General features: G+C 34.4%; 1 pseudogene; it reads right to left on the bottom strand.

The window, feature by feature from the left end:
• Positions 1-17841: 17841 nt before the first annotated feature.
• Positions 17842-26192, bottom strand: LOC134379115 (protein cornichon homolog 1-like; annotated as a pseudogene).
• Between the last annotated feature and the right edge of the window lie 45897 nt (positions 26193-72089).

The following is a 72089-nucleotide window of genomic DNA, read 5'->3' as shown; positions in this document are numbered from 1 at the left end:
AAAATGTTACAAAATTTGACCAATTTAAATGTAACTGACACAACTTTATTAAGGCAGCCTTTATAGATATGTATGTCATAAGTAATCAAAAAATAATGAAAATAAAAAATACTTTAAAAGATAGAACAGGAGATCCAACAAATGTCTTTATTTATGACTCCAATAACAAATTTTAATGTATTAGGCAATCCTGGAAGGGTAGATAATTTTAATATGATTAAATTCTATAAGAAAAAACTTAAAAAATATTTTATAGATAAGCTGACACTCCATAGAAAATTTCCAAATGCATTTAATGTAGATATAATATGAAAAAACATCCTGTTTATGTATCTGTGTCCTGGCTTAAACTGTTTTTCATCTATCTGCTGGTCTCCTGATTGTTATTGCCAATACTTAAAAATAAATAGGAGTTTTAGTTCTTGATAGTTCTTCTATTTCTTATTCTCAGCCTATTATCCTAATACTTGCTTTGTAGGTTTATTATCATTATTTTCAGAAGCCAATTGTTATAGCAGACACAGCATTTTGGACTCAGGTGAGGAAAAGATTAACTGGAATACAGAAAAAGCTTTCATGTGGATAATCTGAGAGAAGGGTAGTATGGGAAGAGAAAACAAAGACAGGGCATTTAAATGTGATTGTGACAGTCATATTTAAAGTTATCCTGATTACTACAGTGCATTTCAACCACAGCAAAGATTTTTATTTGTTCAACACGTTTATCATAAAGAGCTTTGAGAAAGTTTGTTTATCCAAGGCAGTGCCTAAAAGTTTTGTTCAGCCTCAACATACTAGAGAAATGTATGAGAATTAAATTTAAGAGAGAAATTACATAGGTCTATTAGGAAAGCATATTTCAGCATAAACTGAGTATGAATTAAGTAAAAAGGGGCTTTATTTTCAGTATGGAAAAAATTCCAGAGGGTTTCTTTAGGTTTTAGGAAGTCAAGCAATAGTACACTCTGTTTGAACAAAACAAACTAGATGAAAAAAATAATAATAATTACTACTTTTAAGACTTTATGAGTAAATAGGTTGTATTCTCATTGTGTGAATGTGTCCCGCGTTCATAGCAGGTGACCTAAAGTGATGAAGTAAAATTGAAAAGGTGTTGTAGTAAGCTACGAATATAATAGAAGAGATGTACAAAGAAGTTAAATAAATGTGTGTCATTAATACAGAAAAGTGATGTGGGTGTCCTCTTGCTTAGAATGATGTTATGATAGCAGTAGCAGCAACAATTATAATCAAAATAATAACACTAATTAATACTTCTGAATCACTATGAGCCAGAATTTTTTGTTTTATACGCATTAAGTCTTTTTTTAAAAAGTTCTCAATACTCATAATCTATGAAGTAATGTTATCTCTAACCCATTTTAAAGATGAAGAAACACAGTCATAGGTATGTTGACTGACTTGCGTAAGATCTTAACAACAGCTTGAATTTACTAGAGCAATACTTTGAGTCCAGGAAGTTTGGTACCAGAGTCTCACTCTAATCACTATAATACATCAATTTCCAATCCTTGGCTCCACAAAGTCTTTAGGAGTTGTATTTGCTTTTTCGTTAGGTAGACTTTTCTAACTTAATGTTTTTTCTATGAGCAAATACTTCTTTCTCGTCGTCGTTTTCATGCAAGTTACATAGCCCTACATACATCTCTAATGGCTTTTACATATTTTTTCTAGTGCCTTTTAATGCAAGCTTGCCATGTGCATTCAGTTATTTAAGTCCATTCTACCACTTCAGACTTGTGTCCCAACACTTTCCTCTAAACATATGACACTCTAGTTATTCTGGGTGATTCTGTGTTCCAAGAAGTAACAAATATGATTACCCATCAGTCAGAACATTCATTTATAATATTCTTTTAACATATTATTCCGTTTTCCGTCTCGTTTATAATATATAACCTACTGTTTAACTTAACACACATTCCAAATTCCTGTAATTGTTTTTCTAAATATATGTGCAAGATTTAGTTATTCCTTCTGCGATCTAGCTTATCATATTGCCTATATCTTTTGTGTAGCACTTTTTTTTTCAGATTTTATCATAGTTTCATCTTTTATCTTTAAGTTCTTAAGAAATCAAATACCCTTGGAGTTTGGGACTTTGAAGCCATGGAACAAAGATAACAAAATCAAACAAACTGCCAGACCCTAAATGGTACCCTCTCTCAAGCTCTCTTCAGGGTCCCTCCCTCACTGCCCAGGGTTTGTGGGAAGAGGATGGCAAGAACAAATTGCCCTCTGATTCAACCCAACCCACAGTATTTTCCCGGGGATATGCTAGAATGGCCTAGTTCTACCTCTCAAGTGATAATAGCATGAATGAATTTTTTCCAAAGCCAGATAATATTATGCACTGATAGAGAAAATCTAGAGCTTATACTTACGGGGTTTTGGAGTTAGTAGCCTGAATGAAGCCAGAGGACTCCACAGTGTGAAAGTTAAGGGCCAAGGAAGCTGCACACTGATGTAATGAAAATATTTCTTCTTGCTTTATACATTCGATACTGTTTCAGTGAAAGTGCAGCAGGACTTTGTAGAACAACAACAACAAATCTAAAATGTGCATAAAAGATAAAATGCAAAAAATGGCCAAGAATGTACTAAAAAAGAAAAAATAGGAAATTGATATAATTAAATATAAAAACTGACAATATGACCTTGTCTAGGAAACAGATCAGAAGAAGTAAATAGAAAATATAGATTGTTATGTCCTCTTGCTAGATAGATTTCTTTATCATTATATAATGACCTTCTTTTTTTCTTTTTATGGTTTTTGGTCTAAAGTCTATTTAACATGATAAATAGATAAGTAGATTTTACACAATAAATAAGAATAGCTACTCCTGCTCATTTTTGATTTCCACTTGTGTGATATACCTTTTTCCACCCCTTCACTATTAGTCTGAGTGAGTCTTTACAGATGAGGTGATTTTCTTGTAGGCAACATATAGTTGGGTCTAGTTTTTTAATCCAGTTAGCCAGTCTATGTCTTTTGAGTGTGGAATTCAATCCATTTACATTTAGATTGTTATTGAAAGGTATTATCCTACTTCTGGCATTTTATTTATTTTCCTTTGGTTATTTCAAATAGCTTTTGTTCCTTTCTTTCCCTTTTATTGTTTGTCTTCGGTGTTCACTGTTTTTTTGAGTTGGTAAGATATAGTTTTTTTTCTCTTTCCTGTTTGCATATCTACTCTACCTGTGGGGTTTGTTCATGTGTATTCATGGTGTTCATTATCATTTTTGGATTCCAGATGCAGGATTTCTTGAAGAACTGGTCGTGTGGTGGTGTACTCCTGCAGTTTTTGCTTGTCTGGGAAATACACTATTTGTCCTTCATTTTTAAAGAAAATATGGGGTACAGTATTCTTGGCTGGCAGTTTTTTTCTTTTACTAGTTTGAATATATCATCCCATACTCTTCTGCCCTATAGGGTTTCGGCTGAGAAATCTGCTGTTAGTCTGATGGGGACTCCACTCCCTTAAAGGTGACATGATTGCTTTTCTCTGGCTGTTTCTAGGATTCTCTCTTTGTCTTTGACTTTTGCTAGTTTGACTATAATGTGTTTTGGAGAGGGTCTCTTTAGACTGAATCCATTTGAGTATCTTTAAGACTTGAATCTGAAAAGCAAGGAAATGGATTCTCCCCTACAGCCTCCAGAAAGGAATTCAGTCCCAATGACATCTTCACTTTAGCCAGTGAGACTCATGTCTGAAGTGTGACATATAGTATAAGTATAATAAATTTGTGTTGCTTCAGTCACTAAGGTTGTGGTAATTTCTTATAACAACAATACAAGAACTAATATTCCTGAAAATAGAAAGTTTCTAAGAAGGATACACCAAACTGTTAACTGTTGTTTTCTATGGAAGCTGGAATAATATTACAGAAAACATTAAAGGGTTCTGCCATTTATTTATTATCTGCATAATAAAGAGGAAACTAAGTCAAGTAGGAATAGCAAATATTAAAATATGATATCAAGGGCCAAGCCCGTGGCACACTCGGGAGAGTGCGGCGCTGGGAGCGCAGAGACGCTCCTGCCGTGGGTTCGGATCCTATATAGGAATGGCCGGTGCACTCACTGGCTGAGTGCCTGTCAAGAAAAAGACAAAAAAAAAAAAAAAAAAAGATATTAAAAAAAAATATGATATCAAAACAGCAAGTATAGTCACCAACAGGATTTAACTAATGTGCAATATAGATAGATAGAAATAAAGATAAAGATAATTATAGCAACAAATTGCTTTGTGTGACTGTGGGGGCTATCTAGACAAATTCAAAATCCACAAAGATGGGTGGAATTCTCAGCCCTGCACCAGCTGAACCTGCAGTTCACAGGCAGAATTTCTTCAGGGAAATCACAATTCTGCTTTTAATGCCTGTCAACTGATTAAATCAGGCCCACCCGGATTATCTAGGATAATTTCCTTTACTTAAAGTTACCCAATTTTAGACATTAATCACATCTGCAAAATGCCTTCATGCAATACCTAGATTCATGTTTTATTGAATATCTTGATAGTATAGGTTGGCCAACTTAGTATATGAAACTGACCATCACACTTGGGAATCTTGGGAAGGTATTAATACATTGGCATGTGGGAGGGACTTAAATCATTGGGGACCAGAGTGCAAACTGTTGCAGACAAACTCTAAGGTGACCCCTGATGCTCCTGGTCTTCTGATATATCTGTTACAATCCCCTCCCCCAAATGTGGGCAAGATGTGACTTGCTTCTAATCAATAGAAAATGGTGAAGGTGAAGGATGTCACTCCTAAGATTACATTACATAAGACTGGAATCATCCAATATTCAAATACTGCAAACTGATGTCTCATTGTTGCTTTAAACTTGGTTTCTCCTTTTCCTAATGACTTGGGAATTTCCTCTTATTTGCTAATATTCATCTTTCCACTTCTGAGTTACCTATCCATATTTTTTGTGTCTCTTGTGTTTCTGGCTTATGTATGAATTTCTCCAATCACCTTGATCTTAGTATTTGTTTTATGTATTACAAACACCATGTACAAGCTGCTATTTATCTGTTGATTTTTATTTATGCATTCTTCTTTTACAGATATCTCTGATTTTGGTGAATTAAATGCATTACATTTATTTATTTGCTTACTAATTTATATATTTAGCCCTCTCTTGGAGTCCTTTTTGAAATTTTTCATTCTGCTAGGCCATATGGATTCTAAATAATTATATAATAAATACTAACAGTTACATCATTTTACCTTTCATATATAGATATTTAGTATATGTGAATTTCTCATCTATATATGTTACAAAATTTTAAATTTTCATCCAGTTTTTTTGTATATAAAAGTTTTCTCTAATATTAGAAACAAAATATTACTTTGTTTATCTATTTAAAGTCAAGTCTGCAAAAACTGAGTGTATGGTCTCCAAGTTATCAATTCCATTTCATTGGCCATTTTTAAAATTCCTTATTCACTTATTTCTGTTAGTATGGTACCTCTTTAAAGCAAATAGAACAGGCCTCTCTCCCATCTTTACTCTTCGAAAAGATTTATTTAGCTTTTGTTTTTTAAGGGAATTTTTTTTAATTGACACATATTGATTATACATGTTTATGGGTTACAGAGTTATATTTCAATATGTGATTACAATGTGTGATGATCAAATTAGGGTAATTGGCATATTCATCATTGTAAAACTATTATCTCTTTGTAATGAGAACATTTGATTTTCTCTCTTCTAGTCATTTGAGAACATATGATAAATTATTAATTATAGATGCTTACCACTACTGTACAACACTAGAACTTATTTCTCTAATTTAGTTGCAATTTTGTACCCATCAACCATCACCCCCTCCCCTCTTCTCTCTTTCCCTTCCTAGCCTGTAGTAACCACAATTCTATTCTGTACATCTAAAAATTCAACTTATCATTATTATTTTAGCCCCCACATATGAGTGAGCACATGTGGTATTTATCTTTCTGTGCCTGATTAATCTCACTTAATGGTTTGTCTTCCAGGCTCATCAATGTTGCCACAAATGACAGGATTTTTTAAAATTTTTTTCATGGCTGAGTAGTATTCCATTGTGTATATATTCCACATTTTCTTATCACTTTTCTGTCAACTTCTTACAGATATTTATTATTTCATTGAAATTTTAAAATAATCTTGTAATTTCCAGTTCTTGCTAATTAAGTATTGGTTTATTTTGAACAACTGATTTAAGTTTGGTCATAGTTATGCATTATTTTTCATGTTTTCTGTTTTTCTCATATCAATATTACTATGTGATTGCATGATTGGATAAGAGATGGCATGATATGATAGCATTTATTTGATTTAATTTAAGAATTCTAATTTACTTGCAAAAATTATTGATAGTACTCTTAGCAAATATCTGTGGCTGTGTTTTCTTTATATGATCTGATTCATCAATTTATCCACTTGTTTTTATTACTTTCTAGATTTCATATGCACATGCACATTCACATGCACACATACCTCAATGATTGTGTCTTCTGAAAATATTGGTAGAGACTGGTTTGGGGCTTGTTTGCCAGGAGCTTTAGTCATTTTAATGGTTTGCATACTAAGTGCTCACATTAAAATTCTCATAACCTGTGGATAATATACACCCAAAATTCATACCTGTGCCTGGTATTGGTCTAGAAGTTTTTATTTTTAGCAGACCATTTAATTTTTTTTTCTTTTCCTTTTGTTTTCAGATTACTCAATTTTTCAATATTGATCCATAACTCTGGGCATTATGTTATTATTAATATATATTGTTTTAAGCCTCATTTCTATACATTTCCACCCATAATAAAGAAGCTGTTCAATTGTAACAAAAGTGGCAAATAGTAACCTGTTTCCTAAGCACTCCTGCTGTTCTGTTATGGGGTCTGCTTTATCTCCTCACAGTTCAGCATTGAAACTGTATCTGTGTGGTAGGGTCCTTTACAACTTTCCCCACCTATTTACTATGCCATTTACTGTATTTTAAAATACAAATTGTATACTATTATGAATTAATTCCTGGATCTGCTGTGAATTGTTTAAGTTTCCTTGTTATCTATCAGCTATTGTTCGAAGTTAGAGGTGTGAGGTTGAGGCTGTGCCTTGGCTCCATAGTGAATGAAATGCTCTCCCCTTTTTCTTCTGTCTTTCCTGGAAGTCAGCTATCAAGTACTTATAGCATTGATGTGGATGGTCTCTTTCTCTGGAAGGATCTGCATAAAAGCCATGATGCTTACCTTACTTACAGAGCTAAAATTGCTTGTGTGTTATTTTGCAGCTCTATGACTGTAATAAAAGTGCTGTTTTTCCTCTGTGATCTCTAACAAAATTCACAATTTCTCCCAAATCTGAACGAAGTTGTTTTAAGTGCTTTTTGCAGAAAGAGCCAATTTCTCACCGGGATTTGGACTAAAACCTATTTCTCCAATTTCATATTACCATTAAAATTGTGCATAATTATATTTCTGCCCAAAGTAGATAATACAGTATTCTTTTCTAAAATCATACTGAATTCTCCTACAAACTTCATGGATTTCTTGTGTGGAATCCTTATTTATTGTTTATGAAAATTATAACATTACAGAAAAAGATTGTTCTAATAAATTTGGGCTTAGAGCAACATGACAATATTTATAAAAGAAATTTCTGTTTCCTACTAGAAAAGAATATGTGATGATTATTTTTATTTGCTGTTGTTATTTACTGTATCACTGTAGTTTCAGGGAAAGAGTAAAAACAGACATACAAACAAATACGATCAATGATGAGACAGACATTGCATAAAATTGAATGTACATTAAAGCATAACTCTAGCAGATCACGTTAATTGTGTACTTATCATCTGCCATGTTCAATTACAAATCCTTTAGAGGTGTTGGCTCATTTAACTTTTAGAACAACTATATGAAGTAGGCACTGCTGATACAAATGAAGTAACTGAGGCATTGAGAAGGAAGTAATTTGTCCAACATCACACTTCTAGTAAGTGATGGGAGTAATATTTAAATGCAGAGCATTTATTTGCAGATTTTACCATGAAGTCATTACTTTCAGGGTGTTTGGAACTTAGAGGCAAAATAAAATCATGGTTGTTTTACATGTTAAAAGACACATGTTTTGTGGGTGTGCATGATAGGCTTGTGCCGGTCACAAAACTATCATTCCCTTGTTTCTACTGATTTCTTGTTTCCAGTGTTTCAATATTAGATGTCTCACGTAGTATAGATGCTTTCATTCCTTCATGCATATTCCAATTATCCTGCAGCTAGTCAGTGAAATAAAACTAATGGAGAATACTCCACCTAATTAGCAGTTTTTGCCCTGGTGCCATCCACAGCAAGTGTTGTTGCCATCGATTCTAAACTATAAATATTGAAAACTGTGATTATCTCCCAAGCAGTAATATATATTTAATATATATGTAAATGAACTCTGAGTAACTGTGTTGTGCTGAGCTTGTTTCTCTCCCTGGTGTGCGGTGGTGCTGGCTCTGATTATGAGCATCCCTAGGATGCCTAACTTGCCCCATTCTCACCCCCCAGTAATTCTGCTCACTAAAAATCTCTCCTTAATGTTTTCAAGAATTCTTAAAAGTATTCACAGGCATCAAAGGCATAAGAAGTCTTCCTGGGCTAGATATAATGTATCTCTTTCACTGTTCAGAAGCAAAGGAAAATAAGCAACATGGCTGTATTTTTCTTTTTACCTGTAGGATTTCTCCATATGTAGCAGCTAAGTCATACTGTAGCACATTGTTATTTGTACAAGGAGGAGAGACAATGGATCATTTATATCTGTGCTTCTAAATTAAATTAACAATACGAGAGAAAATTTTAACAATGCATCTTCCTCTTGATTCATTTGGAAAATTCTGATTCAGTAGGACAGGGATAGACTCATGGACACTTCACGATTCTTAGACATAATTTACCTGCTGCTAGGTATCTAAATCACTGAGGCCATTACCGTCCTTTATAGAGGACAAGCAGACTTACAATCTCAAATTTATTTCTAAGGCTAAGAAAGCCAACCAAATATTTCTTTGTTAAATACCTATAGTCAAATGATTATTTTTCATGCTGTAAAGTGAACTATTTCCTTCTTTATATTCCCTGTTTCTCTATTGCCAATAAATCCTTTTAATTGAGCATCTTCACTTATTCAAATGTACCTTCAGTTGAAAGGATTACTATACTCAGAGTTAGCCATGTCCTAATACATTAATTTTCTAGAACACAGGGCTTGAAAAATAAGGTCTATACTACATAAATGTATGCTTCTGTAAGTTGGAGAATGGAATTAATTAAATTTGCCAAAAACATTTTTTGGAACTAGTGGTCAGAGAAATACTTTCTCTACAAAATGACAAGATTATAATTTTAGTTCTACTGCTCAGATCTTTCCAGTTGTGTCAGGGTAACTTTGGCTAATATTCCTATTGTTTGAAAGGCAATCTTTAACTTCCTACTGTGTTATTTATCCTTTACAAAAAAAAAATGAGAGATGAATTATTGTCTTTTTTGTTTCCCCTGCTCATAGAGAGGGTCAGGTATAGAACAAGTATCTGCTTTAAAAAGATTGAATGACCAACTAGCTAAATCAATGTATAAGTTGATTGTTCACTTACTATAAGTGTGTTATTTGCTGTAAAAAGGAAACTATGTTCTGGAAAAAAGTAAGGATTCTAGAATAAAACTCTCTGACATGAAATTACTATGTTTTAAAGACAAATAGTGCCTCATATTTGTGAAATACTTATTTATTTCTTGGAACAGAGTGAATAATTTGTAACTGTATCATGCTTTTCTTTTAAATGCTTGTTTGAGTAATTTATTTGGGCCAGCTAGATTTGATATTGAGTGACATGCTTTCAATTCAAAGGTACTCACTTCCTATGTGGTTAAAAAGCATTATCGCATACCTGAATGCTATATCAGAATATAATGTTCACAATAATAAATGATGTACTCTGAAAAGTCTAAGATAATAGTAAATGAAGATAATACTTCTTAAAAGAGCAAAATCCAAAGTTTAAGTCAGTATGTTATTGCTGGTGGTTTAGTAAAATAAGTTTTTCCATATTGCTGAGAAGTACCTTAGCCATGATTAAACTATGATACCTCACTCTTTCAGCATGACATGAAAGATACTTTGCCATATGGCCCCAACCTATATCCTGCCTCTTCTCCACCTTACCTCTCAGTACACACAAACATATTCTGGCACGTGAACACCCTCCCACCTCTGAACATACCTGTTGGTTTCCATGACTTTGTCCAGCATATTCTGTGTTTGAAAATTTGTAACCATTTACACCTACTTGGTAAAACACAACTGACTCTTCAGAACCCACCTCAAGCATCAATGGTAGCCTTAATTTGATAATTTTTTACTGAATCATACTTTTTCTTTTTCTATAGTAATTTTTTAAATGAGACTCATGTAAATAATCATATTTCATTCACAATATATGATTTAAACATCTTTTACATTAAACAGTAGGCTACTCACTCCTCAATGGCATAAAATCTTCATACTTAATCTTCTAGTACTTAGTATGTTATTTTTCACAAAGTAGGTTCTAAATATATGTGCTGTGAATGAGTTTGAGAATAGAAGAAAGTCACCCAGGATTTATTTTCTACAAGGAAAAAAAAATAATTTCTAAAAATGTAAAAATATTAATTAATATTCTATGGTTACTTAATCTCTCTAAATATAAAGATATTTAAAACCATTTTAAAAAACTGGACCAGCAATCATGAAACATACGTTCCAGTTCCTGATTTACTAGTAAGTAACTGTCTTCTCTGGCCACTTGCTTCAGTATTAAATTGAGAGATTACACTTGATGTCTCTGCCATTTCTGTCATCACAGAAACTTACGTATATCACTGGAGCTCTCTTTAAAGATGAGTGAGGGGTTGATTCAAATTGCCTCCATATTCCACACTTTCTAGTTAGCTATGGATGTTTCATTTATTATTGCTACATAACAAACTACTCAGAAACTTAGTGACTTTGAACAACTTTTATTTTGCCCATGATTTTGTAGGTCAAGGATTTAGGAAGGTATCAGTTGAGGAATTCTCAACTGGGTCCCATGAAGCTAAAGTCAGATGTTGTCTGGGGGATGTAGTTACCTGAAGGGTCAAGTGGTTGATCATCTAAGATGTTCACTCACATGACTGTCAGCTGAGAGTTAGCCTGGCTTGTTAACTGACCCGAATGGCTAAATATGGCCTCTCCAGCATGAGCATCTCAGAGTAGTAGAATTTCTTACATGACAACAGAGTGCACTAAAAGCAAGTAACCTATCTGATAAGGCTAAAGTTCCTTCGGCTATTATGGAATAGCCTTGAAAGTCTTGCAGTTTCATACCACATTCTTTAAGTTACAAGTAACTCATGTACTTGTCTACTTTCAAGGAAGCAAATTAGACTCCATGTCTTGAAGGGACAGTAAAAGTTTCTTGAAGAACTGTGGGACCAAGGTATTGTTACAGAACTCTTTCATTTTATTTATTTATTTTTTTGCTGCTGGCTGGTATGGGGATATAAACGCTTGGCCTTGGTGTTATAAGGTTGCTCTCTAACCAACTGAGATGACCAGCCAGCCCAATATGGCCCTCTTTTAAAAAACAAGATTGATCACATTATAGATATTGATTTTGAATGTTTTTTAAACTCAAAATAAAATGCTAAAATTAAAATTTGATCTTTTTTTATTATCAAAAGATGGTATTGAAAATTATTTTGGCATGCGTAATGACTTCAGATAAAAAATAAAAAGTCTGAAACATAGTACAGGTCCCTGACAAGTACCCAAGCATTTAATAAACTGACACCATGTCACTGTTATAATAAATACCAGATATCAGTCAATGGTTATAACTTTGAAAAACAAGAGAAAGTTACATGCAACAATCACTATTATCAAATATGATATTAATATATTTTATATATAAGGGACATATAAAATGCCACATAGTTTTTCTCACTTATTAACTTTTTCTTCCAAATTAGTATATTGGGAAGAGAATAATTTATTTCAAGGGGAGGTTTGTAAATATTTCACTGAGGGTAAAAAATGGTCATTATAGAGTTACTCTTATTATAAAACTCGTGTAGTGATTAAAAAACATAAATATTCTACAAATCAAATTTTTTCTTTATTATTTTAGCCAATATATATTTTTCAGTATTTATTCCAAAATGCCTTGTACTCATTTATCTTTACCTTTTACTCTAGTATAATTTAGTCATTTTCCAAATAAAACATTTTGCTGATTTTATTCACAAAAATTTTCTTTCAGAATGTTGGCCAGATTTTCACTTGTCTTTTTCTTATTTTATAAACCTCTTGCCAGTGACCTAATATATATTCTTGTATATGTTTATTTATTTATCTTTTCATAATGACCTCAAATTAGAAACAATCCAGTTATCAAAGAAATGTAAAAACATATTGAACTATCTACTTTAAAGGTATTTATTTTATTGTATGTAAATTATATTCCAATAACTTTAATTTAAAAAACTCTTTCTAAGTCTTAATAGAGGTACCATCACCAGAAAGCTAACCAGATTTAGATTAGAAATTTTTGGTACACTTGAATTAAATAGATAGAAGATTAACTTAATAGTAGTAGAAATGAGAAATTGTGGAGTGATAGTGGTGCAGTGTCTACCCCACTGCAGAGAATTTGTCAGGCCTGTAAATAGGAAGACTTAGACTAAAATAAATGAGATGAGGATGTTCTTATTTCATATTTGAAGTAAATAGGATATAGAATGATTTTTTAAATTAAATGCACTTGAATTTATCCACCTAAGATCAACAATATTAACATTTTTAGTGATCTTATTTTTTACATGTTCTTGTGTACATAAACATATGCATAATTTTACATAAGTAAATTTCTACTGCAATTCAATTTTAAAATCATGGGTATGCTTGTTCTTTTGAAAGCATTTGTTTTATTTTTTTAAAATATCTTTTCCTTTTTTCTACCAAGAAACTAACATTAAAAATCTTACATAATGTTTTAGATTTGTGCAAATATAAACACATTTACATTTGATTCTGTTGTCACTTATTTTACCTAATTAAATTATATTAAAAACATGTTTCTTCATTTTTCTTTTCCTACTAAATGTTGTTTGAAAGCGGTTCTATTTCAGTGGATATATGTTAAATGTATCCATTTCTGTGGCTGCATAATGAAATATAGAATGGAAGATCACATATAATCATCTCCCCTACAACGAGCATTTGATATATGCACAAACATATCTTAAAAATCTAAATAATAACACATAAAGCTATTTTAAACTTAGATAAGATCCCTGGGTTAAAGTATGATTTATTTGGAATCAATCTGATGACTAGTATTTTCAGAATACTCAAAAACTTTTCACAGGTATCATCTAGTTTTTGTTTGTTTCTTTTACTCAGCAGTCTGAGTAAATGTAATATTGAAATAGGACAAAGGTAAATTATGACAGTAATATTTTATTACCTAAAAGCCCTTTGTATTTTCTTAGATATTTTTATAATACCACCTGCTATTAATAGATGTTGCTCAATTGTAAGTACCATGAAAAGTGAGGAGAGGAAGAGGAGGAAGAGGAGGATAAAGGGAGGAGAACGAGGGGTAACACATGTAACGTGGCTGGAGAAATGATGCTCTTTTATGAAGAGACCTGTACTTGGGCAGAAATTCTGTAAACCATACCAGCAAATAGACAACACTAAGGTTTTAATATGAAGACCTGCTTTAAAAAAAAAAGAAAGAAAGGCTTCTATTTGTCAGTCAAAAAAAAATTTGCTAGTGGAAGGAGTAATGCCACTTGGTCTGCATTGGAATTGTCTGAACCCTCACGTCAATGTTGCTGATTCATTAAAAACACAGTCAAAGTTGTTACTTGACATCTTGTAGGTGAAATAATTCTTTGAATTTCAGTTTTTAGTAAAATGCTTTTGCCATTGAATGACATTCACTGTCCAGTAATTATACGAGAGAATATCTTCTTTGTGTGGGATTTTGCAACAAGAAAGGTTTGATGGAAAAAAGTAAACTTAGTAGAAATTAAAATACGTGAAATATTAAATCCAGTGGAACAGAGGATCTAGCTTTTCACTGTGAACATCCATCCCTCTTCAACCTCCATACTTACTGAACTTAATTACCCACCTATGAAAATTGGAGTATAGCATAAGATAGCCACTGCTCTAGCAAATTTCTGAATATGTAAAAGTAAGAGGTAAAATGGTGTGTGCTGAGCTCATAGGATAGGGTTAAAGTTGGTTAGAAAAAAGAGAGTGAGTATATAGAATTCTGTGGCTTTTTGAGAATGGGTTATTTAAAAATTGGGAATACAAACGGGAAAAGCAATAATGTGTACTCTCCATATGGCTATCTTAGACTTGATCTTAGCAAACATTCCCTTCTTACAGCAATTTCCCAGTATCTTTACATATCAGTCAGTAACTTGTCTGTCTTTGAACCAGCAGCCTTGCTGTGTTACAACTCTTTATCTTACAACAGAGACTCAATAGCCTGGGGGAAATTTCCTGTTTTTTGTAAGGTCAATATTTGAAACTGCAAGGCTTTGGAAAACCAGGCCCTGTGAAGTACGTATGCTTTATGCATCCTCTACAGGTTTTTAGATGGCTGCTTCAAAACCACATGTCTCACCTGCACAAACCACTTCACACTTTCATTATACATACTATCTATATTAAAAATACTTGAAGTTCACATTAAGCTCTCTGATGTGTTCCAAGCTGAAGTGATCTGACTCTTCAATCCACGATACCCTGTCATCATCTGTGTGTACAAGACCTTTCATTTTATTTTACTGTGTTTAACTTTTATTTACTTTATCCTCCATGCTTAATTCTTTCCCCATCTCCACATGTTAGATACTGAGTTTTGATGTATTTAATTTATGTATGTCTAATCACGTCTAAAAGATTTTTTTAAATGTCCATATTCATAGAATTTATAACAGAAAAATGCTCTAGATATTTTATTTCAGAAACCTTCTACTTGACTGAAGTTACACATGTGATCTAATAGCTCTGAGAATATGATGTTGTAATTCAGGATACTGTTGCATTTGTTCTAATTTTACAAACAACTGAATAAGTTCAATAAGCAGGTCTTGTTTACTTTCCCTAGCAGTAAAGCAATTAAGATATGTCCTCATTTCCCATGAGTTGAACATGTTGCATTACAAAGCTACTCAGCTTCAGGGCAGAGAGAAATAGTGACACAGGTTCTACCGGCCATAAAATGAAATGTTCTTCTGGGACAAAATAAAGCTAGAAAGCAATGCAATACAGTGCAATGGAAATGTAAGGGTGTCAGACTAAGCAATACTTCTTTTCTCTCAGCCCTTAAAGAAAAAGAGTGCATTTGAAAATTCAAAGCAGTACTGTCGGGAAGATATATTTGAAACACATTTAAAACTTAATTACTAGTTCTGTATAATACTATGATCTTATGTAATAAAATATTTCAGTCTTAGCATAACATCTTGTTAAATATATTTGTGAGTAATATTAAAATTAGCTCAAATTACTATCTTTTTTTTTTTTTTTTCTATTTGGGAAACATTTGGGAGAAGTAATCTGTTCTCTTGCATTGTGTTCATATTTTTTACAATTTTCTGCCTGGGGAAAAACAAACATATTCGTAGGAAAATAGTGGTTGCCTTCAAATCTTCATTTGGACAGATATAGTGAAAATTTAGAAACAATAACTGTTAATTTTACAACTCTGATTTTCAAAGATAGCATTGTAAATGCTAACTTACATGAATGTTGAATAATTTTATAAAACCTAAATTTATTATTTCCTTATGAATTCAAATATGATTTTATATCAACTTATTCATTTTCAGAAGATAGTCTGAACATAATAGAAATTATGCAGTTTGGCTCGTTAGCTAAATTATTCTCTCATACAAAGTGTTAGAATGTCTGAAATTAGGAAACATTACTTTATTATTAAAAATAAAAATACAGGGCCGGCCCGTGGCTCACTCGGTAGAGTGCGGTGCTGATAAAAATAAAAATACAAAAGAAAGACATGACTGCAAGGGTTAAAAATACTAGAGAGAGAGTAGATAATAAACTGAATTCTGTAAAAAATAGATTTACTGATTGAGAGTATTAGCCCAAGAAATCCTTTCAGAACACAAGTATGAGTCGTAGAAGAAGATGAATGACAGGTTTGACATAGGGGAATGGGTAAAAGAAATTCAATACAAGTGTGATGGAGATACAAAATGAGTGCAGAGCAGAGGAATAAGAAATAACAATGCAAAAAATAATAATGAAAACTGAAAACAACCTAATCCCTTGTCACTATCCAAACCAATACTGGGACCAAACATGTTTTCCTGTCCCCGGGTTAAACAATTCTGTGACACATACTTCACTGTGTCTATATGGAATAATATGATTTCAGGCCAAAGTAACCACTTGTTCCAGAAGATAGTTGGAACTGGAAAATATGAATATAAACCAACCAAAAATGCATGTTCCCTGGGCCTAACAGCTTACTCTTCAATTCTCCTTTCAAAATCCTTATTTTATTGTGTCTACTTATGAAAAACTACTATATCATAAATTCTGACTAATCCTAACTAGTTTTCTACCTTTCAGTACCTACCTTAGAGTAGTAGATAACTTGGGATATACTTATTCTTGATATGAAGACCAAAAATTAGAATTTACTTATATATTTAAAATGTTTTCTTTTAGTTTATGTTTTATTTTATTTTATTGAAATCTATGAATTGTACATATTTATGGGGTACAGAGTTATATTTCTTTTTATTTTTAAATGACAGTAATATCTTTATTATGGATTAAGCAAGTTTAGGCAATAGCTATATATAATCTTTAAAACAATGCATTGAAAGTAAGATTTAATTTCAGAGTTTTATTATATTGCACTAAAGGAACAGCAGGATGGTTATACAATTTTTTCTCATTCAGTTTTGAAAAGCTAAAGTACTTGCAAATTCTTAAGAATACCTTTGCCACCAGATTAGAACAATAAACATAATAACCGATTTCTTAATAAGTAATGTCTTGCAAATAAAAACACATTTAAAATAACCTTAAATGCATTCTTCACAAGTAATTCAGCATATATTTTTATATCATGTTCACTTATGCTTAAGAATTAAAGTAGCTCTGATGGAAATATAGGAAATCTCTCATTCATGCAATTTACAGGGATAATATTCAAGTCAAAGGGGAAAAAAATACCACTCTTCTTATTTTTGTATATGTACCTACATATAATCGTTTACATGATAGATAAGGAAATCCGTGAAGTTTCCCACAAGTCAGGTATACATTTTCAGGTCATAAGAAGCACCTGATATCTACTGCTAATTTATAATTAGATGGCATTTCAATAAAACTAAAACGAGCCCCACAAGTTCCTCTAAACAAAACTTCCAATGGACTAAGGACAGTCAGAAATTAGTGCAGTCATTCAGAGGATTATGGATATTCCTTAAGGAGTGCAAGTTCAAACCTGTCAACACCAGAGGTAATTTTATATTAATGTATACATAATACCATTTAAATTCTTTATCTGAGTATAACACATGAAAATAGTCTTTCCACAAGCAAAAAATGTGGAAACATTTAAAAAATAAGGGGTCATTTTTAAAGTAACTGATCAGATTCCATAGGCTACTCTTGGATCTTCCTGGATAGAATCCCTTCATGTGGTGGCTTTTTGCATGCACTTAACTGGACCAATTATTTTGTGTGGTGTTCTAAGAGCTCACTAGAACACAGATCATGCAATATAGGCAGTAAAAAAAACATACTAGAAGATAAAAAGCTAATTTGCATCATCCTTCTTTCTGACAACATTGTAGAATATCTGCATTCATGATGTTTGTAGGGTCATACAGTCCTGGTCCATTCATCACTGGTCTACTCATATACTTCCAAATATGATATGCCGAGAGGGGCATATTGAGACCCAGTGTAAGCCACTCTGCTGTACAAAGAAATGTGACACAGAAGAAAACATGGGTGAAGTACAAGAGGATTCAGCATATTACAGTGGTCTATAGGATTCTTGTAATCGGTTTTCAGCTCATCAAATGCTATAATGTGCCAGATGGAGAAGAAGATAAGCCACAAAGTTATATTTCAATACATGTATACAGCGTATAGTCATCAAATCAAGGTAGTTACCAAATTCATCGTCATAAAAATTTACTGTTTCTTTGTGATGAGAATATTAAAGCTCCTCTCTTTTAGTCATTTAACAACAAACAATAAATTATTGTTAATTATTGATGTTTAGCGCTATTGTAAATCAATAGAACTTATTTTCTGATCTAGCTGTAATTTTGTATTCATTAACCAACCTCTTATTATCTCCCCTTCCTCTCCCCTTTCCAGGCTCTACTAACCACAGTTCTCCTCTCTACTTCTAAAAGTTCAATTATTTATTTATTTACTTATTTACTTACTTATTTATTGCTTCCATATATGAGTGAGAACATGCAGTATTTCTGTTTCTGTGCTTGGCTTATTTCACTTAATATAGTTTTCTCCAAGCTTAAAAAGTTCTTTGTCTTACAATTTCCTAGAGATTGCACTTTACATGTATGTATAAAACATTCATTCAACAAAAAATTTATTATATACTCTGCCCATAATATTGCAAGATTTTGGAAAATTCAAAGATAAGTAATTACCACTATCAAGGAGCTTAGAACCTTTAAAGAAGTAATATTATATGACAATGTCAAACATCTGGAGACCTTTCTTCCCTCTCCTCAGTACGTTAGCCGGCTACTAATAGAAGGTGTACATTTACAATCAGTAATGAAGCTGAATACCTTAAGCAACACAGCTATTAATTTATCTCTACAGTGTACTTTTAAGCCTTATGAATTTATGGGATTTCTTTTTTTTATTGGTTATGAATATTCATGTGATAAAAAACTCATTGTCACCCCTTGTAACCAAGATGTGAAGGCCAGATCCATACTGCTACAATGCCCATTACCACAAATTGCTTTTGTACCCACTGTCCCCCACTGAATTATCCCCACCTGTCAAGTTTCCTATTCTAGGATGAGACAAAACACCATGGAAACTAATGAGGAGTGGACCATATGCATACATGTATTTAGTACAAATAAAGAAGAGAGTCTTGGGTTGGGCTCCTCAAGACTCCATCTATTTATGTTTTCATATATAGACAAGAAATCCTCTGATTTGTGAAAACACAAATCTCCCCGAACCCAAGACTCTCTTCTTTATTTGTACTGAATACATGTATGCAAATTGTCAACTCCTTATTAGTTTCCATGGTCTTTCGTCTTGTCCTAGAATAGGAAACTTGACAGGTGAGTGCTATGTGCATACCTTGTAATTTGACATGTGTCTTCTAACTGTGAGCTTGCTCAATCGCTGCGTGACAAGAGCAAGTCAGTCTGCTGACTCTCAGCTTGCTCTAGCAAGCTGAGAAAATCTCTCTATAACAGGACAGGACAGCTGTCAGCTCTCAAGCAGCTTAACTCTATAGGCTCACCTGCTTCTTTTAAATATCACAATGTATTTTGGAAGAGATATATACATTTTGAGTATCAGTGCAGCAGCATTTTCTCTACAACTTATTTTTTTACCCTCTAATTAACTAAGTGGAATACCAATGAAAGAAAAGTTAATATTATTATCCTACAATGATTTGATGAATCATCATGTTTATCATCATACAGACTATAATAATATGGTAGGTACATTCTGTGCCTCTATAAAAGAGAGACAAATTCATTTTTACTCACTTTCAAGAAACTTCCTAATTATTTAATAAGAAAAATGACAGGCAGGAACAGTATTAAGCAACATCTGATCATTGCTAACAAGGGCAGACTAACAAGGTGATCAGAGCAAAAGAAAAAGAAAGTAGAGTAAAAGACGGAGCGGGATTTCTACTAAATGAAAAAAAGAGCTTTAGCTACGTGGAGGGAGAAGGAAAAATTTCGTAAGGTATGAAAAGATGAGTTAATGTTCTGGGTCAATGTAAGAAAACAAGACCACTATTTACTTAATCACAGGAAAAACAAACAACATGCTGTCCAAACCAAAATTCATTTGAAAGTGAAGGCGACTACAAAGAATTAGAAATAATTTATCATTTAAATTTTTTTATTTAAAATTATTTTAAAAATAACTTCCTTAAAAATTAAATACAGTGGAGAAAAATTGAAATATTCTTTATTTTTATTATCTAAGCATTAAAAATTAATATAAACAGAATCATTACTCCTAGTTTATGTTTACATTCTTAATTGGTTTCTTAGTTTTATGTGTACCTAAAGCCTTATCACTGGTCTATTTCAAGGATGATTTTCTTTTTAATATGAAATTAGTTTTTCATATAATAACTTGCAATGTTATAAAACATTTTATTTCACACTTAATAACTTAGAACTTAGACATGATCTACTGACTCTTTAAAGGGTCCACAATAGTTTTTTGATAATATATTTTTTGGTGTACACTTCTATGAATTTGAACACATTTATGAGTCATGTGTAACTTTCAGCAAACAGGGTACAGAACAGATCCCTTATCCCAAAACAGTACCTCATGATATCCTTCTTTCAGTCACTCAGTCCTCCTAGCACTAGTCCTTGCAAGTTATCGATCTCTTCTCTGTCAATATAGACTTGCTATCTTGAGAATAGCATACAAATGGTATCATACAATATGCAAACTTGTGAGACTGGCTTCTTTCACTGGTATAATGCTTTAGAGATTTATCCAAGTTAAAGAATATTTGAGATGTGTCTAGTTTTTTGGAATTATGAATTATGTGAATACTCATATACAGGTTTTTGTTTGAAAGTAAGCTCCACTTTCTTCAAGGAAAAAACATAGGAATGTGATTACTGGGTCATATAGTAAGTATGCATTTGTAAGAAACTGCCTAACTCTTTTCAGAGTTGCACCATTTTCCAACTCAATGCATGAGAGTTCCAGCTGATCTTTGCTATCACTTGAAATTGCCAATAATTTAATTTTATCCACCCTAAAAAGTGTTACAGGGGTATATTATTATGATTTTTCCTTTGCATTTCTGTGCTCACTAATAATGTTAGACCTCATCTCATGTTCTTTTTAACACTTACATATCCTCTTAATGAAGCATTTGTACCTGTTTTTTAATAGAGGTGTTGGTTTTCTTTTTCTTGAGTATTGAGAGTTCTTTATGTATTCTGGATACAAGCATTCTGTCAGATATATGATTTGAAGATATTCTTTCCCAGTCTGTAGCTTCCTGTCACATTTAAGAACTAACATCAGGTCACACATATTTTATCCTGTTTTTTCATTCAATATTTTATAATTTTACATTTAAATTTATCATCCATTTTAACTTATTGTATTAGATATTAGATTTATGTTCTTTTATTATTAGCTTATGGACATCCCATTGTTTCAGCATTAATTGTTCAAAAGATATGTTTTAGTCCATTTCTTTTGCTTATAACAGAATACCTGAAACTCGGTAATTTAGTAAGGAATGAAATTTATTTATTACAGTTTTGGTGGTGGGAAGTCCAAAGTCCAGGGAACACATCTGGTGAGGACCTTCATTTTGTTGTGGTGACACTACAGCACCTCGGGGTATCACATGGCAAAAATAAGCTGAACAATACAGCTAACCTGCTCACTAGCACTCCTTATGAAGCCATCAAAACCACGTCCATTACTCTACGAATGGATCAACCCATTCATGAGGGCACACTCCTCACAACCTAATCACCTCTGAAAGGCTCCTCCTTTCAAATACCGTAATCAGATTTCCCACCCTGTTAGCACTGTGAAAAAGATCAAGCTTCAAAGAGTTTTAGGGGGACATTTAATCCACAGCAATATCTTTTATCCATTGAATTGCCTTTAACTGTTTGTCAAAAATTTATTAGCCATTTATTTGTGGGTCTATTTTTAGATTTTCTACTTTGTTGCATTGATCCATGTATCTATCCCTATGCCAATACTACACTCACAACAGTTCATATTGCATGATAACCATACTTCAAGAAATACTGGGGTTTTATATAGACTTTTTATACATCTCAATATTCTACTAGGTATCAAGCTACAGGAAATGTCACATAAACCTAGTATTCACTCTGGGTTTAAGAGAAGAACTGTGACTTTGTAAAAGTTATATAGAGAATATAGCCTCCATTTCCTTGTCTGTAAAACTGACATAAATTATCTAAATTACAGGGGTAATGTATGTATTAAATGAGCTTGCTTATTTACAGTGAATAGCACATAATATATGTTCTCAATAAATATTATTTATTTTTCTCTTTATTCTGCCTACCACTATGCATTTTCCTGGCTTTACTGGATGCTATTTTAATAAAGTAAACCTTTAGAAATACATAAAGCATAGAAAAAGCAATAGACTAATACAAATATAATTACCATGGTTTTCTGCATAATTTCAGAAAAACCAAACAATTAATATAAAGATAGCATAACCATAATGAAATTTACCTTCCTAGGAAATGAGGCTTTCAGAGGGGAATTATTATTTTCCACTTGTGACCTTGAGCTAGGGACAAAAAAAATAAAATAAAATAAACAAAAGAGATCATGCAGCTCAGTACCCTTTAGATTTAGTGCACAGAGAACTAATCCATCTGTTTATGGTTCCTTTGTTGTCCCTAGATAACACTTACTTAAATGACACATGCTTCAACCTTCAAGATAAATTATCCTTTCAATTCTTAATGGTTGTAAGTGATAAAATCCAAGAGCAAATAAGTGTGTGCATTAAAGCTGGTGACACCTATGCCTTTGGCTTACTGAGTGATTATCCTGATATTTAAAGGTTAAATGGTTACTTATACATTCATACATAGATGAAGTTCATGAATATAGTTGTCATTGCTCTTAACATTTGGGTGCCATACATGAAATAGTAAGTGGAGGAGGAAGAAGAAGAGCTTAAATGAGAAATTAAAATGAATAAATATGTAAAACTCAAAGAGTTTGATGTCTACATTTGATGCAGTAGTCATCCTAACAAGACAGAAAAATTTGAAGAGGGAGAACTGGTTTCATGGAACATGTTTCCTCCCTATGCACCATTGTAATGCACATCTGGGGCAAGTCCCATATGCAACCTCAATAAATGTGCTTCAGAATTTTTTTTTTTTTTGCCTAAGAAAGAACTCAAAATGATGTTCTAGTAATTTAATTTTCTGCTTTTTGTTTCAAAATCACAGTAAAAATGTTCACTATTTAAGATAGCTATAACTATTCTCAGAACCTATGTTTTAGGCTATAGTAATAAGTCAGTGTTCATGACAGCATGTTAGCTGGGATGGCTATAGGCAAAATAAAAATAATTCTCTCTCTATCACTCTTTTTTTCAACTATTCCACATAGGCTTTTTGAGGCTCTGTTACCACCAATGAAGTTAACAGTTAACAAACAAGTAAGAAACTTACATGGTAAGATGGTATAATTTCCGCAGTACATTTTAGAAGCTTTGTTTTGTGCCACATATAAATCTATTCCTAGGCATTATTCTAAATAAATTACATAAATATAATATATATATATATATTTCTTTTGCGTGTTTTTCAACTTTAATTAAAAAATTAATCATGCAAAAATAGTCCAGAAAATGAGGCTGGAGATTTGGAATGTGGCGAAACCAGTAGCAGCATCTCACTACACTTTCTCAGAAAGCAATGTGGATCCTCCCTAAGAAATGCAACTACACAAAACTCTTACACTCAGAACATCTAGAAAAATAGGGAAATTACAAAAAAATCAAAATATCTCTAATTAAAACAACAAAAAAGATAAGCCAAATCTAAATGCAGCTATTTCATACTCCATGGTCACACCTCTGTGGAAAATAGTGCCATCCAAGGAAATGTGTCAGAAGAGAAAAGAGGGAAACAAACAGAAGACTTATCTAAAGTCTCTACCAGCACAAGAAATGTCACTCTGAGTGTGACATTGATAGATACTTCCTTAACATGGTAAAAACAAATAAATTATTTATAAAGCCAGTATTTTACTTAATGGGAAAACTGTGGCTTTTACACTAACACCAGACAAAAATTAAGATGATGACTAAAACCACTAGTATTTAACATTGTACTGGAGATGTCTCATAATTCAATTAGAAATAATAAGTAAATTACTGCTTCAAATTGTAAAATAGGAAGTAAAACTATTTCTATTTGCACATGTTATAATGGCACACCTGGAATGTCCAAAGAAACAAAAACAAATTTAACTCAAAATAATTCACTAAAGTAGCAGAATGAAACTAATACACAGAAATTAAGAGCCTCGTTACTCATAAACAACAACTAGTTCAAAGACATAATGCTAGAGAAAACTCTATTTACTATAGCAACATCAAAGACTAAAAAAATGTACTTAAAAAGAAACATACAGACTGTTTATAAAAAAAACATTAAAATATCTTTGAAAGACAGAAAGTAGACTTAAACAAACGAAAAAATATGTTATTCTGTAATAGGGTGACTCACCATCATAAAGGTTACTCTTACCCCTAAGTAATTTTATAAATTTACCATAATACCAATAAAATGCCAATACAAGCTTTTATGCACCTAGAATAAATGGAAGCATGGGTGGCAAGACTTACTCAGTATTAAACATTCTGTAAAGGCACCCTATTTAAAATAGTGTGTTAACAGTGCATAAACAGACAAATAGACCAACAGAATAGAATAGAAAGTCCAGAAATAGATCTAAATTATCAGGGGCATTTAATATATCATAAAACTTACCTCTCAATATAATAGGGCATAGATGAACTTTTTAATAAATGGTGTTGAGACTACTGCATGGCCAATTGGGTAGATAGAACACATTATCATTCACAACAATATATTCTAGAAATTTAAGAGATTCAATAAAACAAAGAAGAGTAGAAGAAACATTGGTAAAGATTTATATATTCTAGATGCAGGGAAAGACATTCGAACTATGACTCAAAATCTAGAAGAAATAAAATAAAACATTGATATATTAAAATACATTTAAATATTTTACATAACAAAAAGAAAAAATATGTATTTAGATACCATGAGATAATTCTAAAGATAACTGAAATTGTAGAACATATTTGCAGCATAAATTACAGATAAAACATGGTATCTTTAATATATAAAAGACCTAAAAATTGAGGAAAAAAGACAAAAAATAACCTGAGAAAATTGTAGTCAACAAACAATAACAGACATTATGTTAAGATTATTTAATAATTTTAAAATGTTCTACTTTACTACAAATGAGAGAAACAAAAAGTAGAACTATCATTTATCAGCTATTAGATGGGCAAAAATTGCAAAATTTGACAATAAACTGTCAGCAAGGCTTTGGAAAATAAGCCCATGGAAATTCAAAATGGTACAACACTTAAAGGAGTGGGAGTGAACAAGATGGGACAGACTGATTGGGGTGTGACACTTCTCTCATTATATCTTTATATGTAGTTTTGGCTTTTGGAACTATGTTATCATTTAATCTCAAAAATAAATAAAATAAACTAAGATTAAAAAATAAATATTGGCATAGAATACAAACAAAAACAAATAGATAGGGTAAGCACTCCAAAAGGAAAAAAAGAAATAATCTAAAATTTAATCATAATATTTTTCTATATATGATCAGGTTAAAGACAAAAATAACTATAAGCAAATATGGAAGTCTAGTTGAAAGCTTATTTTTACAGTGGTGTAGGACAGCCATTAGGAAACTACCTTCTGCATATTTAAAGAATGAGCAAATAAATACATATTTTGAAAATAATGGGAAAATAATATCTTACTTTTGAAAGAGAGTTAGGATATTAGAAAGGGGTAATAATAGCATGAAGAATTTAGTGTCACATTGGAATATTAAAGACCTATGTAGACAGCTGGTAGGAGCATGGGGACCTTCAGGAGCCAAGGGCAGCCCCTGCTGACAGAGGGCAGGAGCATGGGATGCTGGTGTATAGGGGGCCCACCTCCACAACAGCAGCATCTGCAGCTGCAGCTGCCACCATCACCATGCAGGCATCTTGCTGACCAGTCAACTGCATTGACATAAAGAGGGTTACCAGCAGAGCCTGGGGAAAGAGGTAAGTGAGTGCAGACCCATAACCCAGGGGCCCAACCCACAGGGGGAATCACGGTGCCCTCTTCAGTAGCACACCCACGGATGGCAGATACGTGTGCAGCCCACAAGACTGCCTCTACCTGTGGAGAGATGACATGCAAAATCCCCAGATAGTACAGAAACCCAGAAAAGCCAAATAAAGTTCCCAACAACCACCAAACCATCCCCCAACTGGGGGAAGCAAGGACTTAGGAGGAGCCTCTGTCTGTAGGAAAGAGAAACCCTACCCAAGGTCACATATTCCAATGGAGGTGATCCAGAACACCCTGGTGCAACCAGCAGGATCATGGTATGCTAGCCAGAGTGTCAACAAACTTGCCTAGAGTCACCCCCCCAGCCAAAGAGTGAAGGGGCACTCAGACACTTCTCCCAAGAACTTGAGAGCTTGCCCATGTCCTTGAAGACACAACACAATATGAGTAACCTCAGCAAGGAATCACTAAATGGCCTCATGCCTAGGCCATGGAAGAACACACTCAACTCTGCCCTTGAATACAGATGAACTGCACACAAGGAGACTACAGTACTATTCCTACCTGGAACAAATACCAAAACACCCTGCTCAATGGTTAACATTAAAAAAAAACATCAACAGGAGCAAGTGTCTCTCCTCAAAGCCCACTCCAGAGTGACAGAAGACACAGCTGGTCTACCAGACACCAACGTAGAGATACGAGAAATACAAAAAAAAAAAAAATAAATAAAAGAAAGAAATACATGACACTCACCACAAAATACAATAACTTTCAAGTACCCCATAGTGCAGGAAATCCTTGAAATGACTGAAAAGGAATTCTGAGCAACAATGTTAAGGAAACTTAATGAGATAAAATAATATTCAGATGACACAATGAAACAAGGAAAACAATAGAGGATATGAAGGAGGAAATTTACAGATACTAACATCTAAAAAAGGAATATAGCAGAACTCCTGGAACTGAAGGATTCATTCAGTGAAATAAAAAACACAACCACAAGCTTAAGCAGCAGGCTAGAGCAAGCATAAGAAAGAATTTATGATCTTGAAAGTAGTCTTTTTGAAATAACCCAAGTGAATGGAGAAAAAAAAAAAAAAAAAAAAGAAAAAGAAAAAAGAATCCAAAAAATGAGGAAAATCTAAGAGAGCTAGCAGATAACCTTAAGTGCAAACACATGTGAATCATGAGTGTTCTAGAAGGGGAGGAGAAAGGAAAAGGTACAGAAAACAAATTCAACAAAAGAATGGTGAAAAACTTCCCAGGTATAGGAAGAGACATAGACCTTCAGATCTAGGAGGTTCAAAGATCCTCAAACAGATTCAACTCAAAAAATCCTCTTCAAGACACTTTGTGGTCAAACTGGCGAAACTAAAAGACAAAGGGAGAATCCTAAAAGCAGCAAGAGAAAGGCATCAAGTCACCCAGTCACCTGTAAGGGAGCCCCCATCAACTTCTCAACAGAAACTTTATAGCATGCCAGAAGATATACTAAAATACAAAAAAAAAAAAAAAAAAAAAAAAAGGAAAAAAAGAAACACAAAGAAACTGCCAGCCAAGAAAACTATACTCAGCAAGGTTATCTTTTAGAAATGAGGGAGAAATAGTTGTGGAATATACTATAAAGCAAATGTACTTCACAGGGCCTGGTTTTCCAAAGCCTTGCAGTTTCAAATATTGACCTTGCTAAGGTCAGCAAATTTTCCTCGGGCTATAAAGTCTCTGGTGTAAGATAAAGAATTCTAACACAGCAAGGTTGCTGGCTCAAAGACGGACTAGTTACTGATTGATAGGTAAAGTTACTGGAAAGCTGCTGGAGGGAGAAGGACTGTTTGCTAAGATCAAGTTTTTGTTGGTGGACCACTTAATTGCCTTAATGGAATGTCATCTGACTTGTCTTTACTGAATGTTACCAGCTTCTATTTTTAATCTTGTTAAAACTTTAACCCCACCTATGTCTCTTCCTGTAACTTCCTTGACTGGAGAATAAATGCAGGAAGAGAACCCCAATTCGGGGTTAATTTCCTAAGGAAGGAATGCCTCTCATTTGAGGGTTCCTGGGAAGTTAACCACTTTGGGGCTTCTCACTGCTCAGAAGAGATGGGCTTTGAGTAATCTTTTGTGGCTCCATCTCCCAGGGGAAGTGGGTTGACAAATCTGTGGGGAGCTAAGCAACAAATAGTGTATTTCCCAGATAAACAAAAAACACGGGAATTCACCACCAGGGTACCAGTCCCACAAGAAATCCTCAAGGGAGCCCTGCATCTCAAATTCAAAAAAACAATAATACTACAACAAATACATAAGAAAGTACAAAACCTAGACCTATATCTCTTGCCATATACAAAAATCAACTCAAAAGTTAATACAAATATAAGATGAAACTATAAAATTCCTAGAAGAAAACATAGGGGAAACACTACAGGAAGTAGGACTGGGCAAAGACTTTATGAATAAGACCCCAAAAGGACAGGCAACAAAAGAAAAAATAAGCAAGTGGGATTATATCAAACTAAAAAGCTTCTGCATAGCAAAAGAAACAACAGAGCGAAAAGACAACCTACAGAATGGGAAAAAAATATTTGACAGCTATAAATTTGACAAGGGACTAATATCCAGTGTATACAAGGAACTCAAGCAACGTAACAGTAAAAAAACAAACAAACAAACAAACAAAATAACGTAACCCATAAAAAAATAGACAATGGACCTGAATAGCCATTTCTCAAAGAGAGATACACAAATAGCCAACAGACACATGAAAAAATACTCAACATTACTAAACATCAAGGAAATGCAAATGAAAACCACACTGAGATATCATGTCACTCCAGTTAGACTGGCTATGCTAAGAAAACAAAAGAAAACAAAACAACAGACAGTAACAAATGTTGATGAGGATGTGGAGAAATACCAATACTCATACACTGTTGGTGGGACAGTAAATTAGTACAGCCATTATGGAAAACAGTATGGACATTCCTCATACAACTACAGATAGAACTGCCATGCAATCCAGCAATCCCACTGCTGGGTATATACCTAAAAAACGGAAATCATCATGTCCGAGGGATACCTGCACTCCCGTGTTTATCACAGCTGTCAATAGCTCACATATGGAACTGACATAAGTATCCATTGATGGACTACTGGGTTAAGGAAAATGTGATATATGTACGCAACAGAGTACTACTCAGAAATAAGAAAGAATGAAACTCTGCCAGTCACAGTGGCAAGAATGAACTTAAAGAAAATTATGTTGAGTGAAATAAGCCAGACACAGAAAGAGAAATACTGCATGTCCTCACTCATAAGTGGGAGCTAGAAAATAAAAAGGGAGAGATACAATAATCACAATAATTTGTTGAACTTTCAAAAGGAGAGAAAAGAACTGAGGTCACCAGAGACGAGAAGGAGGGATGGTTAATGAGAAATTGGTAAATTCTCACAAAAAATGACTACATTGTGTAATGTTGAATACACTAATTATGTTGATTTGAGCATCACATATTGCACACTGGCATTGATATTTAATGTTGCATCCTACAGATATGATAATCAATTATGTTTCAAGAAAAAAAATTAAACAAAGACCTATGCATTTGTGTATATACATATGTGTGTATATATATTTGTGTGTGTGTGTGTGTGTGTGTGTGTGTGTGTGTGTGTGTGTACAGAATCATGTACTACCGGCCACATAAAGACATTCAGTCAATGATAGACCTCATATATGATGGTATTCTTGTAAAATTATAACAGAACTGAAAAATTCCGATCACCGGGTGATGTTGAAGCCATTGTAACATAATAATGCAATGCATTGCTTACTTATTTGTGGTGAGGTGATGCTGGTGTAAACAGAACTTGTGGGCTGCCAGTTGTATAAAAGTATAGCATACACAATATGTACAGACACTTGTGAAAGATAAAACTTATATTAAATAAATTTGTATGCTTTTCCCTTGTTAATCTTTTATTTTAGGGGCTTCGGCCATAAACCTAAGATGGGTAGAGGAAAATACATTTTTTAAATTTATTTTATTTATTGTTTATTTTTTATTATGAATGTTCATGAGATACAAAGCTAATTGTCACCCCTTGTGACCATGATGTGAGGTACAGATTCATACTGGCAGCTTATCCATTACCAGAAATTGCTTTTGTACCCCGTGCCCCCCACCCAGTTATTCCTCATCTCCCTCTCCCTTCCCCTTTCCCCCGACTCCACTTTGAAGTCCAAGGAATGTTCTTTCCCTCTGTAGGACCAACACACTACTGTGGTCTTTCTTTCCTTCCTTCTTTCTCTCTTACCTCCCACATATGAATGAGTACATGTGGTATTTATCCCTCTGTGCTTTGCCTATTTCATTCAACATAAGTTTCTCCAGGCTCATCCATGTTGTTGCAAATGGGAGTATTTCATTCGTGTTTATGGCAGAGTAGTATTCCATGGTGTACATATACCACAGTGTCCTCATCCAATCATCCATCAATAGACATTTAGGTTGGCTCTATGTCTTGGATATAGTAAACAGAGCTGAAATGAACATGGGAGTGCAGGTATCCCTTCGACATGATGATTTCCATTCCTCTGGGTGGAATGGAAATAAGTGGGATTGCTGGATCATATGGGAGATCTATCTGTAGTTGTTTGAGAAACCTCCATACTGTTAGTAAAAGATATTTTCCTTCCCTACACATGTCAAAAAGTTAATGGGACCAACCTGAAGAAACTCTCAATAGTCAAACCTTAGAAAATTTAAGCATCCAAAGAAATGACAGTAACAAAATTTTTGTGGAATAAAGCAAGGATCTGTGAATACATACTGATAAAATGAGTGAATGAATGAATGAGAGAAAGGGAAAAGCTCTCCCTTATAGTACCATGCTATACTTTCACAAGACCAGACAGCAGAATGTGCTCACAAGACTTCAGAGAGCATACTTATGAAAATCATTCAATAAAGGCAAAGTATATAGTACAGCAGGAGAGTGGGCAGACAATTAATCATTAGCCTGAGAGACTTTCAGGCACAGTTCTCCAGAATTGTCCTTATTTACTCAAGGTGTACTTCATGTCTGCGGCAGGTATCATTATGACTCATGCAAGTTACCTTGATTTTGGAAGAGCTTTCCAAATGTTTCTGGTGGGAAATTTATGGACCCTCTAGTCATATAGCCAAGCTAAGCTATGCAACCAGTTGTGCTAGGTGAAAGTTTTCAGTATGAAAACTGTCCTTGTGACACCAGTAAAGTTTCAAACTTCAAAAAGTACATTATAAATCACTAGTTAGCCCTCTCACCCTTCTCTTGGCCAAGAGTCAGTTCCAAACTTCCAGGCATCCCTAGAGATAAGCATTGAGCTGTCCTAGGTCAGCTGAAAATAACTTACACAAGTACTGATAGAAAGAATGATGGAGTTGGAAACAACACCATTTCGCAACTATCATAATAATTGAATCAGACAAAAATCCAGAGTAGGAGCTAGACTAATAGCTAAAAGTTTAATGAAGAGCAGGATATTTACATATTCTCAAAGTAACTCCCTCCAAGTTGCTTTTTTTAAAAAAATAAGGACCAAATAGTAATTTTACAGTGGATTAACCTTGCAGCTATCACCTTAGGCAAATCATCTAAGCTAACATCACCAATAATGGGACAAACTGACAGCCTGTGCCTCCTGATATAACACACTGGGGAAGACACGTCGTCATTTCTGTGATATTGCTATCAAAATTTCATCATTCGAATAGAATCATTAGCAAGCACGAGTCAAAACCAAATCAAGGGACATTCAACAAAACAAGTAGTCTGTAATTTTTTTAAAATCTCAAGGTCATGAAAGCCAAGGAAAGACTAAGGAGCTCTTAAAGATTAAAAATGAATAAAGAAATATGGCAAATAAATGTAATGCATGATTTGAGCAAGACCTTGCATGAGGAAACAAAAATAGCTAAAATATACATTAATGGAGTGGTTAATACAGTTTGAGAATGTACAACGGATTTAGTAAAAAGTACTGTATCAGTGTTCTAGTTGATGATTTTGATAATTATACTGTAGTTACACATTCTTGGGAAACGTACTCAAAGATTTAAAGGTAAGTGTGTACAACATCAGCAATTCAATATTATATGTCTCAATTTTCATGTATATATGAGACACACACATTTACCCACATAGCTGAATTAAAATACAATACAAAATGTGCTCTCATGTTCTGATTCCCTGACTTAAATTTAAACAATAGTGAAAATGTCCAGATTGCTAAATAAATTACATTCAATATGACTTTTTGATTTAATCATACAGGATAAAATAACAATGCTAATCAATGACTAATTGAAGTCTGATGGGTTATAGTAATAAAAGTTTAAGTATCACTGGCCATATTACTATTTTAAGTAACTTATTACACAATGGGTCTGCAAAAGGATGAATATGGTTTTCATCGTAAAGAAAAATGGAACGTATAGGAAATCACATTCTTAGTTTAGACCAATTAACTGGAAAAAATATTAAATTGCTAAAACATTTGTTGTTGATGATGTTGGCCAATTTTAGAACTTCTAAAATAAAAATATAACATGTAAAAATATAGTTGCTATGAATCATTATTTGTGAAGCAATCCAAATTTCTTTTAATGTGAAGTATTTTAATTTCCATTTTATGAGAGAAAAATGAGTCTCAGGGATTTGAAATAATTGTCCCAAACAACCCATCATTCAGTAACAAAACCAGGGCCAAACTTACATTTGTTTGATTTCAATATCATTATTCTTTTCTTTTTCTTTGATGTTTTGATATATGTATACATTGTGAAACGATTAAATCAAGCTAACATCTGTCAAGTCATATACTTTTTATTTTGTGTGTGTGTGGTGAGAGCATTTAAGATCTACTCTTTTAGCAATTTTCAAGTACCGTTGCAATTAATCACTTTTCTGAATTTTTATATTTTTCAGTAAAATCCTACAGGTCAAAATGTAAAATGTGGCAAAAATGATGTTGTGATGGGTATGAGACTAGACACTAAGAGACCTGGCAGCCTTCACTTTCTTTCTGGGGAAACATGCTGTTACATACACATGCACACATGTACACACAGAAAGAGAAAGAAAGCATGTGCCATGCTTGCAAATAGTAGTGCTAGTAAATAGGGATTTAGATTAGACAGAAAGCTGAAAAATAGATCATATCCCTCTGATAACATAAATTCAGCAATTTTTCATCATGACATGGGTCTAAGAATAACTAACAAAATCTATTCAGGATACAAGAAAGATAAATACCCTGAGCAAGAAGGCATGAGAAGTCTCTTTTCTTGATTACATTGTGTAATGTTGAACATACTAATTATCCTGATTTGAGCATCAAATAATACACACAGGTATAGACATTCAACACTGTATCCCACAGACATGCATAATCAATTACGTTTCAATTAAAATAAGTGAATAGCAAAAAAAAATCTATTTTCTGCTCAAGTTCCATATATCACACTATGTCTGTGAAAGAGATCTTAAGATTTTTGCCCTTACTCATCTCTCTAAAAATAAGGGAGCACACCCAGTCCACAGGGCTGAAACAAGGATACAATATAATCCTACATTTTCCATCTTCCTCATCTGTACCTCTCTCTTTACAAATTATTTTTATATGACACAAACTACCTTTTCCCAACTAATTAAACAAAAACAAAAACAAAAACACAAAATTTTCATGCATTTGAATGTGGGTTAACAACAGTTACTTCTGAGTGTGTGCATGTGGGTTTGTGTCTGTTTCTGGAGATCTTACTTATCAGTAGTTGCTTTTTCCCTTTAGGATTTTATACGTTTATGATACTATTAGCTATGGATAAAATTTTATCTCTTCCCTTTTAATTTGAATTGTATTTCTCTTTTGTACTTTATAACTAAGGCTACATTGTTTAATGTAAGTGGTGAGAGATGACATCCTTGTATTTTTCTATTGGGTCTAGAGTACCAGTCAGCCAATAAAATACCTATAAGTATGAAACTTTAGTTAGCAGGGAACTACAAAGTATTTTTCATGTATTTACCAACTTTTTGGTATGTTTGTTTCTGAGGGAGTGGTAAGTGTGTTTGGGGACTAGTACGGAAGATTAAATGTATAGGAAATTATGGATGTTTATTGTACATTTGTATATAAATATGAGAGTAAAAACTATATTTATGGTAGATAACGCATTTACTATTTTAAATTAAGCTTGTTATGTATAGAGAATTTCTTTTTTTTTTTTTTTTTTTGTCTTTTTCGTGACCGGCACTCAGGCAGTGAGTGCACCGGCCATTCCTATATAGGATCCGAACCCGCGGCGGGAGCGTCGCCGCGCTCCCAGCGCCGCACTCTCCCGAGTGCGCCACGGACTCGGCCCATGTATAGAGAATTTCTAAAAATTTCATAAATTAATATTGTTCTATACTCTTAATTTATAGAAAGAGATAAAATGAACATGTACTAGAAAATCATTAGAAATAAGTGTATCTGTTTTATAAGAATCAAGTTCAATATATTAAACATTTTATATTTGCATTATAAAATTAGTAGTGATAACTATTTAATATGATTACAAAAACATAATTATTCCAAAACATTATATATTTTCCTTAAACACTCAGAAATAAAATTATTTTGAATCAGTTTTGGAGAGAAATTTTTGTTGTTCTTTATTGCTATATCTGTGATGCTTTAATGTTTTTAAAAGGTGACTTCTACTAAGGTACAGGGTTCAATCCCTGCACCTGCCAGCTGACAAGGAAAAAAAAAGGTGATTATGCTCCTAAATTTTAGCTGTGTTACTAAAAATCTAAAAAAAATATATTTGGGATAATTGTTATATTCTTCTTTGACAATTTAGGTAGATAGAATAAATATTATTTCCATTGAGAATTTTAATAATTTTGTGTATTCTAAAAATTTAATTAAAGCAAAATTACCAAATGTTAACAGAAAGCATAATAATTTGGGAGGAGCATATGCACTATTTAATGGGCCAAGCATATTTATGACAGAGTATTTTGAAATATTTACAAAATAATATAACTTATAACAGTGGTAAGATGAAATCTGAGTGAAATGCACATGACTAGAAATTTCAAAATGACAAATGATGCTCAAAATTCTCTTGATTTTAAGTTTTGTTTAACTCAAAAATTGTCCCATATATTTAACTAAGTGGAAAATGTTAAATATATATAAAAATACTGGCAAATAAATTTAATATAAGGATTTTTTATGCAAAATATGATTTTATCAAAGAATATAACTTGGCTATTAAGGAACCTAATTAAAATATAAATTGTTTTTCTCTACTAAAGGATTAACCAGAAAAGAAAAATATTCTGAAGTCATAAACCATTTCAGAGAAAAGATGCTCATAGTTCATCCAATGGAAGATACATTAAATTTTATTACAGAATTTCTGTGCTGACCTGGAAAAAAATATGATTTAGCTTTTTTACATTATTTTTTATGTTAAATTGAAACATAATTGATTGCACGTATCTGTGGGATACAGCCTTGAATATCAATACCTGTATGCAATACGTAATCCTCAAATCAGGATAAGTACTATATTTTTCATTATACAATGTAATCATTTTTTGTGCCTTCACCAATTTCTTGCTACCCCTTCCCTGCTTTCCCACCTGTGGTGGCCTCAGTTCTGTTCTCTCCCTTTGAAAGTTCAATGAATTATAGTGATTGTTGTGTCTTTCTTTTTTTCGTTTATATGTTTATTTTTATTTTTTAGCTCCCACTTTTAAGTGAGGGCATGTGATATTTCTGTTTCTGTGCTCAGTTTATTTCACTTAATATAACTTTCTCTAAGCTCATCCATGTTGCTGTGAATGGCAGAATTTCATTCCTCCTTATTGCAGAGTAGCATTCCATTGTATGTATATACTACATTTTCTTGAGCAGTCATCTATCAGTGGACATTTAGGTTGGTTCTATATATTGTCTATTGTAAATAAAGCTGTGATAAACATGGGAGTGCAGGTATCCCTTTGACATGATGATTTGCATTTCTTTGGATATACATGAAGCAGTGGAATTGCTGGGTCATATGGGAGTTCTATCTGTAGTTGTCTGAGGAATGTCCATACTGTTTTCCATAGTGGCTGCACTAATTTACAGCTCCACCAACAGTGTACAAGTTGCATCCTTGCCAGCATTTGTCATTCATTGTCTTGTTGATAATAGAAAGTGTAGCTGGGGTGAGATGATACCTCAATCTGGTTTTCATTTGCATTTCTCTGATACTTAGCGGTGTCAAGCAGTTTATTCATCTGTCTCTTGGCCATTTGCACATCTTCTTTTGAGAAATGTCTATTCATCTCATTTGGCCATTTTAAAATTAGCTTACCTGTTTTTTTTACTGGTAAGTTTTTTCAGTTCCTCGTATATTCTGGATATTAATCCCTTGCCACATCTGTAGTTTGCAAATATTTTTTTCCCATTCTATAGGTCATCTTTTCCCTCTATGTCTTTTGCTTTTTAATTTTATATAATCCTATTTTGTTTATTTTTTTCTTTTGTTGCCTGTGCTTTTTGAGTCTTCTTCATAAAATCTTTGCCAGTTCTACTTCATGAATTGTTTCCCCTATGTTTTCTTTTAGTGGTTTTATAGATTCAGGTATCATAATTAAGTCATTAATCCATTTTGAGTTGATTTGGGTACAAAATGTTGAGGGATGTTGATCTAACTTCATTCTTGTACATATGGATGTCCAGTTCTTCCAGCACCACTTAGGAAGAGGCAGATTTTTACCCAATTACATTCTTAACACATTTGTTGAAAATCAGTTGGCTATATGCATGTGGATTGGTTTGTGGGTTCTCTATTTTTTTTGTTCCATTTGTCCATGTGTCTCCTTTTATGCCAGTATTATAATATTGTGATTACCATGGCTTTGTAGTTAAATCAGATAGTGTAAGGCCTCCAGCTTTATTTCTATTTATTTATTTATTTTATTTTTTTGCTTAAGATTGCTTTGGCTATTTGGGGTCTTTAGTTGTTTCATATGAGTGATAGATTGTTTTTTCCATTTCTGTGAATAGTAACATTGGTATTTTGATGGGGGGGTTTCACTGAATCTGTAGATCATTTTGGGTACTATGGATGATTTTACAACTTTAATTCTTATAATCCATGAATGTGATTGTCTTTCCTGTTTTTGTGTTCTCTTCATTTCTTATGCAGTGATTTGTAGTTCTCATTGCTGAGATCTTTTACTTCCTGGATAAATTTATACCTAGTTTTTATTTATTTATTTATTTGATAGGTATTGTAAATGGGCTTGCTTTCTTGATTTATTTTTCTGTTAGTTCATTGTTGGAGTATAAAAATGCTACTGATTTTTGTATTTTGATTTTGTATCCTGCAACTTTACTGAATTTGTTTATCAGCTCTAAGAGTTTCCAGAGTTTCGCTTGTCGTTGATTTCTAGTTTTAATCCATTGTGTTGTGATCTGAAAAGATACTTGAAATTATTTCTTTCTTTCTTTTCTTTTTTAAAAAAATTTGTTGAGACTTGATTTCTGACCTAACATGTGGTATATCTTGGGGAATGTTTTGTGTGCTGATGAGAAGAATGCGTATTCCATAGTTCTTGGATAAAATGTTCTGTAGATGTTTGCCAAGTCTAACAGGTCTAAAGTGCAATTTAAATCTTATGTTTCTGAGTTGATTTTTTTGCCTAGATTACTTGTCCAATGTTGAGAGATGTGGGTTGAGGTCCACTGCAGTGAGGTGATGCTCTCATCTTGGAGGGAGACAACATCCATATTTTTCAGAGTTAGAAAACCACTGAATCAGAGCTTTTAGCCACTGAGGGCAACTCTGCCTTCTTTGATGAGGTACCCTTGCAATTCACGTATTTATGAAGAGGTGGTGGAGGACTCATACACCTCTCTCAGGCACAGACACATGCTTGGAGTACCAGTGAGCCTGCCTAGAGCTGCCCACCCAAGCAAAGGGGAGTTCAGAGGAATCCGGCATCTATCTTGGGGGAACAGCAACCCACCCACAAAACCAGTGACCTTGTGCAGAACATCCCAACCAGCTGATGAAATCCAGAGTGACCCAGTAATGCCGTTAGGGTTACAGGGGCTTATCCATAAATGTAGCAGTCTCATTCATAATGGCCATTCCAGATGAGTGGCAATAGAAGTCCTGAGTATCCCTCTTGGGGACAAAGGATCCCATCCCTAACTGCTAATACCTTCATCAGAGTGCCCTACTTCAACAATGGTGCTAGAGAGCATCCCAGGGTCCTTCCTGACAGTAAAAGTTCCCCCACACAAATTCAATATCCCCACTAGGTGTTGCCTACTTAAACAGAGAAGCTACAGAGTATTCCACTTTCTCCCCTGGGGATATGACACCATTAAATTACCCACTGTGACTTATGAACTCTTAAACATCCTGTTATCCCTTTCAAGGCCTAAAACCCTAATCCTGACACCCCATAATCCTGCTTAGTGTCATGCATTTAGAAAAACTACCTGGGTCATAGAACATTAACTGGTGTGCCAGCATGTCCACTCAGGGTCATTCACCTCAGGCCAGGAATGACAGAGAATCCAGGTACTTTTCCCCAGGAGCTTGACATCTCACCCATGATCTCGATGACAAAACCCAGTGTCATTCACTTCAGCAAGGAACTACTGACTACCCTGGTGCCTAGGCCATGGACACAGACAACTCCAACATTAAATATGGTTGAAATAACCACACAGAGACTACACTACTATGTCTACCTAGAACCAAAACTAAAACACCCTACCCAATGGTCAATATAAAACACATCTACAAGAGGGAATCTGTCTCCTCAAAAGCCACTCCTGAGTATTAGAGGAAGCAACTGCTCAATCATACGCCAAGACATCAATGTAGGGATATTAGAAATAGAGAGGAAAAAAGAAACAAACAAAAAATAAATAAAACAAAACTCCTCCAAAGGAATACAGTAATTCTCCAGTACCAGATCCCAAACAACAGGAAACCTATGAAATGACCAGAAAGGAATTTCAAGCAACAATTTAAGGAAACTCAATGAGATACAAGAAAACTCAGAAAGACAATACAATAAAATGTAAAACAGTTCAGGATATCATCTTTATAAAGAGATGGATATCTTAAAAAAGAATGTAGCAGAACTCTTGGAACTGAAGGATCTATTTAATGAAATAAAAAATAGAACTGAGAACTTAGGCAACAAGCTCAAGGAAGCAGGAAAAAGAATTTCTGATATTGAAGACAAGCTTTTTAAAATAACCCAGAAGGGCAAAAAAGGAAAAGAAAGAAAGAAAAAATAATTTAAAAAATGAAGAAAGTCTATGAAAGCTGTCACATAACAGTAAGTACACAAACATCTGAATCATGGATGTTCCAGAGGGGAGGAGAAAGGAAAAAGCACTGACAATCTATACAACAAAACAATAGTGGAAAACTTCCCAGGCATTGGGAGAGATACAAACTTTTGGATACAAGAGCTCAAAGATCACCAAACAGATTCAATCCAAAGAGATCCTCTCTGAAATACATTATAGTCAAACTGGCAAAAGTCAAAGACATAGAGAGGGACTCTTTTAGAGGTGACTTGATTCTTTTCCCTTGCTGTTTTTAGGATTCTAATAGCAGATTTCTCAGCAGAAACCCTACAGGCCAGTAGAGAATGGGATAATATATTAAAAGCAGTAAAAGGCGGGGGGGGGGGACCTGCCAGCCAAGAATACTATACCCAGCAAGGCTATCCTTTATAAATAAAGGAGAAATAGTGTATTTCTCAGACAAACAAAACTGCAGGAGTTCACCACCACAAGATCAGCCCTACAAGAAATCTTCAAAGGAGCCCTGCATCTGGGATCCTCAAGATGGTAATAAGCACCATAAATACACAAGAAAGAAGAAAATCCACTGGTGGAGCAGATATGCAAATGAGATAGAGAAAGAAATTATGTCTTACCACTACAAAATACCAACAAACATGGAAGACAAACAATAAAAGGGAAAGAAAGAATCAAAAGATATTTTAAACAATCACATAAAAATTAATCAAGTGCCAGGAGAAAGGCAATGCCCTTCAATAGCAACCTTAAATGTAAATCAATTAAATTTTTCACTCAAAACACACAGACTGGCTGAATGGTTTAAAAGTGGACCCAACAGTATGCTGCCTACAAAAACCTCATCTTGCCTGTAAAGATTCACACAGACAAACAGCAAAGGGGTGGAAAAAGATATACTACACAACTGGAAACAAAAAATAAGCAGGATAAGCTAATCTTACATGATAAACTTTAAGCCAAAGTTATAAAAACAGGCAAGGAAAGTCATTATATAATGATAAAGGGATCTATCAAGCAAGAGAATATAACAATCACAAATATATATACATCCAACATTGGAACACCCAAATATACACAGCAAACACTATTAGATCTAAAGAGAGGGATGGACCCGAATACACTTCTTGCTATCTTTCGTCTTTTTGAGAACAGCCATTTTAACTGGGAGGAGGTGGTATCTCATCGTGAATTTGATTTACATTTCTCTAAGGATAGTAATGTTAAGCATTTTTTTTCCCATACCTGTTTGCCATTTATATGTCTTTTTTGAGAAATGTCACTTTATGTGTTTTCCCCATTTTTAAATCAGGTTATTTATTTATTTATTTATTTTTGCTGTCAAGTTGAGTTCCTTATATGAGTACGTTCTGGATATTAATCTTTTTCTCAGGTGTATAGTTTGCAAATATTTTCTTTCATTCTGTATGCTGTCTTTTCCCTCTGTTGATTGTTTCCTTTGCTGTGCAGAAGCTTTTTAGTTTAATATAATCCCATGTGTCTATTTTTGCTTTTGTTGCTTGTGCTTTTGAGGTCTTATTCAAAAAATCCTTGCTCAGACAAATGTCATGAAGCATGATCTTATACATAAAAAACCCTAAATACTCCACCAAAAAAAAAAAAAAACTGTCAAAAGTAATAAATGAATTCAGTAAAGTTTCAGGATACAAAATTAACATAAACAAAAATCAGTAGCATTTGTATATGCTAATAGCAAAGTATCTGAAATAGAAATCAAGAAAAAAATCCCATTTATAATAGTACACACACACACACACACACACACACACACACACACACACACACACACAACCCTGGAAATAAATGTAACCAAGAAATTCTTTTACTGGACTTCTGTATATTTGAAATTAAAAAGATGAAATCTCCCAAGTAATAAAGAGCCTTTAGGATGATTTACATTTTTTTCAAAGAAACATACATTACATAAAGAAAGAAATCCATCTGTAATTACACGTTAATAAGGCTGAAGACCTTAGCCCTCCAACCACAAGGAACTGGATTCTGCTAACAATCTGAATGAATCTGGGACTGGGTTCATCCACAGAGCCGCCAGTGAGCCAGACAGTGCTGCCAAAATCTTGCTTTCAGCCCTGTGAGACCCGTGCTGGACATCTGACCTACAGAGCTGCTAGATAATAAGTGAGTGTGGTTTTAGGCTGCTAAATATTTCAAAATACGCTCTATGAAAACAATAGGAAACGAACATAGTTATTCAAGACCACAGGCAGAAAAAACGTAGTCACCTCTCATTACTCAGTTAGGAACTAGGAACAGAACCCCTAGAAAAACTAAATGTTGGTCCAGACATATCTTGGTTACAACCCACTGGGTGGAACTATAAAGTATGAGCATGATTCAGAGCAATCATTGGACACAGATCTGCTTGTTTCAGAGCAGTAGACTTAAGTACTGTTGGTGCTTATGCTAGCATCGGTTAAAACATTTTGCTCCCCAATTTTCTGTCCTTTCACACAATTTCCAATAGTTGGTACACCTACTTTCATTACTAGTTAGATAATAAAAACAATGTCATGTTGGCAGAGCACTTTTGGTGTCACCAAGGTGGTAAAATCTGAAAATGAGGCTGGTTAATGGTGGAAAGAAGACACTTTGAATGTATGCTCTCTTCTTCAGAGTTTGTTTAATATTAGGCAAATATTTTGTATGTTGATGTTTGTATGTTAATGTACCTGTTTATTAATTGGAAAATTTTTCTTATCAAGTATGGAATAGTGCTTATAAGAAGTAATTAAATATAAATACATAATCATGAAAAGTCAGTTCTAAGATGCAAATAAGGAGCATTCGAATGATGAAATGTGTGATAAGTGAAATTATCCTTTATATGAGGACAGTTATCAAAAGACCAGAAGACATTTATGAGAACTGCAGTTGCTTAATCAATAAAAGGAAATTAAGCACTTATCTCTATAAAGCACTATATGGAAACCTTGAGGGCTTCAAATTTTATTTGAATTCTAATAAAAATGATTCTCATATTCCTTTGAAATATTTCTTGATACAATATTTTGAATCCTAATTTATCATTCATTCACCATTAGATTTATCACTATATTTGATATATTCTGGTGTTTATAAACCAACACTGTATTGATGTTACCCAATGTTTATGAAGCCCAGCGTCCCTAGAATGGGTCATGGTTTCCTTGCTTTTAATTGTCTATTATTAATCATCAACATAAGCTGGTGGGCTGTCTTGGATGTTTGGTAATCTGCATAGACAGAGCCCTTCTCTTCCAGTACTCATTTCACAGTATGCAATCCCAAATGAAGTACTAAAGTAAATATGAGCAAATATTCAATATAACACAGAGATATAGTGAGAGGGATAGGTTATTTTAACACAGAATAACATGCACATACTTTGAAAAAATAAAATTAATTCAAATATTTACCTTAAAGCTACATGATAATAAAGGTGAATGGGGGTGGGTTACAATGATTAAGGCAATGCCTATCAATTGTACCATAAACTTGTGAAAATAACACAGACAGCAATACACATGTACATTTACATGATGTGGTATGAATAAACAGAAACATTCAAAAGAAGAAAGCAAATTCAACATAAGAAATAGGTAAAAACATTAAGCAAAAAAAAAAAAAAAAGAGAGAGAGAGAGATAAGTGTTTCAGATTATGTTTTAAAAGTCCTGAAGATAAACACTTGTTTGATTTGTATTTATCTAACATAGTTGATTTACAATGACTCAAGCACAGGCAGCAAATAATATTATGCTCATATGTTTCATTATACATTTATTACCTCAGATACATGTTTGTGCCTGTGAATGCTCTCATTCTACCAAACTCTGATGGTTTTATTTTTAGACTCTTATGTTTACTATATGTTCTATTTAAGCTAACTCTGTGTGGGGAAACAATACAGTAAAAGAAGAAATGATAACAAACATCATTCTTGTGATATCATACATTGGGTTTTTTAGATTCAGTAGATTGTTGTTGTAAAGTCAGGAGATGTGACTTTGTTTTCTCTCCTAGAATAGCATAGGATATCAAAAACAAATGGTCTTAGAGCAAAGCAAGATCTGGGAAGTGGGGGGAAAAGATGGTGCTGGTTAAAGCTGTGATCCAGGAAGTTGGGGAATGATCTAACTAGATGTGAAGGAAGAGTGGGCCTTAACATACACTCTCAAAGCAAAGAGACTACGAATTAGGTGTGTGATCTGATAGTACAGTGTACATCATATATAATTGATTTATTCGACTGGTGAATTAAGAATTCAACTCCTTTCAGTTGGGTGCCCAAGCAGAAAGTGAAAATGGTGTGCTTGCAAAAGTCTATATGACTCTTCAAACCATTATTTTTTCTTGTCCTTTGGTAATTTAATACTTTATAAAATCTGAAGTGAAATTCAGCAATAGCAAAGAAAAACAAGAAAAATCAGAATATTTTATATGCTCTAGTTATATTTATATTTTCGATAGGTCAGTTTTGGAACTATTATACAGTGTTCTTTAATGTGACAAATAAAATTCAAACTTTATTAAGTTTACTTAATGGCATTAAGTGACAAAAGTCATCCACACACAAAATATGTTTTATATAATATAAATTTCGTAATTAATAGAATTAGTAATTAGTAATTAGTAGAATGGTCTGTATATGCAACTATTGTTATATACTTGTTGAGCATCAAAGCAAAACAGTTCAAAAATTAAAGAATTATGATTAATGATTTTACAGGAGAGAAACAGCTGGAATTCTTTCATAAAATTTATCTAATGGGTTTGTACTTTGTTACAGTTGGAAGATTTTCATCATCATTTACTGATGATTACTATGGCCCTGAAGTAGTGCTTTATAAAAGATAGTTAATATAGAATATGACATTCCTCACTGGCAGGTGTTCCCAAAGAACCTTCATGAGAGAAGATGAATATCACAGTGAATATTAGTCTCCTTTTTATCAAGGAGGGCAGCAGAGATGAATGGCTTTGTCTCTACCCCTTCATTCAGGCATAGCACAATCACTCCCTCAAGAGTATACGTATAACTAGTCATCATCACAGGAGTTTTCTAATCTTAATTTAATGAACAGTAGGTAAAAGAGACTTTTATGAAAGGAATAACCTTTGGGTTATTCCTACCAACACGTTAGAACTACCAACACGTTTTCATTATAATTTTTTTTTTAAAAAGTTTTGTTTCTGGGACTTTGCAAAACACACTCATGTGGGACACACTCATGTGGGACACACACATGTGGGACACACATGTGTACACCAATATTGAAAGTAGATGACATTATTCTCAGTGCAGAATTTTTATTTTCTAAAATGTAGAAGAGCAAGGAATCACCAGAAGGAAGCTATCTCAGATGGTCAATTTATCATTACCAGTACACATATATACTTGTCTTTTTTTATTCTGGACTCAAAAAACAAACAAACAAACAAACAAAAAACCTAATCTGCTATCAAAAGTAAACTCATTTATCAACTCCTGACCCTACATCCATCCAACTTTTAAAAACCTTGCTAACACATTTACTAACTGCCTCTTTCAGTAGGAAGTATTTGCAGGTATAGGATTCCTGGGGAAAAGTATATGCATTTAAAGAATATTTTTGTATGTATCATTAATTGCTTTCTAAGAGGTTTTGTGGGATTTTACAATCCCAAAAATAATCCATAGAGATTCTTTTTTCTTTTACCATATCTGTATTGTCATAATAAATCATATTTTAATTTTATTATCTGCTGTGTCCAATTTGCTGTTCATTGTACTCACTGAGTTTATTATTTCACATATTTTACTTTTAATTATAGTATGACCATTGGATTATTTTAAAAACTTTTTATATATTTTTAACTTATCATTTCACATTGGATATAGAAAATGTGGTATATCTACACAATAGAATACTACTCTGCTATAAAAAGGAATGAAATACTGCCATTTGCAACAACATGGATGGACCTAGAATTATATTAAGTGAAACGAGTCAGGCACAGAACGAGAAATATCACATGTTCTCACTGACTTGTGGGCGCTAAAAATAAATAAATAAATAAATAAATACACAAATCAACGGGGGGGGGGAGGAAGACACAACAATTACAATTCTTTGAAGTTGATATGACAGGCGAACAGATATGAGGTTGTTGGGAGGGAGCGGGGAGAGGGTGGAGGGAAAGAGATTTCGGTAATGGGCCACAATAATCAACCACATTGTATATCGACAACATAAAATAAAATTTAAAATAAATAAATAAATAATAAAAACTTTTTATATATTTTAAACTTATCATTTCACATTTGAAATTCTCTATCTTTTTATATATTTTATTCATCGCTGAAACTTTGGGCCAAATTTAGCCTGTTGCATAGTCTCAGAATTCAACAAAAGTATTGTTGAAAAAACTGTTTGTGTACTTATGACCCTTCAACTCATATTTTTGTCACTCTCAGCTTGCACAACCGCTAACAGATTTTATGTTTTTATTTCCCTGAGCAGCAGTCTCTGCTGGCCAAGCCTTTGTTCTCAGCCCATAGGAGAAATTGGCAAATGGACCCATAAAACAAAACAACACAAAAACCAATGTCTGTCTGTCATCATTTCATCTCTTAATGGTACTTCCCTTTCCGAAATTTTAGTACATCTTCCACAAGTTGCTAATGGCCTTAAATATAATGATTAAATAATTTATCTCATTTTTTCTAGTACTTAGCAAGAGCATTGGCCTACTGCTCCCTGCAACATCCTACCTAGAAGGAAAAATTCTAATCATTTTAATGACTTAAAAAATATATATATATATTTATTATTATTATTTGTTTACATTCTAAGATGTTGTCATGGAGCACTTAAGAGGGAGGGAGAGAGGGGAATGGAGAGGGGTATAGAGTTGGAAGAGGAGGAAGGGGGGGCTTGGTTAAGGCCCATGGCACCCCCCAATTCTGGAAGGGGAGAACAGGGAGCTTCTGGCGGTAGCCTGGTGGTGGCTGGGTTGGATGTGGACTTCAAGGGGGTATGGCTGAGGCCCTCAGTTCCCTGCCACCCTGGCTTGGGAGGCTGGGGCACTTCCAGTGGCGGTTCAGTGGTCATCGCTGGGCTGAATGCAGATGTCCAGGGGGCATTGCTGAGGCCCTCAGCCCCCCACCACACTGGCTCAGTGGCCCAGAGTGCTCCCGGCAGCAGCCTGATGTTTGTCACTGGGCTGGATGCAGACGTGAGGAGGGCATGGCTGAGCCCCTCTGCCCCCACTGCCCTGGCTTGGGAGCCTGGGGTGCTTCCAGTCCTTTTAGGTTTTATAGGTGTTATTTGGTGATGTTAGACCTTTACTGGCTAATATCAGAACTTTGTCTCTGTTCTGTGGGGGTTTTGTTTGTTATTTCACTTCTGTGTTGGAGTATTAGCTACTCCCACGACTTAAACTCTCCACTGGAACTATTTGTTGTCTTTTACTTACTTCTGAAATGGGGAATCTTCCTGTGGGGACCAGCGCTTGAGCCCTGTAGTTGAGCTAAATTGCTCCTTTGCTGCTGATTCCATGGGGAAGGCTTTTTGTGCAGCTCAGGTTTTAATTATTGACCTTGTAAGTACTTCCTGGTCTTGTGAAGTCTAGTACATGTGGGTTGATGGAAACTCTGGTGTGGGCATGAGTCTTTTCAGCAAACTGTACCCACATGCAGTTCTATATTCCTCACCAGTCTCTATTGAGTGGACCTGTGCTGATTGGAAGGTAGATCAGCTGTCCATGCTGTGCCCCAATGTTCCCCTGGTAGGCCTCCACCTGCCTGCAGTCCAGACACTTCCCATGGGTTAGGCCTTGTGCCAGTCCCTTGTGATGAATCACTGGCCTTTGAGAAGCTCCTTTTTTTCAGTTGTCTGTGGCCCCTCACTTCTATGTGGGTCCACAAGAACCCTATTAGTGGTCTTGCTGGCCTGGGGACCACCAAGGCCCTCTTCTCTCCTGTAGCCTCGTAGCAACTTCATACGAAGTTGAAGCTGCGGTTTTTGCCAGCTCTTGCTCTGTATGCTCACCAGGACCAGCTCTGAAGTGGTCGGGGCTCAAAACAGTTGGAGAGGTCCTTTCTTTCTCTCATCGTGGCTTCTCTTGCCTTCATGAACTCCATAGGTCTCTCCTCCTCTTCCCCTTAGCACTAGTGGCCCCCCTTGGCATTAGTTGCTTTTTAATAGTTGTAAATTGGTTGATTGTGGCAGAGAGTGACACTGGGTACCATCGATTATACCATTTGCATTGGAATTCTCTTGATGACTTTTGAAATGATTATATAAAACTTTAAACTTTCCTCTCCTTACTAGTTTCTAAGTTCTTGCTTCTATATTTGCAACAACAACAACAAGAACAAAAATACATACTTAAAGCAAGATGAACAAGATTTATATTTAAAGATATAAAATAAGCCAGGCCAAATGTTAAAGCTTCAATGTTGGAATTTGACAAAGACAAAATTATGTGGAAACACATTATTAAAATGTTCCACATTTTATTTTATTTATTTAATTTATTTTTTTATATTATCAATCAATATACAGTGTAGTTGATTTTCACGTCCCTTTACCAATTCCTCCCTCCCCCCTCCATCTCTCCCCTCCCATCCATCCACATCGTATCTCTTCACTTGTCTTAACAAGTTCAAGGAATTGTGATTGTTGTGTCTTTTTCACATTCGATACAGTTATTTATGTTAAATACTCATTCATGTTTGACACAACATTATTTTGGGACAATTTTATTTTAAGGGTAAAAATGTCAATATAAGAGTCATGTACTTTTATTAACCACTCTATGTAATACTTTTATTTGGCCTGGCATTCAGCATTGTCCCGGGAACTATGAATCCTAATATCCCCAAAGTAAGTATCCCATAGCTCTTAAAAGACCTCAAATATATATGATTATAACTATAACTACATATATTCTAGAAATTAGATTGCTCATTTTTTAATACACATGTTTTATTTTGATATAATACATATTTACAATTGAACTTTAATTTTATTTTCCTCGTTGCTTCTCTTCATATCTATTCAACAAGCAGCAAGTTATACCATTTTCTCGTGAGTTTAAAATATCTCACCGTATATTATGTGATTTCAAAGTCTTGGCTGAAATAAATCATAATTTAGAAGGTAAATAAAATTAATTATAGTCAATTCATTCCTCAAGTACTTTAAAGTCTATCTTCATTTCAGGCTTGGTAACACTATCAAAAAGGCATCAACTTCAAGTTGTATTGCTTTGGTCACTTGAAAAATCACCTTTTTAGATATATATTCCTCGGTCTATTATTTTAGCAAATTGTCTTACAAGAGAAAATAATGAAAATAATTGAATTGTGAGTTATTGGACCCTGGAATTAGGTGATTATTTTGATACAGAAATGAACATACTCATTCAAATATTCTGTTTGACATAATGAGAAGTTTGCATAGCACTTCTGCTATGCCAAAATACCTTGGTGTCTCAAGGAAAAGCACTATTATTATTGTTTTACTTGGTAACAGAACTAGCTGTCTTTGTCATGAAACATTATTTTTACTCGAAAGAATAACTGACAAACTAGTTATTCAGACTTGAGTATTAGGCAATCATTTTCTTGCAAATGAATGAATTGTTATTTTAAGAAAAAAAACTATGATAGAATTTGTTGCCAATGGTAAAAGTTGAGTTAAAATTTTTTTTGAAAAACTGATACTATGAACTTATTAGATTCTGTCTGGATAATTAAAGACTGTACTGACAAAATTAATGGCAATATTAACGAATGTTATTTTTTGATTTTGCATCATGAAGTGTATCAACTTTTAAAAGATCCACATAACTGTCTGAATTAATATTTTCTAAATGCCAAAAATATGATGCTACAAAATCACACAAGTGATCAAAGTGCAAGAGAGATCAATGGATTATAATATAACAGATTATAAAATTGTCATAGATGTACCAGTAAATGTTAAAGTTTAAAAAACTGTCATTGATCATTGATGAGATTTTATATTGCATCACTTACTGAGTTTTGGTGTAGTATCCAAGAAAGATATTCAAAATTATCTGAAAATTTTATTACAATGTACTTCCCTTTTCTAAGTATATATCTGAATGAGCCCAGGTTTTCTTTATATATTTCAACCAAAAGAACATATTTCAACAGATTGAACAAAGAAGGAGATTTGAAAGCCCTGCTGTCTTCTATTAAGAGAGAAATTAAAGAGATTTGCAAAATTGTAGATAATTGCCAGTTTTACCATTAATTTTTGGTTTTGAAAATACAGTTATTTTTTACATAAGCTTGTTATTTCCATTTACCTTTACTAATTTGTTATTGCTATTTTATATTAATTAATGAATATTTATTTTAATTTTCTTTCTTTTACATTCTGAAATGATAAATATTGATAGATATGAGATACATAACGAGAGGTATTTGGGGTCTACACAAATTATTAAGTATGTAAAACTATCCTGAGATCAGAAAGCTTGAGAACAGTCACTCAAATAAATTAGTAAATAACAGTGACAAGTAACTATATTATTCTGGAAGGACCAGGCAGCATGAAGTTGAGGAACACAAGACCTAACCTCATAGACATATTGTGAGGATTAAATGAATTAACCCATGTATAGTTCTGGCACACAATAAATGTTATATACATTCTTGCTATTATATTATTATTTCCTGGAAAAGCTTCTGTGATACAAATATATTATTTTTTTAAATGTGATATAAAAATTATGTGCTTCTCTATTAACACATGACATAAAGGTCTAACATCTGGTTTAATATTGCCTATAGTTTCAATGTAATAATTTAAAATATCTATAATACCTGTAACTTTATTTGAAAATATCTGCAGTATCTATTAGTGGCCAAGTCATTGTTTGTTGCCTGTATTCATGTTCAAAGAAAATACTAAATTTCAGATTAGTAAAAATATAGATGTAATTTTCCCCACGAAGTATATGGACTCACTGATTACCTTGATGTAAGTTGTTCTACATCATAGAAAGAAAATAAAGTTTCTAATTTTTAGGATTTTAGCAGGAGAGGTATGCCCAAACACAATATATATGTGTAACATTTAGGTGTGCGAGAAGAAATCGAGTGGAAGCTATGGCTAAATACACAAATTAAGACCAACAAAACATTGTCCTTGAAGTTAAGTGACCTAACCTGAAATTAAAATCTAATAATTCCTCCTTGGAAACATGAAAACATATGTGCAGGCTGACTGGGTGTACTTTGTGAACCAGATTTTCTATTAATTCTTAATAAGCAGGAAAGTCATAGTTAAAAAGGAAATTTTAAAAATAAAAAAACTGTTTCCGGGAAGTTTCTGACTGGAAAAAGATAAGGATGAAGAGGCATTCTGTACTGTGAGTAGCCTTTCTGAGCAATATTTGTTTACTGGTAAGACATGCAAGTTAAAAGAGCTCACACGAATATGTTACAAGAAGACATTTTATTCTGGAGGACATCTTTTTCCCTGCCCCGGCATGAATATCCAGAAAATGACTTGTTCAGAAAGTATTATCATAGCAATCAAATAGGAATTAGCTGAAGAACACAAGTAAATGTGCCACAGCAGAGATAATAATTTTGACTAAATATATTTCCACCGAGCAAAAATCTTGTTGAAATCATCACTTCTATACAATAGGAGTACCAGCACAAAAAAAGATAAAGATTTGAAGTTATGGATATTCTAACTATCCTCATTTGATCATTACACATGTATGCATGTATCAAAATATTACACTGTACCCCATAAATATGTACAATTAGGATATGCCAATTAAAAATAATTTTTTAAAAATTAAATAATAATAATAAATAAAATAAGGTGTAAACCAAAGATGAAATAGATAGCCCTGGTACAATATACTAAGGAGTATGTGAGTGTGTGAGTGTGTGTGTGTAAGAGAGAGAGACAGAGAGAAAGATAAAGAGATTGTGAAATGGCAGAGTTGAAAAAGTACATGCCTAGGAAGAATGAAAGAAAAGTTAAAAGTAGCACAAATTAGACAGACTGTTGAAAACACAGTAATGACTTGCAGGACAGTGTTAGAGCAAGAATAAAAGGAGAGAGAAAACAAAGAATTTCAACAGTTAAAAATTAAGATCAAACTTGGTGTGTATTCATCACCCATCAGTAATCTGTGAAGTTGTTTTTCAACCCTTGGCTTGGTATCGCCCGCACCGCGCTCAGCCAGTGAGCGCACCGGGCCATCCCTATATAGGATCTGAACCCGTGGCGGGAGCGCCACTGCGCTCCCAGCCGCACTCTCCCGAGTGAGCCACGGGGTCGGGCCTGTGAAGTTGTTTTTCTATATGAATATTGTTTCACGTATGTAAAGGAAAGTTGTAGCTAAACATTTCAACTCCCCTAGTCTGCAAAAGAAGCGCAATTCTATTGCTTGTCTAGTTTATACAGTAGCCCTCCCTTATTCAAGGTTTTGATTTCATGGTTTTAGATACACACGGTCAACTGCAGTCCAAAAATGTTAAATGGAAAATTCCAGAAATAAACAATTCATAAGTTTTAAATTGCACTGTGTTCTGAGTAGCAAGATGAAATCTTGTGCTGTCCTTCTCTGTCCAGGCTGGGATGTAAATCCTCCCTTTGTCCGGCAGATCCATGCTATATAAATCACCCACTCGTTAGTCACTTAATAGCTGCCTCGGTTATCAGACCAACTGCCAGGAATTGCAGTGATGATATTCAAGTAACACTTATTTTACTTCATAATGGCCCGAAAGTGCAAGAATAGTGATCCTAGCAATTCAGATATGCTGAAGAGAGGCTGTAAATTGCTTCCTTTAAATGAAAAGGTAATCACATCAGTTTATTTTTTCTTTTGTTGTTTGTACTTTTGGAGTCTCATTCATAAATTCTTTGCCCAGTGCTACACCCTGGTGTGTTTCCCCTATGTTTTCTTCTAGGAGTTTAAAAGTTTCAGGTCTTATATTTAAGTCTTTAATACATTTCAAGTTGATATTGGTTTATGGTGAGAGGTACAGATCCAGTTTCATCTGCTACATATGGGTGTCCAGTATTCCTAGCATCATTTATTGGAGAAGCTCTCCTTTCCCCATTGGATGTTCTTGGTACCATTATTGAAGATTGGTTGGCTGTAACTAAAAAGCTTCTGCACAGAAAACAATCAACAGAGTGAAAAGACAATCTACAGAATAGGAGAAAATATTTGCAAACTATGCATCCTACAAGGGATTAATATACAGAATATACAAAGAACTCAAACAACTTTACAGTTCAAAAACCAAATAACCCAATTAAAATATGGGCAAAGGAGCTGAATAGACATTTCTCAGAGAAGAACATACAAATGGTCAACAGGTATCTCAAAAAATCCTCAACATCACTGAACATCAGGGAAATGCAAATCAAAACCAGTTTGAGATATCATCTCACCCCAGTTAGACTGGCTATTATCAAAAAGACTGAGAATAACAAGTGCTGGTGAGAATGTGGAGAAAGGGAAACCTTATGTACTGTTGTTGGGAGGGTAAATTAGTACAGCTATTTTGGAGAACAGTAAGGAGGTTTCCAAACAACTACAGATAGAACTATCAGAGGACTGGAAATCAACATTTCAAAGGGATGACTGTACTCCCATGTTCATCACAGCTTTATTTACAGTAGCTAGGCTATGGAGCCAACCTAAATGCCATTGATGTATGACTGAATAAGGAAAATGTACATACACACAATGGAATACTGTTTGGGCATAAAAAAGATGAAATTCTACCATTCACAGCAACACGGATGAGCCTGAAAAATATTAGGCTAAGCGAAACAATCCAGGCGCAGAAAGAAAAATACTGCATGTCCTCGTGCATAAGTGGGAGCCAAATCCTCCATAAATACACGAGAGAGAGAGAGAGAGAGAGAGAGAGAGAGAGAGAGAGAGAGAGAGAAACAATTACAAAAATATGTTGAACTTTTAGGAGAGAAAAGAACTATGGTTACTAGAGGTGGGGGGGAGGAGGTTAACAAGAAATTGGTTAAGGGGGGCACAAAGAATGATTACTTGTTGTGATGATGAATGAGCTAACTATTCCGATCAGACCATCACACATTGTACGCAGCTATTGAAAGTCAACTTTGTACCCCACATATATGTATAATAAATTATCTTTAAAAAAAATGCCTGCAGGACCATTAGAGTTTCAGCAGGCCAGCCCACACTCCGTGTGGGGCTCCCCTGTTCTGAGGTGTTCTGTGCACACATGGCTGGCTCCTGATCTGAGAGAGGAAGTGCTTCCTGTCACATCCCTGCAGAGGAGAACACTGGAGCCTGTGCCAGCCTCTCCCGAACCCTTGCTGTTAGGTAGCACATGGCTGAGATGCTTGTCCTCACCTGATGCATATCTTTAATGCTGTTTCTATAGTACATCCTTTTTCTTTAATAAACTTTAGATTCCTAAGTGCTGTCATTTTGCCTCCAGTGCCCTGGTATCTAGACATAGAATTGATTTTTTAATATTAACCTGCATTTAGCAACCTTATATACTCATTTAGGCAATCCATTTTTTTGCAGAGTCTTTCAAATTTATAAGTCATTTAGTTGTAAATGTTTATTATTCCTTTATTCCTTTCCTATTTTACTGTCTAGAACTTCCATTATGATGGTCAATTGTATTGAATATACCAGGCATACTTGAATTGTTCTGAACCTGAAATACCTTAAACATTTCACTAATATGTGTATATGTTGTCTTTTATTTCTAGCTTTATGTGAGTTTTTAAATAATAAACAGGTGTTAAAATTTGTCATAGGCCTTTTATTTATTAATTGAACTGATCACTTGCTGTCAAAAAAAAGTGAAAGGTAATAGTACTTAATAATAAGGAAAGTATAAACAAATCTTCTATCCATGCAATTGTGAAGTACAATAAAATATTGTGAGAGAGATCACATTAACATAACTTTTATTACTGTACATTGTTAAATTGTTCTATTTTATTATGACTTATTGTTAATCTCATACTGTGCCTAATTTATAAATTAAACTTTATCATAGGTATGTATATATAGGAAAAAAACATTGTATATCTAGGGTTTGGTACTATCTGCAGTTTCAGGTATCCACTGGATATCTTGGAACATATTCCTTTCAGATAAGGGGGCACTACTGTAGTCATTAAATCAGTACTTTAGCTTATATTGCGGTTTCTTCAGTCTTCTTTAAAGATCAGTGAATTAAATTTTATAAAACAAAAGAATATATATATATTTTTTTGTTTTGACCTATATTTTTACAATTGTATTATAAATGTAGTTTCTAATTATGCATGTAAAATTAAATTTCATTTTAACTCGAAAGAGCCAATAAGAAGGACATTTATTTAGAAAATACCTAAAATATCTTTATAATAACTGTAATATGAAAAACAAACAAACAAAAAAAGACTGTATATTCAAGATATATAAAAAAGGTAAATGCCCTGAAAAAATTAAATAATGAAACAATAAAAGAGAAAAATTTATCAAAATTCATAATTATTAAATCTTGAACTTTAAAGTTTTACTACATCCCATGAAATTGATATAAAACCTTCCAAACACATGCATATCATTTTAAGATGCACCCAGGCAAAAAGATCAGAGCAACTATAAAAGATTAAAAAAAAAAAAAAAAAAAAAAGAAAAAATTCTGGCAGATGTATAAATTCTCTGTACTAATTAAATATATTTTAAGGAAATAAAATATGCAGTTGTGGGATTACTGGATCATATGGTAGTTGTCATATCTGTAGTTGTCTGAGAAACCTCCATACTGTTTTCTGCAAAGGCTGTACTAATTTAAAATCTCACCAACAGTGCATAAGGGTTCCCCTTTCTTTGTATCCTAACAGCTTTTATTATTCTCTGTCTTTTTGGTAACGGCCAGTCTAACAAGAGTGAGATGATATTTCAAAGTGGCTTTGAAGATTAATGATGTTGAGCATTTTTTCATATACTTATTGGCCATTTGAATGTCCTTCTTTGAGAAGTGTCTATTCAGCTCCTTTGCCCATTTTTAAATCAATTATTATTATTTTTTTAACTATTAATTATTTGAGTTTCTTATATATTCTGGATATTAATCTCTTGTTGATGCATAGTTTGCAAGTATTTTCTCCCATTTTGCAGGTTGTTTCTTTGCTTTGTTAATTGTTTCCTTTGCTGTGCAGAAACTTTTTAACTTGATGCAGCCCCACTCATTTATTTTTGCTTTTCTTGCCTGTGTTTCTGAGGTCTTATTCATAAAATCTTTGCCCAGTCCTATGTACTGAAGCTCTTCCTCTACATTTTCTTCCAGGAGTTTTATAGTTTCAGGTGTTATATTTAAGCCTTTAATACATTTTGAGTTGATTTTGATATATGGTTACATGTAGGGGTCTAGTTTCATTCTTCTACACATGGATATCCAGTTTTCCCAGCAACATTTACTGAAGAGGCTGTCCTTTCCCCAGTGTATGTTCTTGGTGCCTTTATTGAAGATCAGTTGGCTATAAGTACCTGGGTTGATTTCTGGGTTCTCTACTCTGTTCCATTGATCCATGTGTCTGTTTTTAAGCCAGTACCATACTGTTTTGGTTACTATAGCTTTGCAAGGTAGTTTGAAGTCAGGTAAAGTAATACCTCTAGTTTTATTTATTTATTGCACAGGATTACTTTGGCGATTTGGGGTCTTTTGTTGTTTTATATGAATTTTGGAATTTTTTTTTCTATTTCTGTAAAGAATGTCATTTGTATTTTGATGCAGATTGCATTCAGTCTGTAGATCACTTTGGGTAGTATGGACATTTTCACAAAGTTAATTCTTCCAATCCATGAACAAGGAATGTCTTTTCATCTTTTGGCATCCTCTTTAATTTCTTTAAGCAATGTTTTGTATTTCTGATTGTAGAGATCTTTCACCTCTTTTGTTAAATTTATCCCTAGGTACATTATTTTTTGGTTGCTATTTTAAATAGACTTGTTTCCTTGATTTCTTTTTCTGCTTGTTCAATGTTGGTGAATAAGAATGCTACTAATTTTTGTGTATTGATTTTGAATCCTACAACTTAAGTTAGTACTGCAAAAGCAGTACTAACAGAGAAGTTTATCACACTAAGTGCTTACATTGAAATAATAGAAAGACTTTAAATTAATAACCTAACATTAATTCACAAAGAACTAGAAAAACAAGAACAATCTAATCCCACAATTAGTAGATGAAAAGAAATAATTATGATCAGAGCAGAACTAAATGAAATTGAGACTGACACACAAAAAATCAACAAAACAAAATTTTGGGGTTTTTTTTGAGATTTACAAAATAGAGAAGCCATTGGCCATACAAACTAAAAAAAGAAGAGAGAAGACCCAAATAACAAAAATCAGAAATGAAAAAGGAGACATTAAAACTGATATCACAGAAATGCAAAGAATCATTAGAGACAATTATGAACAGCTATACGACAACGAATTTTAAAACCTGGAGGAAATGGATAAATCTTTGGATACATACAAACTACCAAGACTGAACCAAGAGGAAATACAAAACCTGAACAGACCAATAACAAGCAATGAAATTAATGCAGTAATCAGCAGTCTCCCAACATAGAAAACTCCAGGACCAATGGCTTTACTGCTGAATTCTACCAAAGCTTTAATGAATAATTAACACCAATTCTCTCCAAACTATTTCAATAAATTAAAGCTGAGGATACTCTCCCAAACTCATTCTATGGCCAGCATCACCCTGATACTAAAATCAGGCAAAGATACAACAAAAAAAGAAGCTACAGGCCCACATCCTTGATGAACATAGACACGAAACTCCTCAACAAAATATTAGAAAACAGAATACAATAGAACATCAAAAATATTATATACCATGATCAAGTGAGATTCCTCCCAGGGATAAAAGGATGGTTTAACTTACCAAAATCAATAAATGTGATACACTACATCAACAAAATCAAGGACAAAAACTATATGATGATCTCAATAGATGCAGAAAAAGCATTAGACAAAATTCATCATCCTTTATGATAAAGACTCTCAACAAATCAGGTATAGAAGAAAAATATCTCAAAACAGTAAAAGCTCTATATGACAAACCCATCATTCAACATCATCCCGAACAGGAACAAGTAAAAGATGCACACTCTAACCACTCCTACTAAACATAGTATTGGAAGTACTAGCCAGAGCAGTCGGCAAAAGAAAGAAATAAAGGGTATCCAGATTGGAAAAGATGAAGTCAAGCTTCGAAGTCAAAGATGAAGTCCTGCTCACAGAGGACATGATCATATAAGTAGAACAACCCATAACCTCTACCAAGAAACTCCTAGAGATAATAAATCAATTCAGTAAATTTTCAGTAAAGAAATTCAATACCCAGAAAAAGTAGCCAAAAAATAAATAAGTAAATAAAGCCAAACGCATTACACTACCTTACTTCAAACTATCCTATAAAGCTATAGTAACCAAAATAGCATGGTACTGGCATGAAAACAGACACATCGACCAAAGGAACAGAATAGAGAATCCAGAAATGAACCCACATATGTACAGCCAACTGTATTAATTGAAAACTCTCATTTCAAATTTAAAATTGCTTCATTTTATGTACACAATGATTCTCAAGGATTTAAGAAATTAGAGTGATATTTAAAGGTATTCAAGCTATTTTACCAGTATATGTATTTGTTTCAATTAGAGTTTCTTCACATGAAACATTTCCCTCAGATAATTATATGGGTAATTTTGGCATAGTTCATTAGGACTGTTTTACATTTATTTAATTTATACATCTATAACCTCTGGTGTCAATTTGCTTAGATCATCTGGTGTTTTTTATTAAAACATATGTCATAAAAAATGATGCTCTGATTCAATAAATAAAAATGCATCTGGGCAGTCCAATTATTTGAATTTAATATAAGATACTTCTCATATAGAGTACTACATTTTATAATGTTTTATAAACATTCCTCCTTAAACTTCAGATGTACATAAGGAGGAACAAAAACTAACATAATGAAACAGCATGATTCTGTACTTTAAAGTCTCTAAAATATACATTAAACTAGATAAAGAGTTTAAAGTTGTCCTACTTCGCAATGATTATGAAGTCTCATCATTGTTTGAATCCTAAATAGATAGCAGTCAGCCATTATGTAGCATATGGGATTGCTATGGAAGTCCATATGCTTTGTAACAGTTGGTGTTTGAATGAAAATGTGTGAAGTCAAATAAAAATGTGGCCCAGACAACAAAACCTAATTACCAGCACCAGCATCAAATTGCAGGCTTTTTTCAAGCTGTCTATATCACTTTTTATGCTGCTTTACAGAAATTTCCTTAGCAATGTATTTCTTTAAAAACCTGTAGATTATAATAATATAACCCCCTTTTTTGAGGAAGTAAAACATGAGATTACACAACTTTCATTCTAGTTTTAAATAACAGATTAAAAAGATGTTTTCCTTCTTCTCTAAAACCCACCCCAAAGCAAAAAGCAAATGGAAAACTGAAAAACACATTGTCATTACCTGTGAGACTAGGAGATATCTGTATCACAATGCTCTCTCTCTCTCTCACACACACACAAACACACGCACACACACTACCCACACATAGAAAACACATACACGCATGCAACACCCATATTTGTTTATGTGTTTATGTGTATGTAGCTATATGTGTCACACAAGACTGTTTTAGTTATGGAACATGAATAAAAAGATCTAAATAAGTATCTATTATAATGTCTAAAATTAAAGGCACATTGTATATGTACTGATAGAGAAAGATCACTGTGACTTGTAGAATATTGTGTAGAATATACAACCATGTGTGTAAAACAATATGATGCAAAACACCCATATACATATGTATATAGATGAATAGCTCCTAAATGAGGCATATGAGGAGGAAGAGACAATGCAGCGACTGGGGGACCAGAGAGGACAGGCCATACATTCACTGTCTCCCTTTGTTTCCCTTGTATCTTGTAAAATGTTCAGTTATCTCTTTAAAATTTAGCAAAACAATTAAGAAGCAAACAAAGTATTAATGACAACATAGAAACTATTTTCTATTAAAAATTATATGAATTATTGGAAACTATGAAGCAAATAATTTAGATCCAAATAAATTAAAAAAAAATACTTGAGTACTTTCTTTGTGCCAAAATTCATATAGACATAGCATAGATATAAATCCCATACAAACTGATATATCAGGGTACATAGGACACACATATTTGAAAGAGATACATAGCCTAAGCACTTTTTAAAAGTCACCATCAACTATGTATTTGGCAGGACAAGGATAGCAGAGAGTGTGGCATAGGAATATGTAAATATTTCCACATGTCACTTTTCTGCAATACTTCAGACTTCAGGTTAGTGACAGTAGTAGGCAGCTGGACTTGTTGATAGCTTTCTGACAAAAATAAAACATGGCAAAGTACATATTTCTTCAGTGTCTACTCTGTCAAAAGTCCAGTGTGTCATATAGTGGAGAAAAGATTCAGCATGGCTTTGGGTTATCTTTACAACCAAGAGCCTACAGGTGTCATAAATATAGTGTTACAGTGAAAACCAATGGAAATACTAGCCTATACATTTTAATTTTCCTCTGCTTAATAGTAGAATATTAACGGCTTCACCGTGAGCTAAATTTCATTGAATGTCCTGTTCTCTTTTAGCAGAAAAATATTCCAGAGTGCTGATTAGTGTCCTTTTATTACATTAGGCATCATCCTAGTTTAGCAGATTTGGTTTTATATCCCAACTGTGCGCTGTGTAGGTGTGAGTCATTTCAAATGACTTCATAGAGTCATTTCTCTATGCATCAGCAGTCTACTCTGTAAAATAAGGATAATTATATTTGTCTCATGTTGTGGTAATGAGAATTAAATGATATAATGTATATAATCTAGTTAAGAATGGCTGATACATTGTGAACTTCCAAGAAATGACAGATACGTAGTTAAAAAGAAGTGTATTCTATCCCCAGACTTACTGAGTTCAAATCCTTAATTCACTATTTACTAGCTGTACTACCATGGTCCAGCTGGGTAACATTTCTTTCATTCTTACTACTTTTTCTGTATTACAGGCACAGTTAGAATATATGCCTTCTAGGATTGTTGAAAGAATTAAATGAGGTTATACTCACACACAGAGTGATTAAAGCAAGATCTGACACATAGTAAATACTCAATAAATGCTATCTATCCTTATAGCTCAAAGTGCAATATTAAATTCTCAATTATAGTTTTCACTCTGTAAATTTGATTCAAATCTCTTTGATTCTTTAATTCCACAACAAGCACTCAAATATGTTTAAATAGTTTTTTAATTATTGCCAAAATGTAAGAATTTTTAAATAGTTTTCCAAATATTGCTAAAATTTAAGAACAAAAATAAATAAATCTAGTTAAAAGTAAAGGCAAAATAGTAAAGACTTGTAGAAATTAGAAAAATAAATTTTCAAAGAAACATATTGCCAGTATTATCACTATTATTATTCAAAATGTTTATGTGAGAAATCCAAAAAGAACATCCTTCCAGACTCAGGGTCACTAAAAGGAAATAAAAATGGTGAAATCCTGCATCAATAACATAGCAGTTTTCTATAATATGATTTATCAGTAAATGTTTTTTTCAAACCAAAAATATGATTACACATAGATTTCTTCATATTGCTGCTATATTCTTATCATGCAACAAATTTTGTTATGGTACAATTCCATATTATGCATAAATGAAATGCCTTGCATATTTTGTTTGATTTTTTTTTTTCCTTGCACAGGACAACTAACAACTTTCAGAGATCCTATTCAAAGTTATTAGTCTTTATTTAAAAAAAAAAATGCTTTGCAAATTTTCCAAAGCAGATATCACCACAAAACATGTTGTTCTACTTACATATTATTTTCATAATTTAAAATAACATAGAAATTAAAATTTCATTCACAACAAAGGTCTGAGCCAATTATATGAGGAGATATGAAGCTGGGATTGTCTTCCACAGATATCCCAGATTGAGGAATGGTACCAGGCCTTTTATCCCCACACCTCCATGTTGACTAGGCATGAAATATGGGCTTCTTCAGGTGAGAGGCATGCAACCTTGAGTGAGGCAGCTTTCTTTGGACAAGATAAGTTCCTAAGGAGGGACCCCAACACACCTGAAAACTGAAAGAATGAGTGTCCAAGGCATGAATCTGGAGATACACAAGCAGTGTCCACAGCATGGAATTTATCTGTTGAGCATATGGACTCTAACTATGATAGACACTGGTACCTGAAATGGTGGGTTGCCAAAACAATTCTACAAGAGGTAGCATCAGTTTTGAGATTGGGTAGCAGGTGGTGAGAAAACCATTAGAGGTTATATATTCATACCATTTGATCCTAAAACATATGGCAAGATTCCATGTGCTATAATTTAGAAAGCAGACTGGTGTGGCTATAGTTCTGGGGGAAGAGATTTGAACACAGTAAATAGGTAGTAAAAGTAGTCTGTGATTGAATGGAATTTGGAAGATATAAGAAAGTCATGAACTGAGGAAAGGACTGGCCAGCTTGTAAGCAGGAATAAAAGATAAAACAGGTAACATAGAATTTGATGTCCTTACAAGATTGAAGAATACAAATAATTCTAGATTTTAAATCATAAGAGATGGGATTACAAAACGATTTTGACAGAGTAAAACTTCTAACTAATTTAAATGTTTTAAGACTAAGGTCAGATTAAGGGTACTACTGACACAAAAGACAAAATAAAACTAGGTCAGAATCTATGAACTTGTTGAGAGGATAACATTGTTAATACCAGTCAGACTAAAAATGCTCTAATTGTTTAGGAAATAAAACAAGAGTCTCCTACTCTACTTGAGCAGAAGGCAGGCTGCTAAACTACACTGCCCTTCAGGAATGGCCTAATGCTCATGATCCAACATATGAGTAGATATGATTATGAGATTGCTAGATAGATAGATAGAACATTTTTATTGCAGAATTTAATATTAAGAAAATATTGGGGACAATCTGGTTAAATAAAATATGGTATATGCTTAAAAATGGAATACTAATAAGTAGTTGAAAAATTGAGAATCTCTTTTTTGTCTTTTTCGCGACCGGCACTCAGCCAGTGAGTGCACCGGCCATTACCTATATAGGATCCGAACCCGCGGTGGGAGCGTCGCTGCGCTCCCAGCGCTGCACTCTCCCGAGTGCGCCACGGGCTCGGCCTCTCTTTGCTTCAAAATTGAGAATCTCTTTAAGAAGGGACATAAAAATTTACTCAAATTTTTCAATCAAAAAATAAAGATGTATACTTGTTTCTTGTATGTTACAGATAACCCTTTGCTTTATTCTCTAATCTGCTTTTGAAAGTATGTCAAAGAGCAAATTTTGAGATTACAGAAGCCTACAATCCATGATTTTAAATAAGAAAATAATAATACACTACTGCACACACAAAAGTTGCATTAATACAATTATTCCTTTTAAAATCTATTTCACTTCATTCCTTTTGATCAATACAAGTATATCATTAAACTGTAAGCCTGTAGCACATCTTATAAATTGTTCATCTATAAGAATAGTGATATAAACACAAAAGATCATTTGATAAATCAAAATTGAGTTAACAGTTCAGTTTTAGTATTTGAATGAGGTCAGCTTGACTAAACTTCACTTTTTTTCTTCACAGACTGTTACTCTCATGAGTTTATAAATGTAAGCTTTTAGCCTGAAACAGGTATTAAATAATTCAAAATAGAAACTTTGCTACACAGACATTATAAATTTATGCCACCAGTAATATTTTTTTATGCCAGGAATATGACCTTACTCCCAAGTAGACACCAAGTTGCTCAAACTGTAAAAAATTGAAAAAAATCTTTTAAGACCCCTGATTATGGAGCTGTCTTCCTGCTTTCATGTAGCTAAAGGTCAATTTTTATCACTGTGCCAACAAACCTATTTTCCTTTGTCATTGACTCACAACTACATTAAATTCCAAGATTCACTTTGGTAGCATATGTCAGATGTCTAGATGATGCAATACAAGCAGAAATCATGTGTACCACTTTATAAAATTCTATGTGTTTCCTTCATTCTCCTCTTTCCACTGTCTTGATGCAGATCAGCAAGGTAAAAGGTAAGTGTCTTCAATGGCTGGCCCACAAAATGAAAGGGTCTGGGTGCTCAAATTACTGCTTGGAGGAGAGACAACCACTGACCACTGATCAGGAACACCACTTTTGGACTTTACTTGAGTGAAAGATAAACTTATCATTTCTGATTGAATTTACATTTTGAGGCTCGTTTGCTGCATTACAGTTACTAGCTTAAACCACCACTGAATTAGGAAGCATACAAATGTATGTGATAGATTTTCCATAATTTGGTTTTATTCCCTTAATAATTGGCATACAATTATAAATTAATAGTTACATCTGAAGCTGGGAGTTAGATAACTACTAGTCTCTTCCATTTAACACAATTTACCCTCAGAGTTTTCCATCTATAGCAACAGAGAGTTATCATTCTCTGTAAAGTATTATGCTATCTTATGACTTTAGCACAGCTTTTAACATGGCATTGCTTGTGACTAGTAAGAAAAGAAAAATCGAGCGGCATTCTGGAGTGTTATTTCATACCCATCCTCAATGATGAAATTTAGATGTCATTTGAAATTTTTTTTAAAAGTTTTAAAATTTTAAATGAATAAAATACCTAGGAATAAATTTAACCAAAGAGGTGAAAGTTCTCTACAATGAGAATTACAAAACTCTGCTAAAAGAAATTAAAGAGGGCACCAAAATATGGAAAGGCATTCCTTGTTCATGGATTGGAACAATTAATGTTGTGAAAATGTCCATAGAGTTTTTTTCAAGATGGCGGCGGCTGCGGCGGCTGGCACGGAGTAGCTGAGGTGGAAAAGGTGGCCACTGGGCCTCAGGCAGCCGGGAAACTTGTGGACCTTCCTCTGGCCATCTCTTAAGGGAGAACTGCTGCTGCTGGCCGGTCGTGGGGTCTCAACGCCACTTTGCCACCGGCAGGAGAGGCTGCCTCATTTACAGGCAACAGCTTTGAAGTGTGGAGCAGGAAAAGAACTGATTCTTAGCTGCAAAAGCGAGTCTTGAAACAGGGAACATGGCGCCAGGGCTGCTGTGGATGCAGCCAGGATCCCGGAGGCTGGGGCCGCACTGAAGGCGGCCAGCTGCCCTATTCAGGATTCGAGGTTTCAGGCCGGCATTAAAGAAGATTCCTGGGAGCGCCCGAGCGGCGCCGCGACTGAACAGCCCGAGGCGGCAGCGCCGAGAACACGGAAGGCAACAAACCAGACACAGAGCGAGCACCCGACCTGGCACAGCACTGTGAGTGATCCCTGGCACAGCTCTGTTCGGGGGGTGGATGCCCACGCGGCTCCCGCCTGCACCACCAGGCCACTCACTGCCCCGGTGCTGCCTCCATTTTCCCAGGTGCGGGCAGCTCCGCCCTGCTCGGCCATCACTGAGCCCATTTGCTTGACCTGGCGCAGGGCTTTCCGGACCCTGCGGGCCGGCATCCTCTCCCACTCCTTCCGCGGTTCTCAGGCGGGGCTGGGGGTGTGGGGCATCCCGACCAGTGTTGGGAGGGCTAGGAAGTACGGGCGGGCCGACTGTCACTCCACCACACCCTGGACTCCGGCCCCGGTAAACTTCCTGTTACTGGGAGGCAGATACCATATCTGCGACCACCAGTTTGGAAAAAAGCCTAACGAATTTCTGGTTGGGAATAGTGTGGTAGGAGAGTTCCCAGGTCCGCTTGAACCTGCCGGAGAGCAGGCTGCAGGCGGGCACTAGACTCGGTTTATACCGGGGGGATACAAAGGTGAACAAGACCCGAGAAAGATCTACACAGTGCTACAAAGGCACCCAGAGAGACCGGTCGTCTGTGCCTAGCAGAAACCTGGTAGACTTCCTGGGCGAGGCGGTGCTGAGCAGGGTCTTGAAGGCCCAGCTGATAGACGAGGGGTGCAGAAGACACACCCCAGCCCAGCACAGTGTGCACAGAGGGGGGAGACGTGCGGCCAGGGAGGCGGAGACTCGACAGAAACCACACACCCGGTGGGGTCGCCACTGCACGATCTAACAGCCTGGGCCAGAGCACACGGAACGGGGAGAAGTCCTGTACAGAAAGTGAAAGCTCAACAGAGATCACACACCCTGTGGTAGTGATCCACCAGCCCAGCAGAGTACAAGCTGACCAGAAAGGTGGATCCCCGGAGAAGCCCAAGACCCGAGGCAACCACACACACAAGACACTAGAGGCCAACTGAGCAGTCACGGCGGGAGCCATACCAAATTGGCAACCACTGCAACATCCTAGTTAGTCATTAGTCTCAAACCGGTGGACTGTGAAACCCCCTGCCACAATGAATAAACACCAAAAAAAAGACACCAGAAATACAAAAAATCAAGAAAGTACACCACCAAAAGTTAATAAAGCTCATACTCTAGATCCTATAGAACAAGAAGCCCTTGAAATAACTGACAAGGAATTTCGAGTGATAATTCTAAGGAAACTGAATGAGATACAAGAAAACTCAGCTAGACATCATGATGAAATGAGGAAAAGTATACAGGATCTGAAAGAGGAAATATACAAGGAAATCAATGTCCTGAAAAAAAATGTAGCAGAACTTGCTGAACTGAAGAAGTTATTCAGCGAAATAAAAAACACAACGGAGAGTTTAACCAGCAGGCTTGTCGAAGTTGAAGAGAGAACCTCTGAACTTGAAGATGGGCTGTTTGAAATAACACAAGCAGACAAAAAGAAAGAAAAAAGAATCAAGGACATGGAAGAAAATCTGAGAGCGATATCAGACAACCTCAAGCGCTCAAATATCCGAGTCATGGGTATTCCAGAAGGGGAGGAAAATGGAGATTCCATTGAAAACATATTCAACAAAATAGTGGCAGAAAACTTCCCAGGTATAGGAAAAATCACAGATCTTCAGATCCAGGAAGCTCAACGATCTCCAAACGTATTCAACCCAAAAAGGCCTTCTCCAAGACATGTCATAGTCAAATTGGCAAAACTCAGAGACAAAGAGAGAATCTTAAAAGCTGCAAGAGAGAAGCGTCAAATCACCTATAAGGGAGCCCCAATCAGGTTAACATCAGACTTTTCATCACAAACCCTAAAAGCTAGAAAGGAATGGGATGATGTTTTCAAAATACTAAAAGACAAAGATTGCCAGCCAAGAATACTCTACCCTGCAAGGCTATCCTTCCGAAATGAGGGGCAAATAGTATATTTCTCAGACAAACAAAAACTGCGGGAGTTCACTACCACAAGACCACCCTTACAAGAAATCCTCAAGGGAGTACTGGGTTTGGTTCCTGAAAAATAACTACCACTGCCATAAAAACCTAAGAAAAATCTAAACCCGCTAGTATAATAAAAATGGCATTCATGAAGAGAAAACAAGCTAACAAAAACACTATCTACAACCTAAGGAACCAACAAACAAAGAAACCAAACAGTAAATCAGAAAGCAAGGAACAAAAGACACCTAAGACAACCAAACAACCAATAAAATGCTAGGAATAAATCAACACCTTTCAATAACAACTCTTAATGTTAAAGGCTTAAATTCCCCAATTAAAAGACACAGACTGGCTGACTGGATCAAAAAGCAGGACCCAACTATATGCTGCCTACAAGAGACCCACCTCACCCATAAAGATTCACACAGACTAAGAGTGAAAGGATGGAAAAAATTTACAATGCAAACAGAAAAGAAAAACGAGCTGGAGTAGCTATTCTTATATCTGACAAAATAGACTTTAAACTAAAAACCATAAAAAGAGACAATGAGGGACACTACTTAATGATAAAAGGACTGATCCATCAAGAAGACATAACAATCATAAATATGTACGCACCCAATGTTGGAGCAGCCAGATTTATAAAACAAACTCTATTAGACCTAAAGAAGGAAATAGACACTAATACCATAATAGCAGGGGACCTGAACACTCCACTGTCAATATTAGACAGATCATCTAGGCAAAGAATCAGTAGAGAAACACAAGATCTAAACAAGACTCTAGACCAATTGGAATTGGCAGATATCTACAGAACATTCCACCCAACAACCTCAGAATATTCATTCTTCTCATCAGCACATGGATCATTCTCCAGGATAGATCACATATTAGGTCACAAATCAAGTCTCAATAAAGTCAAAAAAATTGGAATTATCCCATGTATCTTCTCAGACCACAATGGATTAAAACTAGAAATTAATAACAAACAAAACTCTGGAAACTATACAAACACATGGAAATTAAACAGCATTCTACTTAATGACATATGGGTCCAAGAAGAAATCAAGTAGGAAATCAAAAAGTTTATTGAAACTAATGAAAACAATGATACATCATACCAAAACCTGTGGGATACTGCAAAAGCAGTATTGAGGGGAAAATTTATTGCATTAAATGCTCACTTCAGAAGAATGGAAAGATGGCAAGTGAACAACCTAACACTTCACCTTAAAGAACTAGAAAAACAAGAACAATCCAATCCTAAAGTTAGCAGACGGAAAGAAATCATTAAGATCAGAGCAGAACTGAATGAAATTGAAAACCAAAAAACAATTCAAAAGATCAACGAATCAAAAAGTTGGTTTTTTGAAAAGATAAATAAAATTGACAAACCATTAGCATGGCTAACAAAAAAAAGAAGAGAGAAGACTCAAATAACAAAAATTAGAAATGAAAAAGGCGATATTACAACTGATTCATCTGAAATACAAGGAATCATTCGAGACTACTACAAACAACTATACGCCAACAAATTTGAAAATCTGGAGGAAATGAATAAATTTCTGGACACACACAAGCTCCCAAAACTGAACCGTGAAGACGTAGAAAATTTGAACAGACCAATAAAAATAAAGGAGATTGAAGCTGTTATCAGAAGGCTCCCAACAAAGAAAAGCCCAGGACCAGATGGATTCACAGCAGAATTTTACCAAACATTCAAAGAGGAATTGACACCGATTCTTTACAAACTATTCCAAAAGATTGAAACGGACGCAAATCTCCCAAACTCATTCTATGAAGCAAACATCATCCTGATACCAAAAGCAGGTAAAGATATAACCAAAAAAGAAAACTACAGTCCGATATCCTTGATGAATATAGATGCAAAAATCCTCACTAAAATACTAGCAAACAGAACACAGCAACACATACGAAAAATTATTCATCACGATCAAGTGGGATTCATCCCAGGGATGCAAGGTTGGTTCAACATACGCAAATCAATAAATGTGATACACCATATTAATAAACTCAAACACAAGGACCATATGATCATCTCTATAGATGCTGAAAAAGCATTTGATAAAGTTCAGCACTCATTCATGACAAAGACCCTCTATAAGTTAGGAATAGAGGGAAAGTATCTCAACATAATTAAAGCCATATATGACAAACCCACTGCCAATATCATCCTGAATAGGGAAAAGCTGAAAGCTTTTCCTTTAAGAACAGGCACTAGACAAGGATGCCCACTCTCACCACTCGTATTCAACATAGTGTTGGAAGTACTAGCCAGAGCAATCAGAGAAGAGAAGGAAATAAAGGGCATCCAGATTGGAAAAGATGAAGTCAAACTGTCCCTGTTTGCAGATGACATGATCCTATATATCGAACAGCCTAAAAGCTCTACAAAAAAACTGTTGGACTTGATAAATGATTTCAGCACAGTAGCAGGATACAAAATCAACACACAAAAATCAGTAGCATTTCTTTTCTCCAATAGTGAACATGCAGAAGGAGAAATCAAGAAAGCCTGCCCATTTACAATAGCCACCAAAAAAATAAAATACTTAGGAATTGAGTTAACCAAGGAGGTGAAAAATCTCTATAATGAGAACTACAAACCACTGCTGAGAGAAATTAGAGAGGATACAAGAAGATGGAAAGATATTCCATGCTCTTGGATTGGAAGAATCAACATAGTGAAAATGTCCATACTACCCGAAGTGATATACAAATTCAATGCAATCCCCATCAAAATTCCAAAGACATTTTTCTCAGAAATGGAAAAAACTATTCAGACATTTATATGGAACAATAAAAGACCACGAATAGCCAAAGCAATGCTCAGCAAAAAAAAATAAAGCTGGAGGCATAACACTACCTGACTTTAAGCTATACTACAAAGCTATAATAACCAAAACAGTATGGTACTGGCATAAAAACAGACACACTGATCAATGGACTAGAATAGAGAATCCAGAAATCAACCCACACACTTACTGCCATCTGATCTTTGACAAAGGCACCAAGCCTATTCACTGGGGAAGGGACTGCCTCTTCAGCAAGTGGTGCTGGGATAACTGGATATCGATATGCAGGAGAATGAAACTAGATCCATACCTCTCACCGTATACTAAAATCAACTCAAAATGGATTAAGGATTGGAATATACACCCTGAGACAATAAAACTTCTTAAAGAAAACATAGAAGAAACATTTCAGGAAATAGGACTGGGCACAGACTTCATGAATACGACCCCCAAAGCACGGGCAACCAAAGGAAAAATAAACAAATGGGATTATATCAAACTAAAAAGCTTCTGCACAGCAAAAGAAACAATTAAAAGAGTTAAAAGACAACCAACAGAGTGGGAGAAAATATTTGCAAAATATACATCTGACAAAGGATTAATATCCAGAATATATAAGGAACTCAAACAACTTTACAAGAAGAAAACAAGCAACCCAATTAAAAAATGGGCAAAAGAGCTAAGTAGGCATTTCTCTAAGGAAGATATCCAAATGGCCAACAGACATATGAAAAAATGCTCAACATCACTCAGCATCCGGGAAATGCAAATCAAAACCACATTGAGATACCATCTAACCCCAGTTAGGATGGCTAAAATCCAAAAGACTATGAACGATAAATGCTGGCGAGGCTGCGGAGAAAAAGGAACTCTCATACATTGTTGGTGGGACTGCAAAATGGTGCAGCCTTTATGGAAAATGGTATGGAGGTTCCTCAAACAATTGCAAATAGATCTACCATACGACCCAGCCATCCCACTGTTGGGAATATACCCAGAGGAATGGAAATCATCAAGTCGAAGGTATACCTGTTCCCCAATGTTCATCGCAGCACTCTTTACAATAGCCAAGAGTTGGAACCAGCCCAAATGCCCATCATCAGATGAGTGGATACGGAAAATGTGGTACATCTACACAATGGAATAATACTCAGCTATAAAAACGAATGAAATACTGCCATTTGCAACAACATGGATGGACCTTGAGAGAATTATATTAAGTGAAACAAGTCAGGCACAGAAAGAGAAATACCACATGTTCTCACTTATTGGAGGGAGCTAAAAATTAATATATAAATTCGCACACACACATACACACACACACACACAAACGGGGGGGGGGGGAAGAAGATATAACAACCACAATTATTTGAAGTTGATACAACAAGCAAACAGAAAGGACATTGTTGGGGGGAGGGGGGAGGGAGAAGGGAGGGAGGTTTTGGTGATGGGGAGCAATAATCAGCTACAATGTATATCGACAAAATAAAATTAAAAAAAAAAAAAAAAAAAAAAAGAAAATGTCCATAGAATCCAAAGCAATCTACAGATTCAATGCAGTCTGCATCAAAATACAAATGACATTCTTCAGGAATAAAGAAAAAATAATCTCAAAATTCATATGGAACAACAAAAGACCTCAAATAGTCAAAGTAATCCTCAGCAAAATCAAAAAAACAAACAAACAAAAAAGAAGGCATTACACTATCTGACTTCAACCTATACTACGAAGCTATAGTAACCAAAACAGCATGGTAGTACTGGCACAAAAATAGACACATGGATCAATGGGACAGAATAGAGAACCCAGAAATCAACCCAAAACTTACTGCCAACTGATCTCCAACAAAGCTGCCCAGAACATGCACTCGGAAAAGGTAAGCCTCTTCAGTAAATGGTGCTGGGAAAACTGGGATATATACCCAAGGGAATAGAAATCATCATGTTGAAGGGATACCTGCACTCTTATGTTTATTGCAGCTCTATTTAAAATAGCTAAGATATGGAGTCAACCTAAATGTCCATTGAGAGACCACTGGATGAGGAGAATGCAGTATATGTATGCAATGGAATACTAGTCAACCATAAAAAGGAATGAAATTCTGCCATTCATGGCAACATGGACAAGCTTGGATAAAATCATGTTAAGTGAAATAAGCCAGGTACAGAAAGGGAAATATCACATGCCCTTACTCATAAATGGGAGCTATAATATGAATAAATAAGAAAGAAGAAAAAAAGAAAAAAGAAAGAAAGAAGGAAAGAAAGAATCA

The sequence above is a fragment of the Cynocephalus volans genome, chromosome 5 (assembly GCF_027409185.1).
Source record: "Cynocephalus volans isolate mCynVol1 chromosome 5, mCynVol1.pri, whole genome shotgun sequence".
Classification (NCBI taxonomy): domain Eukaryota; kingdom Metazoa; phylum Chordata; class Mammalia; order Dermoptera; family Cynocephalidae; genus Cynocephalus; species Cynocephalus volans.
Note: the sequence above shows the minus strand (reverse complement) of the source record. Positions and strands in the feature narration are given on the sequence as shown.